At 35.8% G+C, this 66,416-nt stretch overlaps 4 protein-coding genes, 1 long non-coding RNA gene and 1 other non-coding gene across 6 annotated transcripts; 3 read left to right on the top strand and 3 right to left on the bottom strand.

The window, feature by feature from the left end:
• Positions 1-5,841: 5,841 nt before the first annotated feature.
• On the bottom strand, positions 5,842-8,772 carry LOC130714657 (uncharacterized). Its single transcript, XM_057564579.1, has one exon. The coding sequence runs from the start codon at positions 8,252-8,254 to the stop codon at positions 6,026-6,028; it is 2,229 nt and encodes a 742-aa protein (XP_057420562.1). The 5' UTR covers positions 8,255-8,772; the 3' UTR covers positions 5,842-6,025.
• A 1,868-nt stretch (positions 8,773-10,640) lies between these two features.
• Positions 10,641-10,713, bottom strand: TRNAK-CUU (transfer RNA lysine (anticodon CUU)). Its single transcript has one exon. It is a non-coding gene; the product is annotated as a tRNA-Lys (tRNA).
• Positions 10,714-18,052: 7,339 nt separating this feature from the next.
• On the top strand, positions 18,053-19,185 carry LOC130712884 (uncharacterized). The gene is made up of 2 exons (XM_057562700.1): positions 18,053-18,596; positions 18,926-19,185. Exons 1-2 carry the CDS (start codon positions 18,053-18,055, stop codon positions 19,183-19,185), a joined length of 804 nt encoding a protein of 267 aa, XP_057418683.1.
• Positions 19,186-20,257: 1,072 nt separating this feature from the next.
• On the top strand, positions 20,258-24,513 carry LOC130709885 (uncharacterized). The gene is made up of 6 exons (XR_009010216.1): positions 20,258-20,759; positions 21,065-21,194; positions 22,068-22,144; positions 22,239-22,269; positions 23,386-23,468; positions 24,151-24,513. It is a non-coding gene; the product is annotated as an uncharacterized LOC130709885 (long non-coding RNA).
• Positions 24,514-40,691: 16,178 nt separating this feature from the next.
• On the bottom strand, positions 40,692-44,011 carry LOC130711895 (methylsterol monooxygenase 1-1-like). The gene is made up of 5 exons (XM_057561668.1): positions 43,484-44,011; positions 43,055-43,377; positions 41,415-41,562; positions 41,275-41,307; positions 40,692-41,115 (listed from the first exon to the last, which is right to left on the bottom strand). The coding sequence occupies exons 1-5, from the start codon at positions 43,811-43,813 to the stop codon at positions 41,041-41,043; spliced, it is 909 nt and encodes a 302-aa protein (XP_057417651.1). The 5' UTR covers positions 43,814-44,011; the 3' UTR covers positions 40,692-41,040.
• Positions 44,012-56,342: 12,331 nt separating this feature from the next.
• Positions 56,343-56,678, top strand: LOC130712883 (uncharacterized). The gene has a single exon (XM_057562699.1). It carries the CDS (start codon positions 56,343-56,345, stop codon positions 56,676-56,678), a length of 336 nt encoding a protein of 111 aa, XP_057418682.1.
• The last annotated feature ends 9,738 nt before the right edge of the window (positions 56,679-66,416 follow it).

Below are 66,416 nucleotides of genomic sequence, written 5' to 3'. Positions count from 1 at the left end.
TATCTCCTAACAAACAGAAAACATTAACATTTGAACTTTTATCTTATCAGATACTAACAAATCAAATATGTTATTAATAAGATATTAACATCTCTTTACCAAACCCCTCAAAGATACCCATAAGACATAGAAGTAACCATTCCAGATCTGCAAATCCCATAATAAAACCCAACAACTCCAGCCCTTGCAGAAAAACCAAAGCCACCACACATACGGATCCACCACCCCCAACCACACCCACACTGAGCCAGCCCCAAAACCCCAACCCAGATGTGTTCTTCAGTGCCTCTGTGAATTTGGAATAATGTAGAGAAATTAAGAAGACGAACGATAATAGCGGTGAAGCAAGGTGCATGACGGTGATAGGAGAATCGATTGCTGCATGGTGGCTCCAGGCCGCGAAGAGGTCGACGTCAATGTGGTTCCCCCCGCAGTAGTGTGAGCGCATATCATGGGTGGTGCCAAAGGAGTAGAAAGCCATGGAGGAGATCCGAGATGTTGAGGCTTGGCTCACCATCGACGATGTGGTGATGGAAGGATATGGAGGCTCGGATGGCGTGATGGAGCTGTTGGTGGAGGGGATTTACAAGGTCTTCTTCCTCTTGGAGCAGTAGGAAGGGTGGGAGAATGCTTCATAGATCCAGATCTAAAATCCAAATCTTCTTGCATCAGATCCCTAATCTTCTCTCCTTTTCACCTTTTTAATGTTTTTATTTAATTAAGTTACGAAATTAATTAGGGATTAATTATTTAGGTTAATTAGGTTTTTTTATTATTTAAATGAAAATAAAAATTCCACCTCAGCTCATTAATCCCACGTGGCCATGCCACATGGGCTACCGGAGCTCCGGCGTTGACCCAGAGCTCCGGAGGGATGAAAACCAAACATTTTGGCAAAGGTTAGGGACTAAAACCCACCTTTGCTCCGGCGAGGGACGAAAACCATGCATTTTGTAAAGGATAGGGACCAAAAACTTATTTAAGCCTAAAATATTTATCTTTCAGCCCACAACTGAGAACAAGAAATTTTAGTTCATTTTTCCAATTAGGTTTCGGATCTGAATTTAGGAGAGGAAATAATTACTTTTATGGATTCTTTAAAATCTAAGTACTTCATATCACAAACTTAATTAAAAAATGCAAGTAAAATGGTACAATAAAAAGGTAAATTAATCGGTAAATCCCTATAATTTCATCACATTTTTCAGATCTCCATTGTTTGAAACCTTTTATAGAAGTCTTCATAGTTCAAAAATGTACTACACATGTTAGTACTAAAAACATGATTTATGAATTGACCAATTTTTAGCATGATTCATTGGGGTTCATTGTAAAATCGTAGTTGATAAAATTCGTTGTTGAAGAATCTCCAACTGCATCTTCTGTGCTGCTTCATACCGACAGTCTTCATTTGCTTTGGTTTCTATCAGAATTCAGAACCTTTTCTCACAAAATCATGGGGAGCATCATCCGGAGGCTTTGCATGGCCTTTGGAATATTAATCAAAAGCACTGCTTTATTTCTACGCTTTTTTTATGCTCATCCATACACAGCACTGAACCCAAAAACTGGTAACAAAGTGAAAATTTAACACATTAAATAAAATTAATAATAATTAATTAAAAAGGTACAGTAATATAAAATAATTTAAGAAAACAAATATAATATTTGAATCTAAAGTTTTTTTTTCTTGAGGAGCGACTTCTCAATTTTCCTACAGTCCAGTCCACCTGTTCTTGTTATTCTGAATCACCTATGATAAAAATTAAAAAGTAAAAATAGAGAAACTAAAATTAAATAATTTTATTTTAATAAAATGTAAATATAAATATTAAAAAATAGTGTGAGCAGAAGATTGCTCAACAAAAAGTAGATGTTTGATTGAAGAAAACTAAGATATTTTTTTTTGGTACATCGGAAAGATAATTTGCACCCGATAGGAATTGATCCCTGGACCTCCCCTACCTAATTCATATGTGCCCCAGCTCCTACCACTTGAGCTATTCTACTAAGTAATCTAATCTAATGTATTGAAAGAATGCATGAAAACAGTCTTATTTCCTTGAATTAGAATGAGTGAATGAATAATTTTATATTATATTTTGAGTTTAATTTCTATGCACCGATTTTAAACAAAAATTTATGTGGTATAAATTATTTAAGTGGGTTGGTGTATCATTTCAACACTTCATTCTTTACATATTTGGTTGCATGGAGTTTGATTTCCAACTCTTACGAATCGAAAGAAACTTCTTGGTCAACCTCCTATCATTTATAATCAAGGAATTTTTATTCTAATTACCTAATATGTTTGTCTTATTATTTAATGGTTTAATTTTATTTCTATCACTTTAATTTAGATCCACCTAATAGTTAATTTTTTTTACAATTACTTCAAATTTCCTGCAAACTATAAAATTTAATATCATTCTTTTTTAAAAAAAATGGAGAGGTCATTGGTATGTTGGTTGATGCTCTTGGAGAAAAACAATGGGAGAACAGAGGATAAAAAACAAACTATATTGTTATCGAGCTTGATGTTGATGGGTGAGTGATTTAATTATTTTTAATTTATTCAACAAATAAAAAGTGACAAGACTTATCATAAATGATCTTGGGAAAAATGTATTGGAGCAATAGTTCTTACAGGAAATTACAGGAAGATGTGCAAATCGTAAAATATTATTAATCAGGATGACTATGATTCCTACCGACACACAGGTTATCCTTTTAAATTCCAAAGAAAACAGTTCCCAAAATCATTATGTTTTACAATGACAATAAATAAGAGTCAAGGGCAATCTCTTTCACATGTTAACATATACCTTCCAAGACGAGCATTTACTCATGACCAATTATATGTGGTACTTTCAAGAGTTACAAGCAAACAAGGGTTAAAGATTCTTACACTTGATGATGAAGGAAAGACATGTTCAACAATAACAAATGTAGTTTACAAAGATGTTTTTAGTAGGATTTGATATAATTATTTTTGAATGTTTTTATGACGTACATGTGTTAATTTATCTTTTAATTATAAATTAGTACCTTTCGCTCTCCAACTATGCATGGCATAGATTCAATACTAGTCTAATCTAATGTATGGAAATAGTCCTATGTTAGAAAAAAACACCAATTTAGCTTCTTTGAATTAGAACGAGGGAATGAATAATTTTATATTATATGTCAAACAAAAACTTGTGGGGTATAAATTATTTGAGTGGGTTGGTGTATGGTTTCAACACTTCATTCTTTAAATATTCAGTTGCATGGAGTTTGATTTTCAACTCTTGCAAATTTAAAAAAAAATCTTCATCAACATCCTACCGTTTAGTGCACTAATAGTGAAATGAGAGAGTAATCTCATAACTATCGCCAATGTGAATATCTTAGTTAACTAAAAATTAACTATTTTATTTTTTATTTTAAGCTATTTTGGACCAATCAATTCACCCATCGTGATTTATGCATGCTAACTCATAATTCATATTTTATTTTTATTTTTTGACGGTCTAAACCGCCAATCCACCATAAAATGGGTCGGGTACATAATTTCACTTCTCACGTGTGGGTCAACTACCCCACCTGTTTTATATGTGGGTTGGCGGACGGGTACGGGTGACCCATTTTGCCATCGTTGCCCACATTGATGTTTATCCTTGATAGCACAATAAGCCCCTATACGATATCCATGAATATGGCGGTCATCTAAGTGTTGTGTGGTGTACAAGTTACAACCACAGTGAAAGAGACTAAACCATACCTTTTATTTTTCCCTCCATATATAAACCATACTTCAAAGGGTATATGTCACAATCCTCAACTTTGAAGGTCCTATTCCTATATAATTTTTTTTACATCGGAAAATAAATTACATTCTTTAGGGATCGATCTTAGACCTACCATTTCTCAACCTATATGTTTCATAACTCTTACCACTTCAGATATCATTCGGGAACCCTATAGAACTTCTTTGAGCTAACTATAATTCTTTCACTAGGTAGCGTTTGGTGATGGAACGGAACAGAACGGAACAGGACAGAACAGGATGGAACAGGACAATAATGTTCTGTGTGTTGTGTTTGGTAACTCCAAGCCAATAGAACAGAACCATGATTATAATTACATATATAACCCTGCATATTTGATTGAGGAAAACAAATTGAACTCAATTGAACATTTTGCATAGAAACCATTTGTTATTGCTTACTTCATGAAATAATCACTTATTTCTTTAAAATAATCACTTATATATTGTTTAAGTTGTTTCAGTATGCTATTGAAAAAAGCAGAAACCTAATTATCTATTTAAGCTATTTTAAGTGCGTTTGTTTAGATTAAAAATATTGATTTTTAACTATAATTTTTATTTTATTTTAAGAGATTTTGAGAAAAGCATAAGTTGATTCGTGTTTGACTACTCTAATTAAAATCACTTTTTTTTTATCTCCTCTCAACTACCATCATAGATTTTCATTATAAGTTAAAGTAACTGTTTCAAATAATCTGTTTTCAGCTTCAGCTGAAACAAACACAAAAAGTGATTTTTTATTAAAAAGTGATTTTTCCAAAATAAGTTGAATCAAACGCACTGTAATTGGCTTGTTTATCATTCCTTACAAAAACTGATTTTACTTTTAAAAAAATAATTGATTTTATTATAATTAAGTTGATTCGTGTTTGACTATTATAATTAAAATCACATTTTTATCTCCTCTCATCTATCATCATAGATTTTCATGATAAGCTAAAGTAACTGTTTCAAATAATCTGTTTTCAGCTTCACTTGAAACAAACACAAAAAAGTTATATTTTCATTTAAAAAGTGATTTTTTTATTTATTTTAAAAGTGATTTTTTGATTAAAAAGTGATTTTTCCAAAATAAGTTGAATCAAACGCACTCTAATTGGCTCGTTTATCATAGCTTCCAAAAAGTGATTTTACTTTTGAAAAAATAATTGATTTTATTTTAAGTGATTTTTTTTAAAAAGTAGATTTTCATTTAACTTCTACAAATATAATAAGTGATTTCAATTTTAGAAGTGATTTTAAACTGTTTAGATACATAAATTTTCAAATATAAATTAGGGGTATTTTTGAACTTGCAAAAGTTTTAAGAGAGTGCTCCGTTCCGTTCCACCCTTTTCCAGGGAACCAAAGTGTCCTGTTCCTGGAGCCTTTTGTCCCGTTCCGTTCCATCTTAAAAACATGACAAACACATAACGGAACCCATGTGTTATGTTCCGTTCCCTTCCCACCTGTCTACCAAACGCTACCTAAAAAAATACTTTTCTGTTGTTTTGTTTTGGAAACTTAAGAAAACGTGATTAAACAATCAAGTGATTAAGTGGCCATAAAGTTAAAAAGTTGACATAAGTTCAAGACGAGATTATGTTCATTTTACCATTTGCATTGCATATATGCAAATATGATTTTACAGATTTTAGGCATAATCATAAATAAAGAAGAGAAATTTTATAAGATTAAAGTTCAATTGAATTAGCTTTGAGTTTAAAGAAAAAACAAATGCATACTGAGGTTATTTATATCGCCCCACTTTGACTCATACAGAAAGTTGATTGCCTTTGGAATGGACAGACTTCAATCTAGAAGTGATTGAAAGCGGAACACTTTTCCAGTTTTTTACAAATGCAATGAATCCCTTTGAAGATTCTATATAAACAAGATTGAGAGATAAATTAATCAAACCCCATTCAGACAATTTCTTATGCCAAAGGCAACCCAACCTATATATGCATTCAGAGAAAAAAAGATATAGTAAGCACTTGCACTGAATCTACATAAATGGTGAGAAAGTTTGAGGGAATCAAAGGAGAATCGATAAAAATTTCCCCTTTGCAGATATTATTTAACTCAAACTACTAGAGGAATAGAATTTCTACAACATCCTTCCCATTTGAACAGCTAAAAAATCATGAAAAGAAGATGGAAGAAGACATGAAAAAAAAGGAGGGGTGGAAAGAATTCAATAAATTCTATAAATCAAAATCCCTAACAAAAATGTTACACTGAGGATGTATCAACAAAAACCTCATTCAACACATCATCATCCTCACCATTTGCTAAGGCAAACAAATCTTCATCACTGGAAAAATCCCTTCTCTCCAATTTGTTATGAGCTGCAATGAACATCAACTTCTGAACCTTGTCCAATGCAGTTCTTGAGTGTCCATGGGCACAAACCCATCTCCACAGAGACCAATTGCATTTGAATCCACAAGAAGTTGCATTAAGGAAGATTAGCCTCACTGCAACTTTCCCTAATGACTTGAATTCAGTTAAATAAGTTTCCCAAACAAGTCTACTACTTTGTGGATTAGCAATCCTCATCTTCCCAGTAACTGGATCCCTCTCCTTCATCTGAACAGCTTGAGCATAAACTGGATCAAGCCCTTCTGTTCTCCACTTCATGAGTTCCATCAGAGCAATGTGTGCTTCGTCTCTCGAAACAAGCCTTGTTAAGAGCCTGTCGACATCTTTCTCCTGTTCCGGAGTCAAGTACTTGAATGGCGGAAGGTACTTGCCGCTTGTGTCTCTTATTAGATAAAGAGGGTCTAGAATGTATGCTGCAGCCCAAGCAGGGTGGTAGTTCTTCTTGAACCTTTTTTCAATCAATTTATCCACTGCTCCTTCTGCAATTTGGAATTTGGAGCACCAATCCTTCACTTTTGATCTCAACTCGTTCCAAATTATAAGGCATTGCCCAACTAAGGGCCTTTCTGTCTCAATCTCGTGAGCCATGTCCTTCACCAATTTAACCAAAGCATGGACTGCTTCCAAATCATTCCAAAAACCTACATTTCGAACCATGTCCCCGACTTCTCCCGCATTTGGATCCTCCATGGATGCTATATTGAACGATTCATCTAGCAGAACCAATTGTAAAGCGCGCCCCGATCGCAAAGTGTCCTCCATCATTGTGAACACGGGGCCAAAGTTAAAATCCTCAAACTCTCGCGTAGGCACTCGAAGCAACCATGTGTGCCCGTACTCTTGCAGTTGGTACTTGTGAAAACTGCTCCGAATTTGTGAGTTGTAATTGACAAAACTTGCTAGCTTCAGACAATTCTCAGCCACAGTTCTGAACAAAGGAAGTTCCTTGGTGAAGTCCTTGATTAAGCTATTGAACCCTTGGTACTGACAAGAGAGATTAACCATCCAGTGGTTCTGATTCTCCAAGTTTCTCAAAGCCTTGGATTTGAATCTGTCTGCAACTATCCCAACACATTGCTGCACAAGATTCCCACAAATGCCAGTGATTGTCTCCAATAAAATCTCCTCAGCATAGTTGGAAGGAGCAGAACCAGTAACAAACAGAGCCCTTCTGTACAAACTGGTCCCATTGGGAAGATTCACAGTAAAATTCACCAAATTATCATCATCTCCATAATTATTGACCTTCCATCCACCAGAGCCAAGTTGAAAGAACATGGCATCTCTAATCCTTGCTTCTGATTCAGCTTTAACTTCCTCAAACTTAGCATCCAATCTAGTACCTGTGAACTCTCTAGGAATAACCGGTGGCAAACCAACCTGGGTTAGAAAAGCTCTGAACTTCGGATGCTCCAAGCTCGAAAACGACACAGAGCCACAAGACTCATATACCCAATCAGCAAGATGATCAAGGGCACTATCAACCTGGCTCTTGCTAAGAGCAAAACCAGGTGAAGTTTTAGGACTCTTCAGCTTCTTCACACTGTCCTCCAACATAGCCAAAGCCCCCAAATCATCTTTCCCACCAGATAGCATCAAATGCGGTTGCTGCAGCAACAAACCTGACCCGAATCGAGTCGGATCCACACGCGGCGAGTCAGACGGCGAACCCCTCTTGAGATGGTTGAGGTGCATCGACGAAGAAGTCGCCGCCGCCGCCTCCGGCGGCGACACAACTACTGCTGTACTCGCCGGCGAAACAGAGGAAATGGGTTTGACGGCGGAGTTAAAGTTGGGGCAAGTTCCACGCTTCAAATGCTCCGAAGCTGTTCGTGAAGGATTGGAGGCGGAGAAAACGGCGTCGCAGAGGAAGCAGCGGAGCTTCACCGCTTTTGGGAGCCCCGTTTCGGTGCTGTGAACCAGAAGAGGCTCAAGGTGCGCCCAGTACCAAGCTCCTTTCCCCTTCATGGCCTTGTTCCGAACCGTCACCAACCCTTCGTAGCGCTTGTGCACAGCTTTCGCCGCGGCTTCATCGGCGGAAGCAGAGTCCACGGCCGGCGTCGTATTGGTGGCCGCCATTGCAGCAAAGACTCTGATCTCGATACCCGAACCGTTCGATCACGCGTTTTTCATGTTCGCCGCCGTCGTCGTCGCTCTGTGACTCGGTGGTGAAACGACGCGCGCATTTAGAATCGGAGAGATACCGGTGACCGGAGTTTGAATCTCCGGCGAGTTTCCATGGTTTGGGTGGAGAGATTATTGAAGTGAATTTTTGGGTGTTGAAAGGAATGGTGAGAGGGAAGAGAGTGAGCGAGACCCGAAATAGCAAAGCGAATGAGAGTGAAGCAGAGACTTGGTTTTTTCACGCGGCGATATTGCGCGCGTGGGAAGCATGGTGATGGGTGGCAACTTGAGCAACCGTGCAAGTGGAACGAGGTAAGGATGGGAAACCAGTCCCACGTACGAATCTCCGACATGATGATTGGGGAGTGTGATGCACGCGCCGGTGATGTAGTCCTTTGTTTCTGTATTTTTCACACTTTTATTTTTTGTTTTTTGTTTTTCCTTTTTCGGGTCTTCTCGTGTGGGTCTTCCCTTGTCCTTCTCTGTTCCTTTTTCTCTATCTATGCTGCTTTTCTTTTTCCATATTCTCATACTGCCACTGTTTACATCAAAATTATCATTTAGAAAAGGTTGAATTTTATTCAGAAGCTTTGAATTCTTTTTCGATAATTTTAAAAATTAAATATTAGTTTTAAATAGTTAAGAAGATTATTAAACTTGTTTTTTTAATATTGCTGCTTTTAATTATTTTGATGGCTTGGCTTTTCTTTTGTGACTTTTGCTGTTGGATGAGTTCAGCATCAGACAAAGTCCACTTATTGATTTTCAAACAGTTCCAAAGGTAAAAAAAAAGAAAAACACTGTGCGCTGATACTTAGCAGGATGGTAGTTAAAAAGTTCAAATCAACCTATGAGTTATGACGTAATGATTTTTATATCAAAATATTCACATGGTTAATTTTTTTTCCAGGACACATTTATTTTTAATTCTAAGTTTTTTATTTTTCTTAAATACTTCTAAGTTGATATTTTTATTTGGTACGTGTCTCAAAATAATTTAATTTTAATAACTATTATTAAAATATAGGTGTTGGCACTAAAAAATGCGCAACCCCTAGAAATTAACTGAACTGTCTCGCGTGCCATCGTGATAAGGTTAGTCGAGGGAGGTTTTGGTCGAAAGGAGCAAACAAGTTGGACTTGGATAAAATCAGAGAAAGATATACACAGGCCTCGAGCCCACAAGGAGATATTTCCAAGGGGTTCTAGAAGGCTTCACATAAGAAAATCACCCATCGGTTCATCCCTTGAAAATAAGGAAAGCAGTTAGAGCTTGAAGAATCAGCTGAAATAGGAAGTTCGGCTTAACCAAAAGCTTCTAGATTGATCAAAAGAAGTAACTTCCAACATTCCCACAAAATGTAACTATCCCAAAAAACACGGATAGGGGCAAGAGTTATTAACTGTTGTAGGCTAGCCGAATTTGCCTCTATAAATAGAGGGAGAGTTATTTGTAGCACACAACTCATCAATCAATCAAACAACAAGTTTCTCGCATTTATTCTTCATTTACTTTTCAATGGCTTTACATCTTAACCTTTAAGTTTCATTTACAGTCTTTTAACTTTCAAACACTTTATTTATTCAGTTTTATACCCCTTAATTTTCAGACGATTTAAGTCTTTCCTTTATACATTTTCGTCTAGCCATAATTAGTCGTCATCAATGTGATACAAATTCTTTAATAGAGAACTCTAAGTGCTTTTCGAGTCTCTTAGAAACTTGCGATACAATTATCTTTTTGTAATTTCGCAGACTTTATACAAAGTGGGAGTAGATCAAAAGAGAAAATGAGCCAACGAATCCTAATATGCTTATAAAGATGCAACTTGCTATGAGATTAGGAACATGTGGCCACATAACCACATGATTGTCGACCCCAGTAATTGGTGGCATTCTTGTTTTTTCTTTTTCTTTTCTGGCTCTCTACTTCCACTGAATAACGCATATATTAGCTAGAAACTACGTGGATAATAATAGGTTGATCATACTAGATGCCATATCCAATTTGTTTAATTTTTTTGTTAGATTCTAATGCAATTATCTTATTTTTTGGACAAATAATGCAATTATCTTGACTTAAGCATCGTAATTTGTTTTTTTTTTGTCAAAAGCATCGTAATTGAAATAAGAGATTAATTACTATGGGTAAGAGAGAGAGCATGCAGCAAACCATATGAATTCATGGGCCTTTATCCTTCATATGCATGGACTTTTAACTTGAATACTGGATCTACAGAAAAAAAACAAGTCCACTCAATAGTTGTAGAAACAGAGGGGAATTTTTTTTTTTTTTGACAGGAACAGAGGGGAATTCAATAGAAAGGAAAGGAAAAAAAAACGCCCACCGTGGGGCTCGAACCCACGACCACAAGGTTAAGAGCCTTGCGCTCTACCAACTGAGCTAGACGGGCTGTTGGTATAAAACTGACACTTATGTTATAAAACCTATAAGCTACTGAAAATAAATGGAAAAAGTTACTCACATTTATACCAATAAGCTATTTTATAATTTCGATTCAGTCTACAATTTATTCTCTTTTTATACAAGGTTGATTAGACCTCACCACTTTTCAAAAAAGATTAGACCTGACCAATCTTGACCAAAAAAATATAACTTCAAAATTACGTTCTCTTTACTTTTAACTAGATATAACACTCGTGCGTTGCACGGGTTTATTCCTAATATTTTTTAGTATTATATAAAAATTATTATACTTTAAATGAATATTAAAATAATTTTTAATTGAAAGGAGGATTGCTATTTTACACGACTAAACCACTGCACGATCTTCACGACAATCTATTTTAAAGACTAATAATAAATCAAGTTTTTTTTATTACAAATGGAAGATAATAATAAAATAAATTTGATAAAAATAACAATATATAGTTTTGAAAAATCAGAATTACTAACCAATCATGTTTGGTCGTGTTGGTCATGAATAAGATTTGTGTTGTTCATTAGCATTACCTAAGTATTATCAAATTAAAAATAATTATCTTGAGACAACTTAGAGTTTTCTTTGTGTGAAAAAATACATATTTAAATTTATTAATTTATTTTAACATTAGCATTAAATTAGTTTTAATAATTTAACAAATCATTTATTTGTTTATATGAAAAAAATTATTCAAGTTTGAAGGATTTTATATTAAATAATAAATTTTTAATATCATCAAATAAGTTATAATAATAACATAATTTGTGTGTTTTTATCAATAAAAAAGTAATTTTAAATTTTAAAATTATAATAAATTATAAATTTAATAGCTCTTTCAAAAACAAAACTTAAATAGCGTATAACATTATTGACTAAATTTAAAATTATTTAGTTTTTTTAATTAGCTTCCTCTGTTATGTCATTTCAAGTCATTTTCACTATTTTTAATTGGATGTCTGTGTAAAACTATTTTACACTGTCAGTGCATATCCATTAAACTCATATTTAATAGATACAAAATATATTTAATTTTTTTTACACAAATACCTTATTGCGAAAATTTAAATTTAAAACTATGTTGTCTAAATTATTTATTAATAATTGATACTTTATTATTATTTAATTTTGGTTCTTGATGTTAATTTATTTATGTAGTCAAATTTGGTGTTTTACCATGAAAGATAGTGAGTAAGTATTATGAAAAATAAAAAGTCATGAGTTTAATTTCTTTTTTCAAGGAGGTGAATAGGGGGTCTTCATTTCTACTATTGTATTTAATGTTATGGTTCAAGTTTCACTTTCATATATGTACATGATTCGAACCCGAGACATTGATTAAGGGAAATAAAACATCCACAAATATATTTTAAATCTTTCTTTTATTAAGATATTTATTTACATAAATTATTTATAATATTTAATATTATTATATAATTAAAAAATTTCACATGTAAATTATGTGTACTTTTATCAGTGTAACTTTTTGTTGATAAACATCAGTGTAATTTTTTTTTTATTAGAGTGTCTTGTTTCACTCTTTTTCAGAAAACTAAGTGTTATGTCATATTTTGTTCTACCTTACAAACAAACATGAAAATTAGGTGGTAGTTGAATAAATATTGATTTGAAAATTTTTTTGATCAGTTTTTAGTTTAATGTATATAACATAAAGATTTTTTTGTATGTGTTTATAATAAAATTTAAATCGTATTTTACATTTTAGTATGTAGTTGAATAGCTCATAACTTAGACAGTTCTATTCAATTTTAATATTATGATTTAGGAAATTTTATTTAGTTTTAAATTTTATTATTTAAGTTCATTTCACAAAAAAAATTTATTATTTAAATTATTAATACAAATGAAAGGTTTTATCATTTAATGCATTTAATGTAAAGGAGTGCAACCAAACTCAAGTCTCCTTTACATATATATATATATATATATATATATATATATATATATATATATATATATATATAGATAATCCATAATATATACATTCAGGGGTTTTTCTAGGTCCAGTAATCGCATACGTGGCACCTCATGATTGGTCAATTTCATTAAAAATCCTACATGGCTTCCTTCCTCTTAATGTACACCCTTCCTCTTAACCTACACTCATCTCTCTTAAAAAGCCTATTTAAGACTCTAATTCTTCATTCCTCTCTCCATAATTTGAATCTCTCTCCATCATTTGATTTCCACAACTCTCAGCCTCTCTTGGTCTTTGGCTATTGATTCTCGGTATTCATCCTCATTTTCCATTAAATCGATCAGTTAGATCTGAATTTTTTTCGTTAACTATTAACAAGTTGAGCATTTTTTCAATTGCAGATGATGATTGCCAGATCAAGGTTTGGGACTACAAGCTGTACAGGTATTTATCAATTTCTTAAAAATCATATATAAGACTCTCCAATTGTTTCTTTCTTTCTCCATCATTTTATCACTGTCATCACAATTCTCTTTTCCTCTGTTTTTTTTTTTCGCAGCTTCTCACTATTCTTCATGATTGAAAGGTGTTTTTCTAATCATTATTTTCATGCATGTTCTCCTTAATCTATTCTCATGTTGTTGTGTTTCATTTCTATTTTTTTTTCTAACGATCGATCTCACTTGCATTGTGTTACCTTCGTTTTTTGTGACGTTTTCACATATTCGGATACATTTTTTCGTTTCTGGTTTATGTGTTTCCATTTTATATATTTTCAGGTTTTGCAGTTTTCATACAAGGGATCTTGGAGGTTTGTTTAAATTTCGTTTTTTTTTTTTTTTTTGCAATTCCTCATTCGATCTCTTTGATGTTGTTTTAATTTTGTTTTTTTTATGTATCTTCCTAGATCCTGATATCGTTTTGGAAGTTGTAATGTACAGAACTCACTAATAGAGGTTTTTGTGACTTACAATTTTGCTGATTAATTTGCATTTGGTACCATCACTTTTACTCCACAAGGCAAAGTAAAACTGGCGAGATATCACGACAGAAAGGAACAATGCACTCTAATGTTGGAAATTTCGGATTGTGATGTTTATGGCAATATGGGGCGCTTGGAAGCTATAATGTGTAGATCTCACCAATTTCGTTGTAAAAGTATAAATCACATATTTTAGTCTTAATTGCTTTTTAATTCTTGACTTATTTATAGTAAAATAGAACACGACATTATTGCTATTTAATTAATTTTAATTGTATTCAATTCATTTCCTTATTTATAGCAAAATTAATGACGACATTAGTTTGTGATTCAAATTCTAAATTTTTGACTTCGTCAAGACAATTAATAATTATTCAAATTTGAAAACATTGATATTGAATTAATTTTTAGTCAAAATTGAGCAATAACTCTTCCATTATCAGTTTTAGTATTTAATTAGTCTTAATTGCTTTTTAATTCTTGACTTATTTATAGTAAAATAGAACACGACATTATTGCTATTTAATTCATTTTAATTGTATTCAATTTATTTCCTTATTTATAGAAAAATTAATGACGACATTGGTTAGTGATTTAAATTTTAAATTTTTTATTTCGTCAAAATAATTAATAAGTATACAAATTTGAAAACGTTGATATTGAATTAATTGTTAGTCAAAATTGAGCAATAAATCTTCCATTATCTGTTTTATTATTTAATTAGTCTTAATTCTTTTTAATTCTAGACTTATTTATAAAATAATAAAGCACGACATTATTGCTATTTAATAAATTTGAATTCGGTTCAATTCATTTCCTTATTTATAGAAAATGTATTAGTAATTACTATTTAAATTTAATAATCATGTATTTAATGCGTTTAAAAATGCATTAATTTGTGTAGAATTTTGAGAAATTAAATACACATCGACATTCAGTCAAATATTCAATTAATTTCCCAATTTTTCGTCAAATTTTTTTTTTCAATTAATTATACCATTACCTCTTATAATATTTAATTAGTTTTAATTATACCATTAATTATTTAATAAAAATGTGATCTTCTTTTCCTTTTCCATATACAAAACGTTTATTTAAAAAAAAAAACGTAATGTATCTCCATTGATTATTTAAAAGAAAAAAAAACTCATCCTTCTTTCCATTTTTATATATATAACGTAATTTATTAAAAAAAATCTGATGGAATTGAATTAAATTTTGAGAATGAATGAATGAATTAATAACGTAATTAAAGAATTAAATAAATACTATTTAAAAACAATCATCACGTATTCACGACTTTAAAAATAACAAAAATTTTATTTAATAAAATATTTTCTAAATTAATTATTTATTTCCTTCAATTTCCTTATATAAACCACTTAATTATATTAATTTCCTTATTTAAAATCATAAAAGACATTAAACGCTTTATGAAATAAATGTTATTTTCGTCTTTTTTAAATAAGTAAAATTAAAATAATGAAATAAATTTTAACGCATTGACTATTTATTTATGGAAAATATTTTCGAAATTAATTATTTATTTCCTTCAATTTCCTTATATAGACCACTTAATTATATTAATTTCCTTATTTAAAATCATAAAAGACATTAAATGTTTTATGAAATAAATGCTATTTTCGTTGTTTTTAATAAGGAAAAAAATAATAAAATAAATTTTAATGCATTGACTATTTATTTAAGGAAAATATTTTTGACATTAATTAATTATTTACTTCAATTTCCTTATATAAACAACTTAACTATATTAATTTCCTTATTTAAACTCATAAAAGACATTAAATGCTTTATGGAATTAATGCTATTTTAGTTTTTTTTAATAAAGAAATTTAAAATAATTAAATAAATTTTAATGAATTGAATATTTATTTAAGTAAAATATTTTCGAAATGAATTATTTATTTCCTTTAATTTCCTTATATAAATCACTTAATTATATTAATTTCCTTATTTAAAATTATAAAAGGCATTAAATGCTTTATGGAATAAATGCTATTTTCGTTTTTTTTTTCAAATAAGGAAATTTAAAATAATTAAGTAAATTTTAATGCATTGACTATTTATTTAAGGAAAATATTTTCGAAATTAATTGTTTATTTCCTTCAATTTCCTTATATAAACCACTTAATTATATTAATTTCCTTATTTAAAATCATAAAAGACATTAAATGCTTTATGAAATAAATGCTATTTTCGTTTTTTTAAATAAGGAAATTTAAAATAATTTAATAAATTTTAATGCATTAACTATTTATTTAGGGAAAATATTTTTGAAATTAATTATTAATTTCCTTCAATTTCCTTATATAAACCACTTAATTATATTAATTTTCTTATTTAAAATCATAAAAGACATTAAGGAACTTTATTCATGTGTAATTAATTTAAAATGGTGTTTATAATTGATTGATATTTAATGTTAGTAAAAACATTAATGTTAGTCAACGAAATTACATATACATTAATTTAATATGATTTACAACATTCAAATTTTAGTCAATGATAGAAAACAATAATACTCCTATTTAATGGTTTTTAACATTCATTAATTATTTGTCAATTAATAATAAAAACATTAACTATAAAAAATTCGTTCCTTAAATATAAATTTATTTTACACACATATTTGACTTTTTAAAAAAACATTAATGTTAGTCAATGATCAAAAATTTAAGATTATCCTGCTACGTTTTAAGAAAAAACGATTTTAAATATCATTTTTAATGATTTAAATTTAAAATTATAAATACAAATTAACTCCTTTGTTCATGTGTAATTAATTTAAAATTGTGTTTATTGTCATTTAATGTTATTAAATACATTATTGTTAGTCAACGAAATTACATACTCCCTCCGTTCCTTTTTAAGTGTCGTTTTAGAAGAATTTTTTTGTTCCTATTTAACTGTCATTTTGATGTTTTAAGTTTCTATTTGTCAATCATACCCTTACTTTTTCAATAACTCCACATCACATTTTCCATAAAATTCTCCTTTCTCAATAACTATGAAGAGCTTTATGACTTTATGATTGAGTGAGAGTGGTAGATGGTTTAATGATATGAGAGAGTGGAAAAAAACTAACAATCCACTATCTTAGTTGGAGAGCTTTATGACTTTATGATTAAAATGTGAGAGGGTAGAATGAGAAAAAACACTCTAACAATCCACTATCTTGATTAGAGAGTTTTATGCTAAAACGACACTTAAAAAGGAACGGACGGAGTGTACGTTACATTAATTTGATTTACAACATTCAAATTTTAGTCAATATTAAAAAAACATTAATACCCCTATTTAATGGTTTTAAAAATTAATAATTATTAGTCAATACATAATACTCCCTCTGTGCCTATAGAGCTGACATTTTAAGGTTGTTGCACAAGTATTAAGAAATAATAATTAATGATCTTGTTTTATTAAAAGTACTATGTAACTTTCTATTATACAATTTATCTCTCTTATTAATTCTAACATTTCAATCTTCCTACCACCAATAAATGAATGGTACAATTGGTAAAATATAATTAATGTTCTCTTGAACTTTGTAAAGTGGAAGCTAATTAGGAACAAAATTCAGCTAAAAATAGTGTCGGTTATTTAGGAACAGAGGGATACAAACATTGACAACAAATTTCCGTTCATTAAAAAGATACATATTTTCCACACCTATTTATTGTGTCTAAAATACATTAATGATAGTCAATGATCAGAACTTTAATTTCGAATATTCTTTAACGCTTTAAAAAAAGGTTTTAATACTTAAATTTTAATGATTTTAATTCAAAATTATAAATACATATATACTGTTATATTCTTTTCATTTTAAAAAACCGCGTTCATTTCCTTTTTTATAAATATTACCATATTTAATACTTGTGTTCATGTCCTTTTTTATAAATATTACCATATTTAAAACCTTAGGGACGATCTTTTAAAAACTTTAATTTTTATTCATTGATTATTTTTAGATTGTGAAAAAAAAAAGTAAAAACTATATCCTATTCATTAAAAATAACAATTTTAAATATACTATTAATTTTTTACTACATTCCTTCTTACTGGACTAATATTTACACGCATCTACTAATTTTAAAATGAATTAATGATAAATTTCGAATTTTATGGGGTATTAAAAATCGACTTTGATGATTTTTTCAGGACTAAGTATTGAAGTTGATCAGTTACAAAATTTGTGTTTGGCTAAGATAGAGAAAATACTTTAAAGAAATGGCAAATCTCTAAAGGAACATAGTTGTCTGCCTTATCCAATTTTTGATGATGTGGAATAGTTTCAAAACAAATACATAGTAGATGAGCTTAACTACAACAAAGAAGAAATGACAAATAAACATGCATCCTATCTAACAATGATGACAGCAGAACGGAAGAGTGTATATGACAGCATAATGCAATCGGTGTTGTTTGATAGTGGCAGATTTTACTTTTTGTATGGATATGGAGGAACTGGCAAAACTTTTGTCTGGAATACATTATCTGCAGCCATCCGTTCAATGGGTATGATTGTTCTGAATGTTGCTTCAAGTGATATTGCTTCTTTGTTGTTGCCGGGTGGTAGAACAACACATTCCACATTTTGCATTCCATTGCAAACCGATGAAACAGCTACTTGCAACATCAAACAAGATAGTTTAAGGGCAAATTTACTGATCTGTGCCAAATTCATCATCTGGGATGAAGCTCCTATGTTAAATAAGAATTGTTTTGAGGCACTTGGTAGAACTTTGCGCGATATCATGAGACAGGAAGATGAAAGAAACATGGACAAACCATTTGGCGGTAAGGTTGTAGTTCTTGGTGGTGACTTCAGACAAATTCTTCCAGTTATTCCAAAAGGTGGAAGGCAAGACATTGTATCTGCTACAGTAAATTCTTCTGATCTTTGGAAATACTGTAAAGTTTTAAAGCTCACTAAAAACATGAGATTACGCACAACAGGCTCACCAGAGCTTGCAACGGAAATTAAAGAATTTGTTGACTGAATTCTCAAAATCGGAGATGGTGATTTCGAATCAAATGAGCGTGGTGAATCAGATATTGAAATTCCTAAAGATCTTTTGATACAGGATAGTGAAAATCCACTTCTTGACCGGATTGATTTGCATATCCCAATTTGGTGCAGAACATGAAGACTGAAAAGTTTTTGGAAGGACGATGCATATTGTGTCCTACATTGGAATGTGTTGAGAAAGTTAATTATTTTATGCTTGATTTACTACCAGGTAATACAACAGAGTACTTAAGCTCAGATAACACTTGCAAATCTGACGAGGACACTGAACTGCAATCAGAGTGGTTTACTACAGAATTCTTAAATGATATTACATGCTCAGGAATACCAAATCAAAAAATTATATTGAAGGAAGGTGCTCCGATAATGCTATTGAGAAATATAGATCAAGCAGCCAGTTTATGCATTGGAACGCGGCTAATAGTGGCTGATCTTGGAACAAATGTTATAAAGGCCACTGTAATAACATGAACCAACATTGGAGAAGACATTTTCATTCCAAGAATGGACATGGTTCCATCTGTCTCAAGTTACCCGTTTAAGTTTGAAAGACGTCAATTTCCGATCAGTCTATCCTAAATAATTCTGAATTTTATGAAATTTGTATGACGGTAAAATTTATGAGGCATCACAAATTTATTGGTTTTCTTTAAACGTTTTGCTTCTTTACTAATTGTCCAAAAATAATGTTGAACAATCGTATTGAAACATACTACACTATGAATTTAATAATACATAAATAAATTAAAGAAGTGATTAAAAATCATAAATTCTCACATTACAAATTAATAAACGCATTTTCATGACTTTTTCCTACATTTACTTTTATTCCTTAAATAATCACGCGCATTTATGTGTTTTAGTCACACATTTAATGATTTTTTTCTGCATTAACTTTTAGTCAATAAATAATCAAGCGCATTTATGATATTTAGCATTTAAAAAATTAAAATTTAAATAAAGGTATTTTTCAACCTTTAATGCGTAAAAAACCATATTTATTAAAAAAATACTAAATTTATTGCATTAATAACGTGATAAAGTACATTAAATTCAAAATAACAAAATAGTCTAACTGCCTTAATTACATTCAATTATTTTTAACAAATATTCCTTAAAAATTTCTTTCCTTAAAACCGTTGATTGCTATTTAGGAAAATCGAATTAAAATACTTTTAAATTAGAATTAAAAAAAACAAAATTAATAACATTGATTTAATTTTAAAATTCATCCATCACAATTAAGTACATTAATTACATCGATTTGTTTTTAAAAAATCAAGCAACAACTTAGTAATAATTCCTTAATTACAATTACTTGATTATATACATTAATTATACAAAATTATGTGCGTTCATTAAGTAAATAAAACCTACATACATAAATTAAAAATTCAGAATCAAGTAAAAAATTGAATAACACATTAAATTTAAAAAAAAAACTCAACTTATACTAAAAAAAATTCGAGCTTCAACAAAAAATAATAATAAATCAAAACAAAATTAATTAGGAATCACATAAGAGCAATAAGCCTATCTACTACTTCTTATTCTCAAGTTTGCAATTCACTATTCCTACAAAACCTCCAATCAGCTTTCGCCATCTGGCTTTCTTTCCTTTAGTTTTCATTTTTTTCCAATGGCCTCTGGGATACGACTAACCATTCATCATCCCCATCTCAATCGCGTGTTGCCTCTGCTCTCCACCCACTCCGTCGTACGCTAGCTAGCAATCGCGTGTTGCCTCTCCCTCTTCACCCACTCCGTTGTACCCTTCGTCATCTTCTTTTTCATTGATTTCTCTTCTGAAATCAACCCTAGCTAGCTTTCCACTTCTCCAAATCCATCCAAACCCTAGATGTGTTTCCGTGTTTAAGTTGCTCTTTCCATCCACTTCTCACCAATCCATCAACTTCGTCTTTTCGATTGATCTGATGTCGCCTTTGTCTTCGTCGCCGGTTGCTGTTCATCCGCCATTCCCTCTTCTCAGTTGCCGAACTTTTTGGGTTGAATGCATCTTCGAAGGTTGATTTTGTGATCAAATGGTCAGTATCAATCCCAATCTCAATTAATTTTCATACTTCTGCAAGCTTTATGTTTATTATAGAATTTGTTTATTGAGATTTGGATATTTGTTTACACTTTTGTAGTCTGGTTGCCTACATCTGCTAGAGGTGTGGTCCTGTCAGTGTAGTTTTGAATTTTAGCTATAAATACCCCTTGATGTGAACTTCCGTTCAACACATTTCCCCTCTCCTTCTGTTTGAAATCCCCTTTATTTCCATTGATTTCATTGATTTGTTTGTTCTGTTTGAATTCTCATATTCTCTTATTTCTCCTTTATATGCAGATTCCATTCAAAGCTTATGTCCTGTAAGAGAAGCATAAAAGATCAGAGCAAGGGTGATCAGAAAGGGAGCTCCATAGTTGGCAATTGTGATCTTGAATTTGCTGAAGGACTGTTTGTCGGCGGTAAATTAGTATGTTCCTCTTTTTTAAATGGTAGTATTTCATTGTTTTTGTTGCTTTTAATTTTAATGGTTTTAACAAAGGAATAGAAGAAGGAAAAGTAACTTCTCCTCACTGAAGAAGGATACATGATTGGTACTTTGATTCTCCAATACAAGGATGTAAACACTATAAGATAGCAATAGTGGTACATATATGCAGACTTCACACAGATCTAATTATAACTATCTATTTTTCTTTGTTTTACTTATGTAATACAACACATCAACGACTCATAATGTATTTTTGTTTCTGCAAAATCAAAAGCTTATCTATCTAATACAACTATGCACTGCCATGTTGAAAGGGCCAAGGGGAGGTGAAAGAAAATCAAAAGCTTATCTATTTAATACAACTGTGCAAGTAATATTACAATTGTCATTTACATAATGAGCTGACATAGATTGAAGCAAGAAGTAAGGAGAGAAGAGTGATTAGAATTTAGACTTGGTGCTGATTTTATGTTTGATCGCTTGAATGATGCTTGAGGCCTTTTATTTTAGAAAATATTATGCTTCCCAAGTTGAAATTATTCTATTGGAATGGATGATGCCTCCCAAAATACTGATTAAAAAGAAAAGGGTTTAAAAGGTATGATCTTTAGTTGATGGCCTCTTTGATGGTTTATCGCTTTGTATTCATGATGAACTCTTTGAAACCTGCACTCTTATTAGGATATTCAGTTGTTGAACTTACTATGACTATTTGGTGGTCTGATCTTAAGCATCTTTAGCTGTTGAAATTTCAAAAAAAGACACTAATTTGTAGGTTTATAATGAGTTGCAGAAATGTCAATGAACTGTATGGTGTGTATGCCTAATTGGTTGTTTTTATTTGTTTTGCAGTGGCCACTCCTAAACATATTAGTGAACTGATACATGTGGAAGGCATGTCAATGTATGAATTCAAAAGCCACTTGCAAGTGAGTGTGTTTGTATTTCATTAGGTTCCTAACAAACCTGGGAGGTTTTCAGTTCTGACAAATTTAATTCATGTATTTATTTTATTTATTGCAGGGGGAAATATCTGATAAAGACCATGAATGAGGTGGGTGGTAGGAAAATCCTCATCTTGCAAGAATTGGTTTGGGTGATGTGCTGAAAAGCTTAATTATTTTTATATTGTTTTTATTTTTATAAACTATGCTTCAAATTTTGATTACAGAACAGTGACAATCATCCTAAATTACCAAATTCAAACCATTAAGCATGGAACTTCTTGAATTGTGTAAGTCTCTTTCATAAAAATATATGAAGCTTCTATTCAAACAGTTCAAGCTTGGTTACTGATGAAAATTGAGCAATTTCCATAACAAGGGTACACAAATCTGTTTCTCTAGCCAATGTTATTGTGAAACAATTAGTTATAATTTTTGTGTTTGTAGATTTAGTGCAATGGAAAATATTATACGCACGATATTCCCTTCACATAACTTGCAATATAGCAAACTAACATTTCATTTCTTTCTTCCTCTTTTGTCTGCTTTTTCTTTATAAAAAACAATGGTGTCTAATATCTCTTAGTTTAAATTTTTTTTCTTGAAGATTGAGAGTTCTGAACAAAACTACAGAAATAAATGCACTTGGCTTATGTTCTGCTATTTATCAACTCAGATAAGGCCCATAAGAGGATACCAATGATTGTGCCCAACACTGAAATTTTGAATAGGCCATCAACCCAGCTACTAGAACCCCCATTATCTGAGTGTTTCCATGCAAGGTCTCAAATTCCCCTAATCTTATACCAGTGCATATATGACACTGCATATATGATTTTTGTAAACTTTTTAATATTTTAACTGTTTATCATTTTTCTGAACTTCATGTGTTTTCGACCTTTTTCTATCTCCTACCCATTCAGAGTTACTACTTATTTTAGCGCTGAAGTTAACTTTTATACTTCAGAAGTACAAAGGAGGGGAATATGGCCCAAGTTTTCCCTGCATCTCCACTCTGTTTTCCTATTTGTATGTTTGTCCATTACTCTATTTCTTAGTCATACTCACAATAATTAATTAGTAGGTGTTGGTGTGTAAGATAAACTTTTTTTTATGTTTTGTAGTTGAACGTGTTGTTGTTTCCCTGTTGCATTATTTTTTCCTAATCTTATTCTAAAGTTTCCCAATCTGCTGATCTAATCATACCCACTTTGATGGTTTTACAGTTAGAGTTCTTATGACTCTTAAAGTTGAAAGGCTTAAAGTTTCACATTGGAGAACTCAACGATCATACCTCATTGCTTAAAAGGTTTGTATTATATTGATCTATCCAACTATGAAATCCTAAATTAGTTTCCAACTATGTTACAAAGAGAATGGGAGAACATGGAAAGTAGAGATACATGGGAAAGTGAGGGTTATGTTGCCTTAATATCATAATTTTAGTAACACAATCCTTTTATTTTCCCCTTGCTTACACCTGCCATATTTTATTGAATTTTTTTTCTGTTCTTTACAAGTTAACAAGAGAGTAGAACATCTCTACATCAGGGTAATCTGTTGGGATAAATTGATAAGAAAATCAAAGGTATTTGCCATTTTCTATATGTATAATATACAAATCCAGTTCAAGTAAGACTACCTTCAGCCTTAGATTTGTAATATTTGTATTCTACTTACAGTTAAGATGAACTGCAAAGTTACTTTTGTTGTCCCTTTTATGGGGTGGCCCTGTTCATCTCTTTTGGGTTAATTTTCTATTTTTATATTCTAATGATAACCCATAGTTCAATACAATTCTAATTATCTACTTTTACTTTATTATTTCATACTCCTCTCCCAGTTGCTTTACCTTTTACTTCATATTAGAAGGTTGTCATTCAATCAGTCTTTTATTTACTTATGAGTTGGAATGTACCTGACCGTGGGTTTCTTTCTCTTTTTTGCTATATCTACTGACAATCAAGCTCATTTTTTGTGTTTTTGTGCAGGTCTCTGTTGGTAGAGGGAGGAATATGACAAGGTGTATCTATGGAGAATAGGAGCTCGAGTCTGTTGGGCTTATAAATGAAGGGAAGATGCATTAAATTGTGACGGCACAAGAATGAGGAGAAGGTGAGCCATCAAAATTGTGATAGGGAAGGGACATATCAATTATGCTTGAGTTTAAGTTCTTCAATTATGACGGCACAAGAATGAAGTTTTTTGATTAGGGAGGCACTCATTCTCAATTTCTCACTCTTAACATAAATTCTGGTTCCAAATTTTGTCTGTCTTTCCTCCAAAATCAATCATCTTGATCCTTAGATGTAAAATCAAGACTCTTATGTCATGTATAATATGTAATTTGTTCATATTTTTTCTTGCTCTATACTTCTCAATTCGCAATTATATTTAACTGGTAATTTATGGTTGTGTTCAAGTCATGATCATATAATTTCATCCCTTATGAAATGTTTGTCAGTTGGGAGTAACTTGAGTAGGAGAATGAGGGGGTAGAAAAAGAAGAACAAGTGTTAAATAAATAGAAATGATAATTTACACTCCAACAGGATTTTAATGTAGGTGAAAAACTGATTATGTAATTTGTTCTCATGAGGATCCTCTAATTCACAATAGAGTGCTTAGTTAAACTTAGGCCGTTACAAAACTTAGTACTTAAAAACTTTTTTAACATTACTGGAAAACTTGTGCTGTTTCAAATGGAAAATGATTCTATGCGTTTCAAATGGAAAATGATTCTATGCAATAAGGACAAATAATAACACATTTAGGCAATGTTGCAGGAAGCTAGGGTTGGGGCTCAACTAAATGACAATAGAATTGTGCCACTGTCACTGACATCTTCAATACTCACAAGGACCCATGTTGATGATGTTATTTGTATTAATAATCATAAATAGTATTATTTATATTTTTGTGCATTAAAATAAGTCATATTAAAATTATAGATATTACTCATAAAGTAAGGGTACAATGTCATCTATAATAAATAGAAAATGTCATCAATGATAAATAAAAATGATTATTAATTTATTTGATATGACATCAATGATTATATAATTTGTGTTTATCACAAAATTAGTCTGAATGAATTGTTAAATATATTTCCCGTGCATCGCACGGGTAAACGGGTTATATGCTAGTATATATATATACTTTAGTATACATCTCCTTTTATACACAAGTTCAGGCCAAAATTAACATACGTTAGTTTTCATCTCCAAAACTTCCTTGCATCATGAATCCGAACTATAACCTACTTGACCAACTGACTCCTTTAGCACATGATTGGACTATTGTCGTTCGAGTAATAAGCGCGTGGTTTGCTGAAGAAGAGGAGGAAGAATATGAGGAAGGACATGATGGTTCGTTCTATAATCTGTTGTTGATGGATCGAAAGGTATGTAAACCATAAACAATTTCGCTATTATTAAATATGTAATTGTACTTTAATTTAATTCACGGACATAAATTCATATGAAACTCCTGTAAGATCAAGTTTTGATCTAGTAGTACAACTCTATGTTTTGATGATTACAAGTTAACCTTTTGATATGAACAATTGTGGTACTCTAACGTGTTTTTCTGAGTGTGCTATTTACAGGCTCTGACCTCAACTCAATTTCACACAAATCAGAAGCACTGTGTATAAAGAGCAACCCAAGCAACGCTTTCGCATTCACCATGTTCAGTATGAACAGTGGAAAAGCTTCAGAAGTTCTGAAGTTATACAAACTCTGATGTGGACTCAGTCACTAGAAGCTCTGAAGATCCAGAAAGTCTGATAACCAAGAAACACTGAAGGCTCAGACATTCTGATGGTGTAGAAGACTCTGAAGATCCAGAAGCTGAATAGTGGAAACTCTGATGTCCAGAAGCAAGATACTCTGAAGACCATGTTCTTCCCTCTGAGTTCAGAATCAGAAGAAACAATGGTCAGAGGATCTGGGCTTTCCCTCTGACTCTTATCAACCGGCTTCACAAGTTCCTATATGAAGCATCCCCTGATCAGAAGTCTCCTAGGTTTAAAGGTCAAGTCGCTATCCAAGTACAAAAGCAACTGTACCTTCCTGACGACCTACCTAACAGTCTCAGACACAGCAGAAGCTGGATTTTCCAGAACTGCCCTCCAACGGTAGCATTTCCCATGCAACGCTCAACCCTAATCCTTGGAGTATATAAAGAGGCTGAAGACTGAAAGAAGCGGCTAGAAGCATTCACATACGCGCAAGACAAACTTAAATACTTCTAAGCTTTCTTTCATCTGAAATTCATTGAGTTTACTATTAGCTTTTTAGAAGCAAATCTCTTGTAAACAATTCTTTGATAAACAGTTTGTTTAGTTCCTTTAGGAGATCAAGGTTGATCGGATCCTAGAGAAGACTAAGAGAGTGAATCTTAGTGTGAGCTAAGTCAGTGTAATTGTTAGTCACTTGTAGGTTTCAAGTGCAGTTGTAACTCTTACCTGATTAGTGGATTGCCTTCATTCTAAGAAGGAAGAAATCACCTTAACGGGTGGACTGGAGTAGCTTGAGTGATTTATCAAGTGAACCAGGATAAAATCCTTGTGTGCTTTTCTATCTCTTTTCTTTAGCACTTAAGTTCTCGAAAGATTTGTCAAAATCTTTAAGGTGGAAGTTTTATACTAAAAACGTTATTCAAACCCCCCTTTCTACCGTTTTTCATACCTTCAATTGGTATCAGAGCGCAAGTTCTGATTACCACACCTAATAGTGTTCAGTGATCCGGGCCGGTGTGAAAAACAATGGCTGCCACCACCAGTGAAACTCAAAGAGATGGTTACAATGCAAAGCCTCCTATGTTCGACGGTCAAAGGTTCGAATATTGGAAAGATAGACTGGAAAGTTTCTTTCTGGGTTTCGATGCAGATCTCTGGGATATTATTGTGGATGGCTACGAGCGTCCAGTTGATGCAGATGGCAAGAAGATTCCAAGGTCAGAGATGACTGCAGATCAAAAGAAGCTGTACTCACAACATCACAAAGCAAGAGCAATTCTTCTAAGTGCTATTTCCTATGAAGAATACCAGAAGATTACAGATCGTGAGTTTGCGAAAGGCATTTTCGAATCTCTGAAGATGTCTCATGAAGGAAACAAGAAAGTCAAAGAGTCAAAGGCATTGTCTTTGATCCAAAAGTATGAATCCTTCATCATGGAGCCAAATGAGTCCATTGAAGAAATGTTCTCCAGATTTCAGTTGCTTGTAGCTGGCATACGACCTCTCAACAAGAGCTACACAACAAAAGATCATGTCATAAGGGTCATCAGGTGTCTTCCTGAAAGTTGGATGCCTTTAGTGACTTCAATAGAGCTCACGAGAGACATTGAGAATATGAGTTTAGAAGAACTCATCAGCATTTTGAAATGCCATGAGCTGAAGCGCTCAGAGATGCAAGATCTGAGGAAAAAGTCCATAGCCTTGAAGTCTAAATCTGAAAAGGCTAAGGTTGAGAAGTCAAAAGCTCTTCAAGCTGAAGAAGAGGAATCTGAAGAAGCATCAGAAGATTCTGATGAAGATGAGCTGACTCTGATCTCCAAGAGACTCAATCGCATCTGGAAGCACAGGCAGAGCAAATACAAAGGCTCTGGAAAGGCGAGAGGAAAGTCTGAATCCTCAGGTCAGAAGAAGTCCTCACTTAAGGAAGTCACATGCTTTGAGTGCAAAGAATCAGGGCACTACAAAAGTGACTGTCCAAAATTGAAGAAGGACAAGAAGCCAAAGAAGCACTTCAAGACAAAGAAGAGTCTGATGGTGACATTTGATGAATCAGAGTCAGAGGATGTTGACTCTGATGGTGAAGTCCAAGGACTCATGGCTATTGTCAAGGACAAGGAAGCAGAGTCAAAGGGAGCTGTTGACTCTGACTCAGAATCAGAAGGAAATCCTAACTCAGACGATTAAAATGAGGTATTCGCTTCTTTCTCTACCTCTGAACTGAAACATGCATTATCTGATATTATGGATAAGTATAACTCCTTATTGTCTAAGCATAAGAAGCTTAAAAAGAACTTATCTGCTGTTTCCAAGACTCCTTCTGAACATGAGAAAATTATTTCTGATTTGAAAAATGATAATCATGCCTTGATAAATTCTAACTCTGTGCTTAAGAACCAGATTGCTAAGTTAGAAGAAATTGTTGCCTGTGATGCCTCTGATTGTAGAAATGAATCTAAGTATGAAAAGTCTTTTCAAAGATTCCTAGCTAAAAGCGTGGATAGAAGCTTAATGGCTTCAATGATCTATGGCGTAAGCAGAAATGGAATGCATGGCATTGGCTATTCTAAACCAATTAGAAATGAGCCCTCTGTGTCTAAAGCTAAATCCTTGTATGAATGCTTTGTTCCCTCTGGTACCATATTGCCTGATCCTGTACCTGCTAAAGTTGATAAAAACCCTCTTAAAAAGGGATCCTTCTCTATGACTAAATATCATGCAAATATTCCTTTAAAATATCATGTTGAGACACCCAAGGTGATCAGAACCTCTGGGGTAACTAACAAGAGAGGACCCAGAAAGTGGGTACCTAAGGACAAGATTATCTATGTTGCAGATATCCTTGATAGCTCCACTGAAACACCAATCATGGTATCTGGACAGTGGATGCTCGCGTCACATGACGGGAGAAAGGCGTATGTTCCGAGAGCTGAAACTTAAGCCTGGAGGCGAAGTTGGCTTTGGAGGAAATGAAAAGGGTAAAATTGTTGGTACTGGTACTATTTGTGTAGATAGTAGTCCATGCATTGATAATGTGTTATTGGTAGACGGCTTAACACATAACTTATTGTCTATAAGTCAATTAGCTGACAAGGGTTATGATGTTATATTCAATCAAAAGTCCTGTCGGGCTGTAAGTCAAATCGATGGCTCTGTTCTGTTTAACAGCAAGAGGAAGAACAACATTTATAAGATCAGATTATCTGAGTTGGAGGCTCAGAATGTGAAGTGCCTTCTGTCTGTTAATGAAGAGCAGTGGGTATGGCATAGACGGTTAGGGCATGCCAGTATGAGAAAGATTTCTCAGCTGAGCAAGCTAAACCTTGTCAGGGGCTTACCCAATCTGAAGTTCGCTTCAGACGCTCTTTGTGAAGCATGTCAGAAAGGCAAATTCACAAAAGTCCCTTTCAAGGCAAAGAATGTTGTCTCAACCTCAAGGCCGTTGGAACTTCTGCTTTTTGGACCAGTGAAAACTGAGTCTATAGGTGGCAAGAGATATGGGATGGTTATCGTTGATGACTATAGCCGCTGGACATGGGTAAAATTTCTAACCCGCAAGGATGAGTCTCATGCTGTGTTCTCTACCTTCATTGCTCAAGTGCAAAACGAGAAGGCTTGTAGGATTGTGCATGTCAGAAGTGACCATGGTGGAGAGTTTGAGAATGACAAGTTTGAGAGTCTGTTTGATTCCTATGGAATTGCACATGATTTCTCTTGTCCCAGAACTCCTCAACAAAATGGTGTTGTTGAGAGGAAGAACAGAACTCTTCAGGAGATGGCTAGAACCATGCTCCAAGAAACTGGCATGGCTAAGCACTTTTGGGCAGAGGCAGTAAATACAGCATGTTACATTCAGAACAGAATCTCTGTGAGACCAATTCTGAATAAGACTCCTTATGAATTGTGGAAGAACATAAAGCCCAACATTTCTTATTTTCATCCTTTTGGCTGTGTTTGTTATGTTCTCAATACTAAGGATAGATTGCATAAATTTGATGCTAAGTCTTCTAAGTGTCTATTACTCGGTTACTCTGAGAGATCTAAAGGTTTTAGATTTTATAATACTGATGCTAAGACTATTGAAGAATCTATTCATGTTAGATTTGACGATAAGCTTGACTCTGACCAGTCAAAGCTAGTTGAAAAGTTTGCAGATTTAAGCATTAATGTTTCTGACAAAGGTAAAGCTCCAGAGGAAGATGAGCCAGAGGAAGATGAACCAGAGGAAGAAGCTGGTCCCTCTAACTCACAAACTCTGAAGAAGAGCAGAATCACTGCAGCTCACCCTAAGGAATTGATTCTGGGCAACAAAGACGAACCAGTCAGAACCAGATCTGCCTTCAGACCCTCTGAAGAGACCTTGCTCAGTCTGAAAGGATTGGTGTCCTTAATTGAACCCAAGTCCATAGATGAAGCTCTTCAGGACAAGGATTGGATTCTGGCCATGGAAGAAGAATTGAATCAATTCTCCAAGAACGATGTTTGGAGCTTAGTGAAGAAGCCTGAGAGTGTCCATGTTATTGGAACGAAATGGGTATTCAGAAACAAGCTGAATGAGAAAGGAGATGTAGTCAGAAACAAGGCAAGGCTAGTTGCTCAAGGCTACAGCCAACAGGAAGGAATAGACTACACTGAAACATTTGCTCCAGTAGCAAGACTGGAGGCAATCAGACTGTTGATCTCTTTCTCAGTAAATCACAACATAGTTCTACATCAGATGGACGTGAAGAGTGCCTTCCTAAATGGTTATATCTCAGAGGAAGTCTATGTTCATCAACCCCCAGGTTTTGAAGATGAGAAGAAACCAGACCATGTGTTCAAATTGAAGAAATCACTCTACGGTCTGAAGCAAGCTCCCAGAGCATGGTATGAGAGACTTAGCTCATTCCTTCTGGAGAATGAGTTTGTAAGGGGTAAAGTAGATACAACTCTTTTTTGCAAGACTTATAAAGATGATATCTTAATTGTGCAAATTTATGTTGATGATATTATATTTGGTTCTGCTAATCAATCTCTATGCAAAGAATTTTCTGAGATGATGCAGGCTGAATTTGAGATGAGTATGATGGGAGAATTAAAGTACTTTCTGGGAATACAAGTTGATCAAACACCAGAAGGAACATATATCCATCAGAGCAAGTACACTAAAGAACTTCTGAAGAAGTTCAATATGCTGGAATCTACAGTGGCCAAGACTCCAATGCATCCTACATGCATTCTGGAGAAAGAAGATAAAAGTGGTAAAGTATGTCAGAAGCTTTATCGTGGCATGATAGGTTCACTTCTATACTTAACTGCATCTAGGCCAGACATACTATTTAGTGTTCATTTATGTGCTCGTTTCCAATCAGATCCAAGGGAAACCCACTTAACTGCTGTTAAGAGGATCCTAAGGTATCTGAAAGGAACCACTAACCTTGGCTTGATGTATAAGAAAACATCAGAGTATAAGCTTTCAGGTTACTGTGATGCTGATTATGCTGGAGATAGAACAGAGAGAAAAAGTACTTCTGGAAATTGTCAATTTCTGGGAAGCAATCTAGTCTCATGGGCAAGCAAGAGGCAATCAACCATTGCACTATCAACTGCAGAGGCAGAATATATCTCAGCAGCAATATGCAGCACTCAGATGCTCTGGATGAAACATCAGCTGGAGGATTATCAGATCCTTGAGAGCAATATCCCAATCTATTGTGATAACACTGCTGCAATCTCATTGAGTAAGAATCCTATCTTGCATTCAAGGGCAAAGCACATTGAGGTAAAGTATCACTTTATTAGAGATTATGTACAGAAGGGCGTACTTCTTTTGAAGTTTGTTGATACTGACCATCAATGGGCATATATCTTTACAAAGCCCTTAGCAGAGGATAGATTTAATTTTATTCTGAAAAATCTGAACATGGACTTTTGTCCAGAGTGAAGATGGATCAGAACCTCTGACTATGATACTTCTTGATCAGAAGATGTCTAGTCCAGAAGGTAACTCAATCAGAGTGTGTGTACCCACTGGTACTGACTCTGAAGCTGAGACAGCAACACGTGTGTCAGTATTTCTGATGCATAGTTCCTTGTGCCCGTGTGACAGTCTGTTATGATTGCGTGTAGATGTGCTTCTCTCCAGTGTGTGATTTGTGTATTTACTGTTACTATCTATCTTTAATTTTCAACCGTTGATCTTAAAGTGCTTTTGAATCAACAACGGTTATTTGTTAAAACCCACTATACACACACGATCTCGTTCACTTCCGGTTTTTACTCTCTTTCTCTCTGCTTTTCAAAACCGCTTATCCTCGATTTCTCTCTCGATCTCTCTTCATCTTTCAACCTTCATCTTCTACCTTAAACCTTAAACCGCTTCAAAAATGGTGTGTCAAACCAGAAGAACTACTGCAGATGCAACCCAGTTCCCTCACATGGTAGTTGGTCTAGCAACGGGTCAAAGGGGCCCTGAGAATCCGACACCAGATCAAGGTCAAGCTCAAGAGAAGATTCTTCCAATTGCAGAACGGGGCTGTGCCGTTCACTGCGTATTTGCTCCTGAGGAACTTCAAGTCCTGGAAGAATGGAGATTCGACCTCGACAACCTGGCTGCAAATGGGTATGATCTTCGTCCTCAAGTCCAAGTTCAAGGTTGGGGAAATTACTTCAACAGACTTCGAGGACCGGTGTATGATAAACTGATCAAGGAATTCTGGAAGCACGCCGACTGCGATGATACTCAGGTGGTATCTTACATTCTTGGAAGAAAGATCATCATCACAGAGAAGTCCTTCGTAAACTTGCTGGGTGCAGACACTGCTTTTGGGTATCGTTTCCAACTCACGAAATCGAAGCTGAAACCCAGCACCAAGGATACAATCAACCAGGCCCTGTACACCACTTACAAACCGGGCAAGACGAATTACAAGGTGATGGACCTTCATCCCAAGCTCAGGATCTGGCACAAAATTTTGCTCCACTGCATAAACCAGAGACCAAAGGGCAGTTCTCCAGACTACATCAACTTCAACCAGAAGGTGATGTTGTTCTTCATCCAAGACCAGAAGAAGATCTGCCTTCCCTACTTCCTGTTCTCCTACTTGAAGGAATGTATCCGGAAGTCTCGTACCACTGCCTCCATCAAGTCAGCGATCAAGTATATTCCCTTCGGGAGACTCTTGTCTGATCTCTTCATTGAGAGTGGCCTCGTTCAAGATCTGATAAATGCTGGATGCACAGAGGATCTGACCACCATTGTCAGTGATGTCTTCACGGCAAACTCTCTAAAGAAGATGGGCCTAATCAAGAAGAAGATTGCTCCTGCCCATGAAGACACATCTTCTGAGATCAGAAGCAGAAGGATGCCTCTGAATGACTACCCTCTGTGGGCACAGGCAGACAATCCTGACGCCATTAGGTGCTATGTTGAAGACCTAAGGGCTCAAGGATTCGAAATTGATCTCGATGACTTCTTCAGCAGACTGCCGCCAGCTCCAGAGTTTCCTTCTCCTCCCAAGAAGAAAGTTCAGAGGAAGATGGTCCTAGAAGAATCCTCTGAAGAATCAGATGTCCCTCTGATCAAAAAGAAGAAGGCTGGTCAACTCAAGAGAAAGCAAGATGAAACCAGCAAGCCTGATGATGGTGATGATGGTGATGATGGTGATGATGGTGATAATGAGGATGGTCCTCCTAAGAAGAAGAAGAAGCAGGTCAGAATCGTGGTGAAGCCTACTCGGGTGGAACCAGCTGCTGATGTGATCAGAAGGACTGAACCTCCTGCCAGAGTGACAAGATCATCAGCACTTTCATGTAAGTCTGCAATTGCTTCTGATGATGATTTGAATTTATTTGATGCACTCCCCATATCTGCCATGCTCAAACACTCTTCAAATCCCCTCCCTCCTATTCCTGAATCCCAACCAGCTGCACAAACCACCTCTCCACCACATTCCCCAAGATCTTCATTCTTTCAACCTTCTCCTACTGAAGCACCTCTCTGGAATTTGCTTCAGAACCAACCCTCTAGGTCAGAAGAACCAACCTCTCCCATTACCATTCCATACAACCCATTAACTTCTGAACCCATCATTCATGACCAACCAGAGCCTACCCAAACAGAACCTGGACCCAGAACCTCTGATCACTCTGTCCCAAGAGCATCAGAACGTCTGGCTCCCAGAACTACTGATACAGACTCTTCCACAGCCTATACACCTGTATCCTTCCCAACCAATGTTGCTGACTCTTCTCCCTCCAATAACTCTGAATCCATTAGAAAATTCATGGAGGTCAGAAAAGAAAAGGTGTCTACCTTAGAAGAGTATTATCTCACTTGTCCAAGCCCTAGGAGATATCCTGGCCCTAGACCTGAACGTCTAGTTGACCCAGATGAACCTATCTTGGCCAATCCTTTACAAGAGGCAGACCCTTTGGCTCAACAAGCTCACCCTGCCCCTGACCAACAAGAGCCTATTCAACCAGAACCTGAACCAGAACAATCTGTGTCTAACCAATCCTCGGTTAGATCCCCTCATCCTCTGGTTGAAACTTCAGAACCTCACCTTGGAACCTCTGAACCCAATGCTCAAATGTTTAACATTGGCTCTCCACAAGGTGCCTCTAAAGCTCACAGCAGCAATCACCCAGCCTTTCCTGAAACCAACCTCTCCATAATTCCTTATACTCCCCTCCGACCCACATCTCTCTCTGAGTGCATCAATATTTTCTATCATGAAGCCTCCTTGAGGCTACGCAATGTGCACGGTCAGACTGACCTCAGTGAGAATGCTGAACGTGTGGCTGATGAGTGGAACACTCTGGGCACTTGGCTAGTGGCTCAAGTTCCAATTATGATGCAGCTCCTGCATGCAGAGGGAAGTCAGAGGATTGAGGCTGCCAAGCAAAGGTTTGCTCGAAGGGTGGCTCTTCATGAACAAGAACAGAGAAATAAGCTTCTTGAAGCTATTGAAGAAGCCAAGAGAAAGAAAGCTCAAGCAGAAGAAGCTGCACGTCAAGCAGCAGCTCAAGCTGAACAAGCCAGACTAGAGGCAGAACGACTTGAAGCTGAGGCTGAAGCCCTTAGATGCCAAGCACTTGCACCAGTAGTGTTTACTCCTGCTGCTTCTGCTTCCATTCCAGATCCTCAAGCTGCTCAGAATGTTCCTTCCGGTTCTACTCAGTCAAGCTCATCCAGACTCGACATCATGGAGCAGCGTCTTGACATTCATGAATCCATGCTAATTGAAATGAAGCACATGATGATGGAACTTCTGCGTCGAACTGATAAACCTTAGTTTTTAGGATCTCTTCGTTTTTCTTTTTCTTTAACGTTGATTTATTTTTGTTAAACTCTGTTTCTTTTTATTTATTTATTCTACTTTGTTCGTTTGTGTTGTGTCACATATGTTTGCAACAATCTTTTTATTCATAATATCTTTATGTTTACATCATACATTCTTTCCCTAAAGTCTAGAATGGAGGATCTCTCCTCATTCTTCTGCACTCCTGGCGCTGCTCTGACCTATCCTTCTCCAGACGCTCCAGTACATGCTGGATGTTGTTGAGCCTGTTCTTTAGCTCATCCCTCTCCAGAATCTCTTCTGCAGTCTTGAGCTTCTCTTCCAAACTCTCTTTTTCTTCCAGCAGCTTGAGTTCAAGCCGGCTGAGTTCTTGCACCTCCTCAACGAAGGCAAGAAATTCCCTCAGGTCTCTCTCCAACTCTGGACGCAGGTCCTCCTCCAGCAGTGTCCGTGTTAGCTCCGAGATGGTCGTTGTACCCTCTGGATGCCTGATGTTCAGGAACAAGTCCTCCTCGAAGGCCTTCTTCCTCAGCTCTTCTAGTGCTACGATGTATGATGCCATTTTTTTTTCTTACTGAAAACTGTTCGAGGTGTGAAGCTTACCTTTCTCTCTAACGCTTTTTATAGGCTTAACTTTCTCTCTGAAAGTTAATGCTCCTACAGTTTCTCGAGGTTAAGTTCTTGGTAACTGACCCTTCTCTTTACTCCCTTGACCGGTAGTAAACGTTCTTCTCTTGCATTAACTCTTCTATTTATTTCGCCTAACTCTGATTCTTGCATAGTTTTCATTTTCTTTAAACTTAGACCTTCTCTAAGGGGGAGTACCTTGTACTTCAAGCTAAGTTTTTCACACCCCAAGCTTTTTGCTTATGACAAAAAGGGGGAGTAAACCCAGTTTTTGATGTGTAAGATGTGTTAGTGTGATTTATTTTTCTTTTGGAGAATTTAAGAGTTCCACCTTCATGACCATAGATGTGTCACTGGGCAAATACAAGGAATACATTTCACTTCTTCTGAAGTGATTCTAGTTGACTCTGATACCCAAGACTCTGATACCTTGTCCATGACTCTGATTACTTATGCGCTCTGATTACTCGACTTTCATCTATGTCATAACTTTTTCACTCTGAACTCTTATATCATTTAGCTCAGAATCTAGACTTTACTAACGTTTTCATCAAGTATTAGATTCAGGGGGAGCTAAGCTCAGAATCAAGTAGTGACTTGAATTCAGAATGAGCAAGATAAACTATTCACATCAGGATAAGTCTTATTCTATATCTCTAAACTCTGAGTGAATTCAGTTTAATGTTTAAGAATTGTTCATCAAAAATCTTAGTTTTGTCATCATCAAAAAGGGAGAGATTGTAAGATCAAGTTTTGATCTAGTAGTACAACTCTATGTTTTGATGATTACAAGTTAACCTTTTGATATGAACAATTGTGGTACTCTAACGTGTTTTTCTGAGTGTGCTATTTACAGGCTCTGACCTCAACTCAATTTCACACAAATCAGAAGCACTGTGTATAAAGAGCAACCCAAGCAACGCTTTCGCATTCACCATGTTCAGTATGAACAGTGGAAAAGCTTCAGAAGTTCTGAAGTTATACAAACTCTGATGTGGACTCAGTCACTAGAAGCTCTGAAGATCCAGAAAGTCTGATAACCAAGAAACACTGAAGGCTCAGACATTCTGATGGTGTAGAAGACTCTGAAGATCCAGAAGCTGAATAGTGGAAACTCTGATGTCCAGAAGCAAGATACTCTGAAGACCATGTTCTTCCCTCTGAGTTCAGAATCAGAAGAAACAATGGTCAGAGGATCTGGGCTTTCCCTCTGACTCTGATCAACCGGCTTCACAAGTTCCTATATGAAGCATCCCCTGATCAGAAGTCTCCTAGGTTTAAAGGTCAAGTCGCTATCCAAGTACAAAAGCAACTGTACCTTCCTGACGACCTACCTAACAGTCTCAGACACAGCAGAAGCTGGATTTTTCAGAACTGCCCTCCAACGGTAGCATTTCCCATGCAACGCTCAACCCTAATCCTTGGAGTATATAAAGAGGCTGAAGACTGAAAGAAGCGGCTAGAAGCATTCACATACGCGCAAGACAAACTTAAATACTTCTAAGCTTTCTTTCATCTGAAATTCATTGAGTTTACTATTAGCTTTTTAGAAGCAAATCTCTTGTAAACAATTCTTTGATAAACAGTTTGTTTAGTTCCTTTAGGAGATCAAGGTTGATCGGATCTTAGAGAAGACTAAGAGAGTGAATCTTAGTGTGAGCTAAGTCAGTGTAATTGTTAGTCACTTGTAGGTTTCAAGTGCAGTTGTAACTCTTACCTGATTAGTGGATTGCCTTCATTCTAAGAAGGAAGAAATCACCTTAACGGGTGGACTGGAGTAGCTTGAGTGATTTATCAAGTGAACCAGGATAAAATCCTTGTGTGCTTTTCTATCTCTTTTCTTTAGCACTTAAGTTCTCGAAAGATTTGTCAAAATCTTTAAGGTGGAAGTTTTATACTGAAAACGTTATTCAAACCCCCCCTTTCTACCGTTTTTCATACCTTCAACTCCTTCATTTCTAGGGTCAAACAATCCATGCAGAGTGTAGGCGTAACCTTCATGAACGTTTTGCCAACAGAAACACGGAAGGTTTGGTATACCGTTTTGAATATTTCTGGGTATGACATAATTTCCGAGGTCTTAGTGCATCTAAGCATATCTACAAGATACACTTGCAAAGTAGAACAAGGATGGTTCCATATAATATAGATGTGTTTCCTGTGCGTGATATGATATTTGACAACGTGCATGAAATTCTAAATCATGACTTTGACGAGCGGTTCTTAGTTGGTATGTAAATATTTATCTTCATTTAAATAACTTCAAATACATCAACACTTCCATGTATTTACATTACCATTAAAACAAATGTTATGGGCAAAGTAACGCACGTCAGAAATTACAACAGATTTGAGCGGAATGGAGCCCATACCCAGAGCAGAGACATTGAACTTGAATCTCAAGGGTAAATTTGCTTTTATCAATAAAAAATTAGTATTATTAATTTCTATAAATTCCTACAGAAGAAAGTTAACAACTTTTATTTAATTTTTTTCCAGCAAAAAAATTAAATGTTTTTTATACGGCCAATTTGTCGACGAATTGGATGCACTTCTAAATTCAAAAGACAACAAACATGTTGTGATTATCATATTGTTGAGAGTTGTAACAATTCATCAAGGTACATTTAATTATTTTGAGCAACAAACAAACATAAACTTCTATATAATAAATCAATATGTTCAAACTTAAACTTACAATCGATCGCTAATTTTTTTTTTCCAGGGGAATATAAACTAACTGCTGGGTTAAACTGCACTAAAATAATGTTCAATCCTGACATTCCACGAGCAGTGTCCTTCAGAGAAAGGTATGTATGTACTGTGGATTTCATATTACTTTGAACAAATTTAGATGATAAATAACAACATAATTTTTGTTTCTTCGAAGATTATTTGAGTGTGACGGAGTTCATACTCAAGTAATGAACGTTATGATTGAAAGATTAAACGTTACAGAAAAAGATGAGTTCCTGGCGCTTTTCCCAAGCACAAGTATTAAAAATTTGGTTACTTGCATATCAGTATGTTCTCATCACTTTTAATTTAATTTATTAGACTTTTTTTTATTAAAAAAAAAAATACATTGATTTTCATTTAACGTTTTAATTAAATAAAAAAATTACTTATTATATTATTAACTTAGTATTAATGAATACATTATTAAATTAGTAAATAAACATATAATGTTAGGATTACACTAAACAAAAATGCATTTTAAATAAAAAATTCATGGGGTTAGAGATTTTTAAACACTAACTACAAACTTAAATACTTATTAAACTAATTTAATAATCACCTATTATGGGAAATTAACAACACATGAATAATGAGATAAAATATCAATTAATTAGACCATAAACTCTTATACTCTTTCATTGAATTTAATTGCTTTAAATTCATAACGTTATAATAAGAAAAAAAAGATTTTGATACACGTTTTATATTCATAATTGTTATTTATATCTACATCATGATTTCTGATTTCTGATATTTCCGATTCAAATGTAAAATCTCTGACTGAGGTATTGGTCATCACTATTGTAAAATAGGTTTGGTTTAGAAATTGGTCATCACTATTATAAAATAGGTTTCTTTTGCAGACAATCACTAAAAGTGGTAAACGAAACACACCTCCAGCTATAGTTGAAGACTCCAACACACCTATTAAACGTCGTTCAGACGATGGTTCCATAATAGAAGTTGTTGGAAGTAAAGATGCAGAAATGTTAAAAAAGATCAAGGTTTCAAAGATTTAGTTGCATTTCCTTAAGATTGTTTGCAAATAAATAACGTTTGTTCTAAACTTTCGCTTTTATGTCTTTACCCACGTTGACAATTTGTTATTTTTTTTGGTAAATTGACCTCGGTGGTCACTTTCAAACATTTTGACTTTTTTTTTCGTATATTGACCATGTTACTAAAATATTCAATAAATCATTTTATGTTTGCAAATCTTCGTGCATACGTCAATTTAAATGTGCTTTCGACCCTTAAACACATTACTTTGCAAAAAAAAATAACCTACACCACAAATGTGCAAAAAACGAAAAATAAACCAAATACCTATATAGAATAAATAAAAAAAGATATTAATTCATTAACAAAAATTAAAAAAAATAAATCCAAAATTAAATTCCCCGTGCAAGGCACGGGTTAAAAACTAGTATTGAAAAAATTTGACGTTGCAAACAACTGATCAAAGACATTGCAGACGGATTATGATCCCCATTGGAGTCAAAATAGTTCTTTGGAAAATGGACTGACATGGGTGACTTATTTATTTATTTTTTGGACAACTGACATGGGTGATTAATGTAGAGTTTTTTTTTTTTTGACGGCCGACTTAATGTAGAGTTAAACTAGGATGAGTCGTACCAAAAAAAAAACTAGGATGAGTCTATGTTTTTTTGGAAAAACCAAATATATATAAATAAAGAAGGCACCAGCCCAAAGTACAAGGGAAAGATAAAAAACAGAAAATAAAACAGACAGGAAAAACAACAACAAACAAACAGACCAGAAAGGCCAATTCAAAACAGAAAAGAAACGGGAAAACACTACGAAAACAACAGGACCAGGGTGCCAACTGCAGCACTGCCTCAGACCCGGTAGCAACCAGCCTGTTACCATTAGGCAAGGTTAAGTTCTCCCTTATTTACATGAACTTAAGTTACAATACTTGGCCCCTATGTTTAAAGAGGCGACCTATTGTTGTAGGTCTCTAAGAGACATGTGCCCTTAAGAGGAGAGGTTAGGACGCTCCTAACCCGTCGCTAAATACCCGTCGCTAAACAAGATCTTAGAGTGTGGCATTAGAAATTTCTAGTTACAGAAATAGATCATTTCTAAACCGGAATCTTATGATACAACCACTACTAGCTAGTTCATAAAACCAAACTTCAAACATTATTTTGATTTTCGAATTACATCCAGGAGGAGGAAGCCTGATTCATATTTCAGAATTTACAACACATAGGGGAAGGGTCATTCTGACAGAAAGGAACCAAAACCAAATGTTTTAATTCCAAAACATGACAACAGAAGAAATTCCTACCCCGGACCCTCTTCTAAAACAAAATCATAATTTGTAAGGCCTCATTCTCCTAATCTCCATCCTGACCCCAACCAAAGACATCTACTATTTAATCAGAGCAGCATATATGTCTACTACAAGAAATTTGGTAGTTTCATAACATGCAACACTCTGAAACCACCAAGGATGCTTCTGTCCCTCAGTCAGATTTATAACTCTGCGTCTTGTACGATCCTCCATTCTGGTCCGCGCCATTTGTCAAATCTTCCTTTAACTACATAAATTCACAAAGCAGCAATGACGGAGAAAAAAAAGTCAATCATTAAATTAAATTCCGAAACAAACATGAGTGTCATTTTGTTTTGGAAAACAAAATGTTCTTAACCACAATATGGAATCACATTTCTCAAATGACAAAGCTTAATAAATTTACCTTCCGAAGTATTTTCTTCTGATACCTGTAACCCTGTGACAATAACAAAGTAGAATCTTAGCAACCCAATTTGACATGTGGAAATAAAACCACGCAGATATTTATTTAGAGAAAAATAATTTCAGAATCAGATATGTAACCTTGTCAGTTCCATAGATGTAATCACAGTATGTGAAAACTGAAGCAAAATTGCTTTGGCTTTGTCCTCCAACATAATGATGGTAATCATGATAGTCAGCGCCGCCATAAAATGGAATATATTTTGTGGGATTCCAGGGGAAGTCATACCTGACGCATGATAAGGTAGTAAATAAAATATAAATGCCAGGTACCAAAACTGCAATGCATAAACTAGAGAAGAATGAAGACTGAATTTCCCATAAAGGAGGGGGTTGGATATATGCTGATGTATATCAATGGCGAAGAAAGAGTCAACCCAGATAAATTTCTACGAGCAATATCAGCATTTATTTAGAAATTTAAAGCACTGCAGGGATATTCCATCCCAGCAAAACTAAGAATATTCCTGATATAATTGGGAGTATCTACACATAAAACCTTTATAGCTTACATATTGGGTCCAGAGTCCAGAGCAATTAACCGTTGAAGTGATTTATGTACCCAAAAAAACTGTAGAAGTGATTTATAGAAATCAATTTAACTCTCAGTTTTGCATTTAACCAGTAGGTCCTGTAGTGTACACGCCAATATTGTTGACACAGAAAACACCAGAAAGATATATTTCTCAGTACAATTAAGAACATTATATGTACTAGATCCAAGCCTTGCAAAATGACTTGTCCTAAACAAACTCCAATTTGACTTCTACATTATTTATTTCTTATTTAACATTATATGTATTAGAGCAAAAAACTAAGAGTCGGCATTCCTGGTCCAAATGGCAATTGTTTCATAATAATATCTTGATGGTCAAGGTTCAAATGCTGACAAGAAAAAGAGAACAGAACAAAAGAGCAAACTAGGAATGTTTTGTCCTATACGAATTTCAATATGGCATCCAGCAGACTAGCACCACACTTGATCACAATATTCCCCAATAGTACCTTCAAGAAAAGTAAACACTAGCAAGTTTCTTCTTCAGCACCAAGCTTTCAGCCATATAACGTTTGTTAAATGATAACTACCACCACACGGGTCTCATGCTGATATTGGAAACTTAAAAATGAATCACAATGTTTACCATTATGTTTGGAAAACCGTTAGTGTCCATTTTCGCGCTTTCTAACAAATAAAAAACAACGGAAAACATGGATAACAATATCAAAATATGAAAGAAAGCTCCCTCCTTCCGTTTTTGTTCAATTCCTTTTCCTTTTATCTCAAATGCCAAAACTAAACACTTATTATCATAATAATTGTAACTATGCTGTATTCAACCGGTGAAGTTCTTTAGGGACTTCCAGCTAGCATAAATGAAGGTAATGACAAAGCAGAAGCAAGAGTGAACAAACAGTTAAAGACAAAAACCATTCTGAAACCTCCATTTCATCCCTTCAGCTAGAAGATTTCCAGCACTCACCAATCACTCTACTAGCACCAAATCATACCATCTTAAAACACCGAAAAACAAACAATCCGCGAAGGATTTTCATCATCTTACTAAGAAACGTAAATCACAATAAAGGTATGAAGGAGTGAAAAGGCGTGAAACAGTAAAGAGAAAAAGCAACCCACTACTAGATTCGATATCGTTGAAATGAAAAGCACATTTTTTAAAGGTTGTTGAAGAAAATCAACAAAAGGGACAGAAAGGGTTTACCCGCTGTGAGTGTCAATAGCCTCAATCTGGCGCAACGCAATCCACAGCCAGAACGTGATAATGTGACCAGGAACCATAGCAGGACCAAGAAACGACGGAATCCCAAGGATTAAGATCTCAGCCCAGTGAGCATACGGCGCCGCGTACCCAATCGGAGCCTGGTACTCATGGTGAACGCGATGAATCTTCTCGTAACCCCACTTGTTGTGAAGAAACCTGTGGATCCAGTAATTGGTGTAATCCTCCACCACGAAATACACCAGCAATTGACACAGGATCTCCCACCCTGATGGCAATGGCAACCCCGTTCTGATCCCAATTATCTGAAAATCAAATCAAAACCAAAACAAACAAAAATTGCTGAATCACACAGGGTAATGGAAATGCAACGGTGACAAGAACGGTGTGAAGGTGTGAGAATGGAAGAACCTGGATGGAAGGATAGGAGACGAGTTGGAGGGGACCGACGACGAGGAAGAACATGCGCATGACGGACTTGTAGCAGACGAACATGTCACGGAGGGAGAGGCGAACCTTGGGTTGGATCTTGTAATCGTCGAAGGGGGAGAGGCGTTTGATCTCGAGGAAGACGAAGGGGAGAGGGACGAGGGAGAAGATGAGGAAGAGGAAGAGAATGTTGTGGCAGTAGAGGAAGTAATCGGACTTCGTAGCGGAGTAGTTGAACCATAGGGTTTCCGCGGCGGTGAGGTTGCGGCCGAGAGCCGCCGTGGCTTCGTGAATTGAGTGGTAGGGAAGCATCCTCGCCGGAACCCTAGATAACAGTGCCGGCGGCGGCGGTGATGGCGGCGGTGTGAGGTGGTTAAGTGTAGATAATAATGAAAGAAAGGGAAAGAGAGAATGAGGGTCAGAGATTTGATTTGGAAATTGGAGATGCTGTGCTGGATGTTTGTCTTGTGTTAGAACTTACAACGTGTAAATATTTGCGGGAATTTTTTAAATGACAAACGCCTCTTATTTATAGACACAACTTCAGTTTTTCTGTCCTGTTCTTTCACGTCTTTCTGTCATCATAGACATATAGTAGCACCGTTTTGAGAGGTGACTCTTCCTTCTTTACATGATGGCTAAAAATCACTTTTTGCCCCTGATATTTTATGTTTGTGTAAATTCTGTTCTTACTCTATTTTTATCGATGTTTTTACCTTTTATGTTTTCAAACAGTGCACTGTGTACCCCTCCGTCAGTTAGACGTTAAAAAAACTAACGGACTGAGCTGATTTGACTTTTTTTAAATATTTTTTGGACCTGTCACGTGTAAATTACAAGTGAAATTGGAAAAAGGAGGCATTAGAGATTCAAACTCAAGACCTGTAAGTTGCAAAACATGCATTTAACCAGTTCAGTTACATTCATAATTGATATATACATCAAACAAATTTAATTTATATCATTTCGTTGATCATCATCAACTTCATATACTCCTATTCATCTCTCCAATCCACTCAGGAACCTCTTATGAGAAAGTCTGACTGACGGAGGGGGTAGACGATGCACTGTTTGAAAACATGAAAGGTAGAAACGATGACAAAAATATAGTAGGGGCATAATTTGCACAAACTTGAAACATCAGGGGTCAAAAATGCTTTTTAACCTTATATGATTGGTTATGGAGAAAGATAATGTCTTTTTCACTAAGAACATAATATTATTACAAAAACAAAACAAATTTGAGAATATTGGCTTAAATGTTTTGTTTTCATCCCAAGTTTTATTTTCTTGTTTATAGTGGAACTTCATTGAATCAAATTCAGAGGAAGGTGGATTATTGATTAATGTTTTGTTTGGATATGTGGAAATGAGTGAAAAGATTATAAGAGTTAATGATACTTCCTCCGTTCCTATATATAAGTTTATTTTACCTAATTCTCTTAGATTAAGTAAAGTAGTTACAAGCAATGTAAATGGAAAATAAGGTAATTTTTGAGTTGTTTAGATTGTGAGAAAAAAGAAAAGAGAATAAAAGGAAAAGTAATAGTGATTTTTTCATATTTAATATTTTACTCTTTGATAGAATATTTGTATTATACTTGCTATTCTATATTTTAAATTTTAAATAATTATATATGCTCAGTTTAAGGATGATAACAAATTAACATATTCTACTTCCATCAGCAAATTATGTCTGAATTTAACCGCGTATGGTCCACCCGCCCGAAGTTAAATTCCACACTAAATATCCATCCCCTCTAATAAACAAAGATACTTGGAGAATTTTACTACCCTCTTTTGGACAGAATGATGTAGTGATCACATTTATTTTCCAAGTCTTAGCTTCTTGGTCAACAAGCTTGTGACACTAAAGAATGTGCACCAATAAGTCTCGAATGCACTTTGTGATCCAAGGTGTTTGGAACATACCCACTTGCCATTTCAAATGTGATCTATGTCCTCATAACCAATCCTCCAAATACAACCCCTCTCAACAACCCACCTTGACTGAAGTAGGCTTCTTCAAGTGTAGCTTTAAGCCGAAATCCCTTCTTGCATGTTGGACAGATGAATCGTAGTATTAACACGCCTCGGAGACCTTGGAAACCAATGTACCATCATTATTTAACATCCTCCGCCATTGTTTTGCAAGGACTTGAAAATCCAAAGCCCCAAATCCGGTGGAGTTTGGTTTGACCAACTTTTCTCATCTCGTCCAATGAATTTTCCTGGACGTAATATCCTCTCCCAAGAAAAAAAAAACTTGTCTTGTGCTCAATTTGAGAGAAAACATAGGTTGGTAACAAGAAACCACCCAGGCACCCATAATATAAGAAAAGATAGCCTAAAGCACATATATGATTAAAATCTTGACCACCTTTCGATAATGTTTTCTCTTTCAATCCCTTCAAGTTCTTTCAAACATAACATTTGACAAAGCTAAAGATTTATGATTTAGATTTATTAATAATGGTAGGCAATTCAAATATGTATCGAAGTTTTTTACTCCAAACAATTGTCTAAAATATAATTTAATTTATTAAATATAAAGTATAGATAAATGTTTGATGAAATCCTCCAATCTTATTTTTTTAAATTTAATTTAACTATAAATTGTTAAAATGACTACGCCTTTTATGTAGACTTTACATAGTATTTAGTTGAGTGGAGGGGACGGGAAGGGTTTATTTTTAAATTTATCGTATTGATTTAAATTTTAAAGAAGAATTGAGGGGGAAGCAAAACCCGTCATAACTCTATTTGTCTCCTGTCCAAAAGTGGGAGAATATTTTATTAAATAAAAACCCTCGTGAATTTTACAATCTTTTAAAAATAAGATTGGCTAGAGTAATTTTGTTTTAAAATCTCCCCTACCCCTCGTGAACAAAATCATGTCATATAGAAATTTAGGCATTTTAAGCAATACTTTAACTTTTTCTCGATAAATAAAAGTTTGGGTGGATTCAACAGTGGTCACAATCACGGGTTAAGACATATTTTCAAGGCCACATTTAATTTTACTTATAAAAGTAATTACAAATCACTCATAAATATAACTCTTACATTAACATTAACAGTGAGATTGAACACACAACCTTCAAAATATACTTTAACTAATCTCAACAAACAATTATCCTATAGAAAACAATATGCACCCACAGATTGCAAGTCCATCCGTCCTACAATTCTACCCCCTAATAAACAAACACCAATGAGAATGAATATTTCCCTATTTATTTTGTTTTTTTATATCAATTTTGTTTTTCACTTTTGCTTCTCCTGTTATTTTTCCTTTGTTTTTATTCCACAGTCCAAACACTTATTTATAATTAATGAACTCGTCACATGATGTACTTAACCTTAATGTGAATACACGTGCTCACTTATGACGTACTTAATTCAATTTAATTAATTCGAAGAATTTATGGCAGTAAAAATTAAATTTTGAATCGTTCGGTCGTCGTGACTTTTTTTTTTTGAGACACTAATAGTATGTTTTTTTTTAACGCACTTTAATAATATGTTAAACAATTAATTATTTCAAAATTTTAAAACTTTAAATTACTCCCCCGTTCCTATTTATAAGAAACAAACTAATATTTCACGCCCTTTAAAAAAATGGTTTGTAGTTTTAAATTTGTTCAAATTTATCACAACTTTTCAAAACTACCCCAACTTATTTTTTTTAATTTCTATTTATCATTAAAGAGTTGTATAGTGGAAAAAAGAGAAACTTCTATTAAATGAGGGTATTGTTGCCAAAAAATAATTAATACATCTTAAAATTTGAATTGGTTCTTATAAAAATGATCAAGCTACACCCTTCATTTGGTTCTTTTTTTTTTTAAAAACAGAATATATATATATATATATATAATAAAAAGTTGATAGTACAGATAACACACCTCGTGTGTATAGTCCACAATGTTACAAAGAAAGTCCTAAGACTTCTACCCGGCGAAAAAACACCTAAAACCTACGAGAAAAGCATCTATCGGGGACCTAGGTGTGGCAAAAGTCACACAAACCCAACAAAAATAGAGCTCAACTCGACATTGGGACCCAAATAAGCTCAGTACATCAATCAACAACAAGGTAGCAAAGAGACAGCAAAACCTACGGTCGGACCAAGATACCGAGCACCAATAACCGAAAATCACCGACAACGCCCAAAAAGTCATCATCAACCACGAACCCTCCACACTCACAAACTTTCCCTTCATTTGGTTCTTATAAATAGGAACAGATGGGGTATTAAGTAAGGTTCATATGAATAATTTTATACTATTATTATATGGGTATCTAAATGACCCTAACTCACAACTCAATGGAGTGAATGAACCAATATAATTTTTTTTATAAATAAATAAATAAAATAAAGAAATTTTAACTCATTTATCTTCAATGTGATTGGATGATAAGTTATTTAAGCCAAACTTTCTCATGATCATTTAGACAACCTCTTATTATATGTCTACAACACTTAAAAGTTATGATTCATTCACACTCTCACTTTATTTTCATCTTCACTTTCTATTTATTTATTTTCCTTTTCAATCACATTACTTTCTTTCCAATCTCACTCTTCTTTTCATTCAATTTACACTTATTTAAAAGTGTAAGCCAAAACTTAATTCAAACCTTCACAATTTTGTCCTTAATGCAATGCTATAGCTAGAAGTATAGAACTATAGATCGTTCACGTTCAAATAGTAATGCACCGAAGAAAAAGTTGAAAAATAATAAATGTTAATTAACTCCTTACTAGAAGAGTTTGAAAAAATTCGATTCACTTAAATATTAAAAGATCACGTGATTAGTGAGAAAATACAAAATTTTGTAAATTAAACTACAAGTTATCATTATTCAGAGTTTAACAAAGTATTATCTTTCAAAAAAAGAGTTAAACAAAGTATTGGTCAAAACCAAAACAAATGTCACAGTTGGTAGTTAGATAATTGAACTCTTTAAATCTTTAATTCAGGATTCGTTAAATAATGTGTATGAAGAAATGTTTTTTAAAGGATAATTAATTCGTTAGATAATTCTAAATTTTGTAAAAATTAATCTATTATTCAATAAAAAACTCACTCACTTTCTTAATATTACTACTAATTTGATAAATTCCCTCGAGTTTCCATTTTTTTAACATAAGTGCCCTGTTATATGCAATAGGCCAACAATAAAAATTGGGCTTACGGAAGTGTCATAAGTTTTGTCTTTAAATTATTATCAATCAGCAATTATTTAAGCATTAAGTAAAGACAACCCCAAGGTATTTCATCTCTCTGCTAGGGTTTGCTTTCCCCTAGGCTGAGTTTTCTTTCAGATCTGCTGGATTTCTTTCCTGTGTGGGAAACTCCTGAGGATTACGTTTGTTCCTCTCGCTTGTTTAGCCCTGTTTTAGGGGCCTTTGTCCGCCTCCTGCTTCTCTTCTGTTTAGAGAAAGGGTAGAACCATGGAACGTGAAGAAGAGGTAGATTGTCAGCAACTGGCAATAGAGGGTGCTACTATAGTACTCTCTGCTGAAGGAGACTGCAATGAAGAGTTGGCAAGAAGAACTATCATAGGAAAGGTCATATCCGACAAGCCGATCAACAAGAATGCTATAAAACAAGTGCTAGTGAAGTCCTGGGGACTTCCTGAGGATACCACCTTAGGAGATCTGGGGATGAACAAGATTTTGATAACCTGCCCGGATGAGGAGCGAGTTGAGAAGATTATGGAGGACTCCCCATGGAATATTATGGGTCATCTTCTCAGCATACAGTACTAGGCTCCGCAAGTGTCAGCCTTGGAGGTCAACTTTGACAAAGTTCCCTACTGGGTACAGATCCATGGGATCCCACTGGAGATGATAAATGAGAAGAATGTTATCACAATAGCTGAGCAAATAGGAAAGATAGTGACTCTGGAGAACCCCAAGGTGAATGGGGCGTTGATGAGAACTTTCTATAGAGTCCGTATTTTGTTTGATATTAGAAACCCTTTCCCTACTGGGTTTTGGGTGCCTCGCCCAGGGTTACCAAAGGCTTGGGTGTTCCTGAAATATGAGAAGCTGCAGGGTCTGTGTTACAAGTGTGGCAGGCTTGGACATGAGCAGCGCTTCTGCAAAAACCCAAAGGCTATGTCAATCCTGAACCCACGTCTGCCTAGATATACTCAGGCCTTGGGTGTGCCGCCGGCGAAGAGTATGGCGAAATTTGCCACAAGGTTCCCGGGAAGCAACCAAGCAGAGAAAGAGAAGGATGAGGAAACTAGCAGGGACAGAGGAAAACAAGCTGTTGAGGAGTCTGCAGAACTGCGGTGTTGGAAGCAGAAGCTTAACCCCACGCCCAAAGAATTTGTTGTCTCTTTCCAGGATGCCCCCCAAAGACAGACGGAGCCTGTCTCCCGTGTTGTGCCAACTGAAGAGATCTCCCCTGAAGTGAGCCCAAGAGATTATCTGAGTAAGGAGGAATATGAGCAGCGTCTGAAGAACCCACTTGGTCAGGGAAGTGATGAGACTCCGGAACCAGTTGAAACTGCTAATGTGGACTCGACATCTGCGACTTGTTTCCCGTTAGGCTCCACCACCCCCAGCCCTGGGTTAGGACCTACCTCTGTGGAACTGCTAGGAATTGCAACAGAATTTATAGGAACGGCAGTGGACCCTGTTATCCTGGACTATGAAAGCCCAGAAAGAGGGGGTACAAGTAAGTTTGAAGCACTTCTAACTGATGAAGAAATCAAGAAAGCGAAGCTGCGAATTCAAGAATTGAATAAGAACTTTGACATGAACCCTGATTGGTTTGAGAAGACTCCTTATGGCTCCAAGTACCTGAGGAAATGGGGAAACCAAACTACTAGTAACTTGCAAGGATGGGGAAAAGACTCCAGCGATGAAGATAGTGAGGAAGCACTAACTGGAGATGGAAAAGGGAAGGATCAGGGATACACTGTCGACTTCCCCTCGGATGAGGAGGGGGAAAAGGAAACAACTTTGAAGGGAAACTGGAGTCCTTCATGTGTAGCATCACTGAGTATTGATTTGTCACTAGGTCTGAATCTGAAGAGGCCAAGGACAGAGGGCATGATGAATGATGCAGCTGAGCAACGACCTAACTGCTCCACAAGGGATGCCAAGAAACAAAGACTGTGTCTCACTTGGGATGGGGAAGGAGGGGAGCCAACAACCTCCCAAACACATGTACTGGCTGAGGAGGCGGGCCTAAGCACGCCCCCACATGAGCCATGACTACAATCAGTTGGAATTGTCGGGGTGTTGCGGCTGCCCCGACACGTAGAGAGCTTAAGGAAATATGTAACAAATTCAAGCCGTCTATTTTGTATCTAATGGAAACAAAAGTTAAAATTACTTACATGGAACGTGTCAAACAACAACTACGTTTCTCTATTATGTTTGTAGTTAATCCTAGAGGTTTATCAGGGGGGCTGGCCCTGTTATGGAATAATGATGTGAAGGTTGATGTGTATGATAGCTCTCCAAACTTTATTCACTCCCAAATCTCCTCTTCTAATGACCAAAAAAAGTGGTGCTGCACTTTCATTTATGGGGATCCAGTGCCCCAAAAGAGAGCGAGTATGTGGTTAAAAGTTGCAGATTTAATGAGAGGTCCTCCCTCCCCTTGGTGCTGCACGGGAGACTTTAATGAAATCCTCTTTCCCTTGGAGAAGGATGGGCTTAGGCCACAGGTGAACTCTAGAATTCAAAGGTACCGAAGCTTTCTCCACACTACCAGGATGATGGATTTGGAGCTGAAGGGATGCCAGTACACTTGGTGCAGTAATCCCCGTGATGGTTTTGTTACCCGTGAGCGTATAGACAGGATCACAGCAAATTGGGAATGAAGGCTTATTTTTCCCCATGCCTCAACGTTTGCTGCTCCCTCTGTAAGTTCAGATCACTCGCCTATCTTTTTCGACCCTGCCCCTGTGGCCTCTAGTGGACGCCAGTTTAGATATGAACTGTTTTGGGATGATCATGAGGCATGCAAAGAGGTTGTCTCTCAAGCGTGGAACGGGACTGCTCGAGCTGGGGATGGTTGGACTGATTTATTGACAAGAGTGGATAAAAGCAAAAAAGGTCTTATGATTTGGCAAAGGAAAACTTTTAAGGTGGCAGACAGGGAAATTGCTAGGTTAAAGGAGGTCCTACAACATGAATTGAACAAGGGCAGCAACTCTATTGACTGGGAGATTGTTGCTAATATCAAATCAAACATTAACCAATTGTGGAAGCAGGAAGAGAGGTATTGGGGGCTCAGATCCAGATTGAATTGGGCCCAATATGGGGACAAAAACACTAAATTCTACCATGCCACTACAATTCAACGCAGATATAGAAACAGGATTGAACAGATTCGGGATATTGCAGGTAATTGGGCTGTGGTCCAACCGAGAGTTATGAATGCGTTTCTAGCCCACTTCCAAGATATTTATCGGGCTGATGGAGTTCATCATATGGATCACTGCCTTATTCATGTTCCAAAAATTGTGTCCAGTGACCTAAATGCAAACCTGTGCAGTGAAGTCTCCACCTCTGAAATCATGGAAGCAGTCAAGGACCTGGGCAGCCACAAGGCTCCAGGCCCGGATGGCCTAAATGGCCTCTTTTTCAAGACCCACTGGGATTCTATCAGTGATGAAGTCATCAGAGCAGTTCAGTCTTTCTTCACTTCTGGTGCTTTGCCCGCTGAGATTAATGAAACCCTTATTGCTCTAGTCCCAAAGGTTCCTGGTCCTGAGAGTGTCAATCAGTATCGCCCGATAAGCTGTTGTAATTTTATCCTAAAAATTATCTCCAAAGTGATGGTGGCCAGATTGAAAGGGAGCCTCAACAAGTTGATCACACCGAACCAAAGTGCTTTTGTGGGGGGCAGGTTAATACAAGACAATATTGTCATAGCCCAAGAAGTTTTCCATGGGTTGAGGGTGAGAGGAAGGGATCTTAAGGACTACTGTGCAATTAAGCTTGACTTGAGTAAAGCGTATGACCGTCTTGAGTGGTGTTTCCTTGAGCAAGCTCTACTAGCTTATGGATTTAGTGCTGCCTGGGTCAATCTGGTAATGATCTTGGTCAGTGGGATCTCGTATAAAATCAAGGTCAATGGGTTCCTCAGCGAAAAGCTCTATCTAGGGAGGGGACTGAGGCAGGGGGATCCTTTATCCCCTTACCTGTTTGTGCTGGCCGTGGATGTGCTTTCCCACCAATTGTTGCATGCTCAAAGAAATGGAAACCTTGAAGGTATTAAGCTTGCACCTACGGCCCCTAGCCTCACCCACCTGTTTTTTGCAGACGACTCCTTGTTGTTTGCTAGAGCCTCTGAACGGGAAGCATATCAGTTACAGGAGATTTTGAATTCCTTCTCCTTGGCCTCGGGGCAGCGGATCAATGTGGCAAAATCGGGTATCATCTGCAGTAGTGCTATGTCTGTACCATTGCGAAACAAACTTTCATCTATTCTGCACATGGACATTTGGGATTCTCCGGGAAAATACTTGGGCCTCCCTGCGACTTGGGGAAGGAACAAAACTGCTGCCCTGACATGGATTAAAGATAGGATTTTGGACAAACTTGTTGGATGGAAGGAATCGCTTCTCAACCAGGCGGGGAAAGAAGTCTTGATAAAGTCCGTGATACAAGCAATCCCCTCTTTTGCTATGGCCATAGTTAAATTCCCTAGGTCTTTTTGCACTGATTTGAATTCTATTGTTGCCAGATTCTGGTGGAAAGGACATCAGAAGGATAGAGGGATACACTGGCGGAGCTGGAGTAAACTCTCAAAACCTAAAAGGGAAGGAGGCATGGGATTCCGGAACTTCATTGATCAAAATACTGCACATTTAGGGAAACAAGCGTGGAGAATCTTGGTGAACCCGACCTCTCTCTGGGCAACAATCCTAAAAGCTATCTACTTCCCAAGCACAGAGTTCTCTAAAGTGGTAGTGGGCAGAAATCCCTCTTGGGCTTGGAGGAGTTTAGTTGAAGGAAAGAATTTTATTCTTCGCCACAGCAGGTGGGCAATTGGCAGAGGGGACTCTATAAGAGTCAGGGGTGAATCTTGGATTTGGAATGGAGATATTATTCCCCAGGCTCCCCTCCCCTCAGACATGAGAGTTATTGAACTTCTTGACCCTAGTTCTAGTGGGTGGGATGTAGGCAAGGTTTCTACCTTATTCTCCCCACAAGTGGCTTTTAGAGTTCTGCAAACTCCTGTTGGTCTCACGGGTGGGGTTGATTCACTGGTTTGGCCTCACTCGAACGATGGATGTTATTCCATTAAAACAGGTTATCACTTGGCGAGATTGGAAGGAGAATCGAGCCCCCAAGGTGCGAATGGCTCCTCGACAATATCTGAGGAACTGTGGAAATGGATTTGGAGTTGTAAGGTACCACAGAAAATAAAATTATTCTAGTGGAAGGCATGTCATAACACTGTTGCAGTGGCAGATAATCTCTTTAAGAAGAGAATTACACGGTCCCCCCTTTGCAGTATCTACTCCCAGAACATGGAGACAATAGAACATGCCTTAATCTTATGCCCTTGGACGCGGGCTACCTGGTTTGGCTCCCCACTCCAATGGTCGATATCTCCCGCTGGCCTTACGTCTTTTGACAACTGGCTCCTTGAGAGGATTAATTGGATTCATAACAATTCCAGTGATCAAGATACAGATAGTAAAACTTTATGTTGTACAATTTGGATGATTTGGAAGGAGAGATGCAAAAGTGCCTTCGAATCAGTGGCCCCAAACCCGGGAAGTGTCATACACCAGATCAGGACCATGCTCTCAGAACTAGCAATGCTACCAGATAAGTTACCACAAGGGACAAGGCAAGGAGATGGCACTTTACCTGCTGCTGGTGTGTGGAGACCTCCACCCCTAGGAACAATCAAAGTAAATGTGGACGCAGGCTGGCACAAGAACAAATCTTTCTGCTCCACTGGGTTTATTGCTAGAGATTCCACTGCTAAAGTTGTAGCTGGTGATTGTAGAAGACTGCGAGGCCCCTCCCCAGTTATAGCTGAAGCTCTTGCTCTCAGGGAAGGTGTTGTAACTGCACACAATCTGGGTTGGGATAACATTATCTTAGAATCTGATTGCTTGAGCATGGTAGATGCCTGTAAAGGTAGAAAACAAAGAGGATATATTAAGGTAATAGTGGAGGATATAGTCAAATTACAGGACTCTTTTCAATCTTGCAGTTTAAATTGGGTCAATAGAGAAAGCAACAAGGTAGCTCATCTCATAGCCAACATCTGCCTCCATGACTCCTTGCCTGCGGGTTGGGCACTCCACCCTCCTCACCAAATTGCTTTGGCCCTCTCAGAAGATGCAAGAAATGTGTCCCCGAGATAACTTTGATCCCTGTTTGTGACTCCTAGCTGTGAAAGACTTTAAGTTGATGCTGTGCTCATCTCCCCTTTGCACCTTGGGTATCACGAGAACAGCTCCCCTGTTTGTTGCTGTTGGCTAGTGGAGTAGTGGTAGTTTTCAATATTTAGTGCTGCACTAACTTCATATGTTCTCCATTATTTCCTTCCCTTTGTTGGCAAGTGCGTGTGGCACATGGGGTCTGCTTTTCTCAATGACTTTTCTCTCTTTGTTGACTAGTGCATGTGGCACGTGGAGTACTTTGTTTCTAGTCCTCTTGGCTTGTAGTGCCTTGCTTGTTTCTGGCTCTTTGTTCCTCTGCTGGGCTTTTGCCAATTTTTAATGAGAAACCCATCTTTGACCAAAAAAAAAAAATTATTATCAATCATTATTTTACCTGTGGCCTGTTTAAACTTTAAACACGATTTCCCAAAGGGAATATTACGAGTAATTCAAAGGTGACGTATAACAATTGTACGATACTTCTACAACTAGATATAATACCCTTTACAATATTTTAAACATTATATAAATTTATTATTGTTTAAATAAATAAATATATATTGAAATATAATTCAATTATAAAATATAAAATATTAAAAATAATTTTGTTAAGACATTTCAATAAATAATTTTAGTGTTATCTTTGTTTGAGAGCAAAGAAAACTCTATTGAACGATAAAAACTCTCTGGAAAGGCATATTACGGGCGAGAGATCAAGTCGGTCATTGGTTCAGCTTCCAAGTTGGCAACGGTGATACGTCGATTTGGTACTCAGATTGGAGTGGGACGAGACCAATTGCAGAACAGGTTCCTTATGTTAATATTGCTGATACCAGGTTGAAGTTGAGGGACATTATTCAGGATAATAGCTGGAACCTGGAGCGGTTGTATACTCCTCTTCCTGAATCGGTTTCGCAGTCTTTGTTGGCGATCCCTCCTATTTTGTGTCCAACTCGTCATGATGCTTGGATCGGGAAGGTGGGTAATTCTGGTACGTATAATGTTCGAGATGCTTATGCTTGGCTCAATGATGCTCATCACGATCAGCTAGAGAACCGTAAGATTGGATGGGTTTGGAAGCTACAAGTTCCTGAGAAAGTGAGAATGTTTGTTTGGTTAATTCTCCATGATGCAATCCAGGTGAATCAATTCAGAGTTCAGTATCACCTAGCGTTAGACGCAACTTGCATGCGTTGCATGAATGCTGTTGAAGATGGCCTGCATTGTCTTAGGGACTGTTCGTTTTCTTGGAATATTTGGCAGCGGCTGGGTGCTATTAATTGGCCCAATTTCAGGTGCTCCAACATCTCGACTTGGGTGTCTTCTCTGGCTCGTGGTGCCCAGGGAGTTAAGTTCTTAGCTGGTTTATGAGCTTCATGGAAATGGCGCTGCAACTCCGTTCTGGACTCTCATCCTTGGCCCTTTGAGGTGGCATGGCGGAAGCTACTGCATGACCATGATGATTGGGTTCGGAGATGTGGTGAAATGCAACTCTGATGGTAGTTTTCTGGACTTGGATCAGAGGATAGCTGGTGGTGGGGTTATTCGCGACCACCATGGCAAATGGGTGGCGGGCTGCTTCTCTGGGGCGACGGGAGACAATGAGTTTAGAGCCGAGGCTGTGACACTGCGGGATGTTCTCCGTTTAGCTTGGCACCGTGGCTTCCAACGTGTTATCTGCGAAGTTGATTATGCGGTTCTTGTGAGCACCTTAGCTGATATACCAGCCATTCATAGGCATTCTGAGTTTCCTGTGTTGTACACCATTCATCACATGTTGAGGTGGGTGTGAGAAGTGACGCTTAATTGTATCCCTCGCGAGGGCGTAGCTGACTACTTGGCTAGGAAAGGTGCAGCTGCTCGGGCGTCTGGAGCGTGGACACTTGACTCTCCTGATCCTGATGTGGAGTACCTTCTGTCGAAAGACTCGCTTTCTATTCCTTAGTTGTCTTTGTTGCTAGTAGTTTTCAGATGTATCAAAAAAAATATTACTCAAATTTAATAATTGATATTTAATAATGAGATTTTTAATTTTTAAAATCAAGTTAATTTTTTAAAGTTAAAAATGTTATTATTTGTAGGTAACTGAATAGCTTTTGTCAATACATTTTTTTTTCCAGTTTTTAATCTTATTATTTAATATAATCATTACAAAGAGAATTTTTTATTACTTAATTTATTTTAATACAAAGATAGTTAGTTTTTTTCTCAAAGTATTTAATGCTAAACCTCAAGTCTCCTTTAGATATGCATATAGATAGATAGATGCCCTGATGATCACTTGATATTTTGAGCATTAATGTTGTGCAATTATCTTTCTTCAATGTTTGGTGCCTTACTTGGTACCTTATCACTCTTTTTGTGACCCATAATATAATGTCACATAAGATAAGGTACTCCATAAACTACTAATGCACATTTTGCTCAAATGATTAGTATTTTACTTTACATTTGGTTTAATTCCACAATACTCTATATATTTATATTATTTCTTTCCATATAAAATTAATTTAACATTTAATATTAATTCAATACAATTTAATTAGTATTTATAAAGACATAATATAATTAAATTTTTAAAAAATGACAAAAATGGCCCAACACTAAAAAAATTCTGAATTTGAAAAATAATCCAATGGGGCAAAAACATTATTGATCAATTGATAAAAAAGGGATCAACGGTCAAGACCGTAACATGCTGAACTGACCAAAGGCCTCCAGTATTTAAGGTCTCTTTCATTGTTCTAGTCACCAACAACCATCATTCTTTTCTCTTTAACTAAAACTCTAGCTCGCCCTCTCCCTTCTTTTATTCTTCCTCTCGTCTCTTCTTCCTCGCTTATCTTCTTCCCCTAGACTCTTCTCCCTTGCTTCTCTTATTCCTTTGGAAACCTTCTCTCTCTCGCCGATCCTCCCTTCGTCCCTCCTCCCGTTCTTCCTCTCTTCCCTTCTTCTTTACTCACAAAGCTCTCCCCTTTCACCAACAAAGCCTTTCTCCCGATGTGAGTCTCTCATTCTCAGGTCCAAATTTGTGCAAGACCAAACCTTTTCCCAACATGCAAGATCAGAGCTTTTCCCCTCTGATTGGAGTGTTTCCCCACAGATCAGAGCTTTTTCTCTTCAGATCGAAGCTTCTAGATTTTTTTCCAGATTCATTCCATGTATATTTCAAGAAAAAAAAATGATGTATGCATTTCTGGATTTGTAAGAATTTTCTCTGTTATTGAAATTTATGAATTGGATCCATTTAGTTCATTTCCCTCTTCTTTTCACTCTTCTTTTCGTTAGAAAAAAATATTATTTTATTTTAAGATTCAACTTTCAGAGGTTGCTGGGCTAAGACACAAGTCTTAATTTTGAGCCATAACTCCTGCCTTGTCATCATTCTCTAATGCTGGTACCTTATAAGTAACAAATCTTATTTTAAGATTACGATCTCCTCTAAGATACTAACAATGGAGATGCTTTGATGAGTCAAACATAAAAGAATATGATTTTAAGAAAATTGACATTTATTGGAATTTAGAAAGCTTAACTCAACCCAAAAGCTAGTTCAAGATTCGAGGGTTATGCTGCTCTATATAAATACTATTTATGTCACATCTCTAACCAATGTGAAACTTATAACAACTTTGTTAAAAAATATGAAATCACTTTTATGTTTAGATTTCACAAGTAAACTTCAGAAGATTTTAGCACTATGTTCACAACTTGAAGGAAAAAAGGTATATGTATTCCCCACTCACATGAACTATGGTAAACGACCACTAATTCCTGACAAAATTAATAGGCTTAATATGTAATTAAAATGAGTATTCAATCATTTTCACTCATTTTCTTTTCATATATATCTCTTTTTTTTATCACACTACTTATTATATCTACCATATCTTTTTCTTCTATTTCAACTCTCTGTGTTGGTGGACTTTAGGTGTCATTGCAAGAAAGACTTGATTTAATGTTAAAATTTAGCATCGGCCTTGACGTCGATGCTAAATTTTGTGAGGTGGCGTCGGTCACGTGACACAAAATGTTAAAATAATGATTACTTAAAGTATAGTGTCGGTCAGGCCGATGCTAAATACTGCATGTTAAGCCCACTCGATAGCCTCTAGAGGCTGACGCTATGTTATTTGTGACCTAGCGTATGCGAGGCCCATATTCAATGGCTCAAGGGTAGCGTAAGTTAGGCCGACACTATGAATAAAAATTTAGCATAGGCAGAGTAGACGCTAAATTTGAATGAAAATGTTCGTCCCCAACTTCGAAACCACATACTCTCAAAAACCTGAATCCCCTCTTCTTTCTCAAAACCCAAACTTGAAAATGGTCCGTAGTTAAACCTTCAATATTTGCAACATACGATTGGTGAAAAAGTGAAAAAAATTTGTCGCTTGTTTTCAATTGCCACAAAATTGCAAAATATTAAGAAAAAAATGTATTAATAATTTAGAACCTTCAAAATTAGTTTAGTGAAAGTCGTACATTTAGTTGAGATAGAAATCAGGTAGATTAGTTAGAATTGATCTGTTGCAATTTCTTTAGCTTAATTATGCTAATGTGATATATACCTGTAAACTACGATAATTAATGAGAGATTCACTTCATTCGTTTCTAATTAACCTCCAATAAAATAATGTGAAGCATAAATTTAAACCGCCACATATTTTGAAAGACAAAACATACATCTATTATTGCTCATTGTATGATCCAGAAAATTTAGCTTGTAGGGGAAAAATCCACATAAATTTCGAGCATTAAAAATAAAATATATTACTATTAATTTTTTTTAATATGGGGGAATGTGAGTTGTAGAAAAATTAAACACTTAAAATCGCGTTGCTATACACATTATTATTGCACAGGAAAATCTCCTTGGGGCAAATGCCCCCATATGGCTAGATCCGTCCTCATGCATATACAAAACCCTGAATTCATGAAGAGAAACGGCGCAGGTGAGGTGTCACCCCACTCACCTGGGGCTCCATGCATCCTATTCATAAGTTGTGCATCTTTTTGATGTTAGAAAATGAACAGGCTTGATCGTGATGGAAATCACTTTCCTTAAAGTATTTCAAGCACTCTTTGAATTTGTCTTAGAGTGTGGATGCAAGAATACCCAGGATAATCAGCCTTTATATTCGAGTTTGCACAAGACTAATGAAAACTCGAAATGAGGCGAAGTGGTTTTCTGGAAAATCAGAGGATATGATTGTAGATCTTGAATTCTGAACCTGCACTGTATTTATAGGCCAAACAGAACAATATATAAGGTTGCGACCCTTCATAAATTGTGTCTGTTACCAACAGTCACAAAATTCAAATTCAAAAACGAGCAAAACAAACGGACGTTACAGCAACCGCGTTGCCGTTGCCTTCATAATATATAAGTGCTGTGCTCAAGTGCCGCCTTGTAGGCGGCACTAGCGCCTCTACGCCCACGCCCACGCCCACGCCGGTGTCGACACCGGTGAGGGGTGGTGTGAGTGGAACATGTGACATAAAGTTTGGGACCACCAAACCATGCACATGTGACACTATATTCTCTCTTTGTCTTTTTGTTGAATGGTTGACATTTAATGATATATTTTTTTTGGTTACAACATTTAATGATATATAAATGTTTTGAAAAGTTGCTCCCCTTTCTATGTGAGACTTGTTTCAAATCCATTAAATGAAAGATCAACACACTTGTCATTTTGGAACACTATGTAATTATTACTACTAGAGTAATTATTACAACATTTGACTCTTAGTTCTTCAACATCAATTAGGATGTGGATGACAAAGATAATGTTAAAAAGCTGGTCCCTGCTGCATGCAGCTTGTCATCGTTTGAAAATGAAAGTTGAAAACGAGTGTTCTTTGGATTAGAAAAGATTGGTGAGTACCACATTTTTTGCGTACCCACAAGACTTGAAGTTTGTAGCATTTCTGACTGTTACAATTAAAACTGTAGGATTTTATAAAAACAAGAACATTCTGCAACTCTAGTAGTTAAAAATACCATAAACTACAGGTGTCGTCAGAAATTTGATGTAATCCAATCGCGTCGTTTTCTCAATTCTCATGCTATCCAATATACTGGACGTGTCATGATCAGTTGGATATCTTTGGCTCACTGTTTTACCCTAAACTCGAGTTTTGAAAATCTGTTTATGACACGCGGCAGAAATTAATAGGTCATGTCATCATCATTGTGATGATTAAAAGGAGGTATAGCTAGAGCCCAATTTGGAAACCAAACTGAGAGAGAATGATTTAGCAGTAGCTAATTCCATGATTAACTTGGCATATATTGGCCTTGCAAGTACCCTTAATCATTTGTTCTCCTTCACGCTCTTAGTTAATGTCCTTATGGCCATGGCTTAGTCATAAAGCATTGCAAATCAATCAAGTCTTTGATTGCTCATTAGAGGCTGAGATGATGATTGGCTCCGGTGGTCAGCCCCCACTTTAGATAAGTGGTCTATGCGGTGACGATGATGTGATGGGAGTAAATGATTTGGTGCGTAGACTAAAATGACCAGTGAAAAAGATTCACCAACTGCGTTCAATGTTTATGTTTGTGCTTTTTACTTTTCCTTGATGTAAAGTATCTTGATAATAATTAATTGCATCACACATAGGATCTGCAATATGGTGCGAACTGATTTGCATGCGGAGTTAGCTAGCTAGAGGCATGCATCGATCGAATATCATGTGGCCTATAAATGTGTGCAGAACAAACTATAATGCAGAGCAATGGTGACTGTGTTAATCGTCAAGCTGTCTTTCGTATAAAGGAGCTTTAAACGATGGCGGATCCATTGATTAAGCACTATATTGTGGGTCTTCTTGCATATTTGCATGTACGGTATCACTATTTGAATTGTCTTCAGAATTACCTTGCCATCGTTCATTTTGAATTTTGAAAGATCACGATCTCTTTTTTGTTTTTGACTAAGTTGTCCACTCATTACTAATTTGTACTGAGGGCAATTGGGGGTGGGAAGCTCACATGGTTGAGCTAAGGGTAATTGCAGGTAAAGGGTCAGGGTTCAAATGCTTGAGGACGGATAATTTGTACTAATTTACTAACAACAAACATTTGTCAATAAAAAAAATCACTAATTTCATATTTCACTTATTTGTGTAGTGGTATAAGGAGACTTCATTCTTCCAATTTTTTCTTGAGATGATCATCACATTAGATGAATAGTTATCTATTTGTTATATCTTTATCATTGGGGTGTTTTTCTCGCATCCCGATCAATAAGAGACTATGAAACACAAACTCTAACAAGGACACCCGACACTATACTGATACTATGACATAGCTAAAATCCGAAAAGCAAGACACATTTCACTCCCTTATTCATCATCATCATTGAAAATGCATTTGACTTTTCTTTTTCAAGTGATAAATTAGAAATACTCTTAATATGTTTTTAAAAATACAATGTCATAAAGGTGTCAAGCCAAGAAGAGGTGTCAGCTCAAGTGTATGAGCCGCAAATTTTTTTTAATCAGACACCGCGAAGAAGTTTCTGACACGTGTCCTAGAGGTGTCATGCGAGTGTTGGTGTCCGACACCGGGACACTCCATATGTGAGAGGTGTTCGTGGTTCATAGATAAGAGATAACCTATATTTTGTTTGAGCTTTTGGTGTCTCCTATGACGAAACCATGAAGGAGATGGACTATAGACCCGAGATAAGCACACCCGATTAATGTGGCAACCTTCGGGATGTGTACATGACTACACTCACAAAGGGGAATCAGCAAGCTAAGCCAAAACTAGAGCATTTCTACTCCCCTCAGTTGACTACACGGTCTTTTCGGATAAGATCCAAACTTTTGTGGACGTCGTGTACTTGACACTCTTCCACGACCAAGAGGCTATCGAGGCACAACCGCTCCTTGCATACTTGTATGATCAGAATGACGATGCCAACATTCTTGGGACTAGTGTACATTTGCCCTTTTCTAGAACATCAATGTATTCACGGTAAGTCTAATGTTCATATATTATACACGCTCATCTTCTAAAGAGAATACTTAGACAGTACGAACACTAGTAGGAAATCTCTCGTGCCCATCTAGGCACAAGATTTATAGTTGAGGAGCACTGATGCGAGTTGGGATATATCCACACTAGACTCATTGACAAAGGGACTTAGACTGCCTTTTTGGGAGGGTGATAACCTAAGTACTTGGGATGATATCTTCATAACTCACATCCTCTGTTGGTACTTGCGGAGCCCAGAAAACTTGACAATGTTTCCACAGTAGTTAGTTGTCTACAACTTACTTTCATCACTTGTACTTGCATTCGTTATCTATTATGAAATTATGTTTTTTTTAGGGTGGGCGCAGGGATGGCAATTTCCACTTGAAGATGGGGATCCCCGTGGGGACTGCCCCATTTGGGGTCTCGACCTTGGGAAATTTTTCTCAATGGGAATGAGGACGAAATCCCCCCGATAAGAATTTGGGGACGGGGATGGGGATCATCCTCCTCGCCCGGCGGAGTCCTAGCCCCGTATTTATAAGTTAAAATACAATAAAACACTTATAAATATTGAGTTACTTATGATATAGACTTCACTTTTTAGATGAGTTGAATGCTCGAAAAAATACTCTGGGTGTTGGACTTCAAATTTTTTATGAGTTGAATGTTGTAATTTACGGTTGATATTGTTCATTTTGTAGACTTCACACATTATGTGATGAATTTTATTTAATTTTATTTAAACTTTTTCATATATTTATCTTAAATTTGATATAGTTGCATTTGTCACTTGTAATCTTTAAATTTATTGCTAAAACTTTTGTATTTTACATACTTAATTTAAAATATTAATGTCATGTTAAGGATCCCCGTGGGGACCCATGGGGAATGGGGACGCCTAGGGATGGCAATGAGTAGGGTCTGGGTAGGGTACTATAGTACCCATCCCCATACCCACGTTTTAAAAAATTACCCGTACCCGTCCCCATACCCGCGTGGGTAGCAACTTGAATGCCCGTCCCCTTACCCTTTGGGTACCTATATAACCGTACCCGTACCCATTATCCGCAATTTAGCTAACCAAAATATATTTTTCACTATCTTTTTTAATAGAAAACAAAAAATACAACTATGTTTTTAAATAAAAAACACTAATATAAATACAAAAGATTATGCAAATACTTAACAAATAAAATCATTCAACTAAGAATGTTTCTTTTTAGAACGAATAAGCAAAAAAGATATAGCTTTAATTTTTAATTTTGGATTATAATGTAGTCATAAAGTTGTAGGTTATTAACTTACTAATTTAAAAATAAGTGGGAGTAAATTAGCAATGATTATGAATACCTTAAATACTCACCAATTTTTTACCCTACCCAACCTCATTCCCATCTAGCGGGTTTTTACCCTACCCATCGTGAGTATTTTTTGCGGGTACCCTATGGGTCTGAGACTCATTGCCATCCCTAGGGGACGGTGTGATATTTCACCCCGCCGCGGGAAATGGGGATGCAGACGGGGACAAAAGATAGATGTGGAGACAGGGAGCGGGAAGGCACTCCCCGTTCCCGCCCCGCGTGGGTGCCATCCTACAACGCCAAGAATGTGAAGGACATCCAAAGGGCACTAAGGTGAAGATAGCTCTACTACATAAGGCATTGGATATCGTTACTCATGTTACACAAGGCAACATGCACTATTACTCGTGGATGATGATTTTGTACTTTATATTTCACTTTGTGTAATGACTTTGTTTTTTTAGTTTTAATTTTTTTTGAAATGTCTTTGTTTTTTTAGTTGATGGCATTTAAAACTTTGTACGCTAAATTCGTGTATATATTTTTTATGTTTTCGTTTTCTAGTCCAATGTATATTTTATGCTTTAATTATAAGTGTTGGCTTCTTTTTTTAAGTTCAACTTCTTTTTCTAGTTCAACTTCTGTTTCTCTTAACACGCTGGAAAGTCCCTTGATCTTCATTTTAACTCCTCTTTACTCCTCTTTAAGCCTCAATTCAATTCTCCAAGCCTCTAGACCTTCCCTCTTCAGCTGATTCAACCTGAAACCTTGATGAACAAGCTTGGAAAATATCTTGAAACTTAAATGTCAGTTTTGCACAAAGGCCCTCAAAACAAGTGGAACTTTCAATAACCTCTTAAACTAACCTAAAATGAAACTAAAGTCCCTAATAAACTATGAAATTACCTAAGTGAAGCAAAAACACAAAGAAAGATAAAAATGCATGAGAATGCATGAAACACTACATGAGACTCAACAAAAAGACTCAAAACTAGCAAGGAAAAACCCTAAAAACATCATGTAAATCCGGGTCATCATCTACAATCTGACCTCTTGACTTGTGAAATAGTAAAAGAGTTAAAACTCAAGAGTCAAGAACGTATTTTTACAACTCCTAATAACATCATGCATATAAGAATCTCTAAGTGTTGACATTTACAACATGGTACCATAAATTAAAATTAGGAAGCATTTAGGCATACTGGATTCTGAAATCCAATAACTTAAAATCGAATATGAAAAATTTAGCATATCAGATTCTTAAATCCTTCAATCCGATAATGTTATAAACATTATGTCGTATTCTAAAATCTTCGGTAGTATTTTGTTTCCAATTCTAAAGGCTTCCATTTACAATGTACAAACGAGAAAACGAACCCTAGGAGGAGAAGGGAACCAACCCCAGCACCGTGGTGTTCAGTGCTTCAGGTGCGGAGATTTTGGGCACTATTCCACTGCTTGCAAGAAGGGCGGACCAATAAAAAGTTACAAAATTTTAAAATATAATTCATCATTTATTATTTAAATTTTGATAGACGTTACAAGCACACATCATAAATATATTTAAATTATGGGTGACAAATATTCTTAACCACAATGTTATCAGGATTGGGATCCTTCTTAGTATTGGTGAAGGGGGTAAAAGATCGTAAATCCTAGGATAAGAATCGGATCGTAGATCCTTTAAGATCCTACTAGGAATGCAACTATGTACTTCATATAATACATATACATGACAATTCACATACATAAGAAAAATAACTCATGATTCACAACAAAATTCACACACAATGACATAATAAGTTCAAAACGTAAGAATCATAATTAAGTGCCATAACATATAAGTCACAATGTCATACCATATGACATATCCGTAAGAAACATAAGTTCGTAATCATAACATAAAATAGACTAATAATAAAAATTCCTAAATGACATAAGCTAAGTGCCTAATATACACGATTCCAATCAACATAGTCATATTCCAAATCATTTAATTTGTCATTCTTAACAAAAATATATGCTTCTTCATCTGCATCTGAATCAACATCTCCTTCACCATCATCATCAACAGGAGGAAGATCCAAAATAATTACACCTACAAGTTCACTTGCACTTGACTTGCACCTGCACCACCACCACCACCACTCTCTCCTTCTCCAACTCCAACTACAATGTCTTTATCCAAATCAACAACAAAGTTCTTCCCATCCTCCTTGTCCTCCTCTACAATCAA

Source organism: Lotus japonicus, chromosome 4, assembly GCF_012489685.1.
Source record: "Lotus japonicus ecotype B-129 chromosome 4, LjGifu_v1.2".
In the NCBI taxonomy this organism is placed as follows: domain Eukaryota; kingdom Viridiplantae; phylum Streptophyta; class Magnoliopsida; order Fabales; family Fabaceae; genus Lotus; species Lotus japonicus.
The sequence above is the reverse complement of the archived record's forward strand: the minus strand, read 5'-3'. Positions and strand labels throughout refer to the sequence as shown.

Excerpts from the sequence above, each read along its gene's own strand:
- LOC130714657 (XM_057564579.1), bottom strand. The coding sequence starts at position 8,254 with ATGGCGGCCACCAATACGACGCCGGCCGTGGACTCTGCTTCCGCCGAT.
- LOC130712884 (XM_057562700.1), top strand. The coding sequence starts at position 18,053 with ATGATGACAGCAGAACGGAAGAGTGTATATGACAGCATAATGCAATCG. Across the intron at positions 18,597-18,925 it reads TTCTGATCTTTGGAAATACT|GTAATACAACAGAGTACTTA; the intron begins GTAAAGTTTTAA and ends ATTTACTACCAG.
- LOC130711895 (XM_057561668.1), bottom strand. The coding sequence starts at position 43,813 with ATGCTTCCCTACCACTCAATTCACGAAGCCACGGCGGCTCTCGGCCGC. Across the intron at positions 41,563-43,054 it reads GCTATTGACACTCACAGCGG|GTATGACTTCCCCTGGAATC; the intron begins GTAAACCCTTTC and ends ATCATGCGTCAG. Across the intron at positions 41,308-41,414 it reads ACATCTATGGAACTGACAAG|GGTTACAGGTATCAGAAGAA; the intron begins GTTACATATCTG and ends TTATTGTCACAG.
- LOC130712883 (XM_057562699.1), top strand. The coding sequence starts at position 56,343 with ATGATGATTGGGTTCGGAGATGTGGTGAAATGCAACTCTGATGGTAGT.